Source organism: Bos grunniens, chromosome X (assembly GCF_055505025.1).
Source record: "Bos grunniens cultivar Pamir isolate PY7600 chromosome X, Bosgru_T2T1.0, whole genome shotgun sequence".
NCBI lineage: Eukaryota > Metazoa > Chordata > Mammalia > Artiodactyla > Bovidae > Bos > Bos grunniens.
This window is the reverse complement of record NC_141194.1, coordinates 117701532-117773620: the sequence shown is the minus strand read 5'-3', so window position 1 is coordinate 117773620 and position 72089 is coordinate 117701532. Positions and strand designations below refer to the sequence as shown.

Here is a 72089-nt window from a genome sequence, read left to right as displayed (position 1 = left end):
GATGATATTGCATATTTGATATGAACTAGCTTTGGGTCAAACTCTAAATCTCCAATTCTGTTATTTTAATACCCTTAAAGTAGTTGGGGATGGTTTATAGAGATGACCTAAATAATTCAGCTCCAGTACATTCTAGATGATTTGTCTAAGAAAACACGGCTACATCAACACACACATCCAATAAAGAAGAGCCCAAACCAGTTCAAAGCATTATCTCGGGAGAGGGCATTGGGTGACATCTCCAACAACCAGTATACGTGTCTCTCTCTCTCTCTCTCTTTTTTTTCCCCCCACATGTGGTTAACCAGTATACGTGTCTCTCTCTCTCTCTCTCTTTTTTTTCCCCCACATGTGGTTGTTGTGATAGTTATTGTGTTCCCCTGCTCGAGCATATCTTAGCCTGAAATCAAAGAGGCAATATTAATTGTACTGGGCAGAATCCATCCCAACCTCATGCTTATTTCTGACATTCAGAAATTTGACATAAGGGATCTTTATCAGAGTATGTGGTGAGGTGCTACAAATACTGGTGCTACAAATTCTGGTGTGAAGACCATGTGATCTTTTAAAAATACATGTTTATGGGGCTTCCCTGGTGGCTCAGTGATAAAGAATCTGCCTGCCAATGTAGGAGATCTGGGTTCAACCCCTGATCCAGGAAGATCCCATATGCCTTGGAATGGCTAAGCCTGTGTGCCACAACTATTGAGCCTGTGTTCTAGAACCTGGGAATCACAACTACTGAGCCCACATGCTGCAGCTATGGAAGCCTGTGAGCCCTTGAGCCTGTGCTCTGCAACAAGAGAAGCCACCGTAATGAGAAGTCCATGCACCACAATTAGAGAGTAGCCCCCATTCGCCACAACTAGAGAAAAGTCCATGTAACAATGAAGACCATCACAGCCAAAAATAAATAAAACTATTTAAAAATACACACACACACACACACACACACACACATATATATATATATATATATATATATATATATATATGAATATGTGTCTATATTGGAGAAGCAAATAGCAACCCACTCCAGTATTTTTGTCTGGAGAATCCCATGGGCAGAGGAGCCTGGTGGGCTACAGCCATGGGGTTGCAAAGAGTTGGACATGACTGAGTGACTGTCACACACACACACACACTCATATGTCTATATATATAATTCAAGACTGGACAGTCGTTTCTATTGAGTTATAGTTGACTTACAACATTGAGTTACCAGCTGCTGTATAGCAAAGTGATACCATTCTACACATATATATATGCATCCTTCTTTATATTCTTTTCCATTATGGTTTATTATAATATATTAAATACTGTACTCTGTACTATGCAGTAGGACTTTATTTTTTACCCATCCTATGAATAAAAGCTTATATTTGCTAACCTCAACCTCCCACTCCATCCTTCCCCCAACCCCCTCCCCCTTGGCAACCACAAGTCTGTTCTCTATGGACATTTTAATTTAAAGATACTTTATTCTGGGTAAACTGAATTATTGCTATTAGTTGTTTAGATTTAGAGAGTTTTCTGGCTACCTCTCTTGAAGATATTCCACATGTCCCATATGATTCTCAAAGTTTTTCCTGATAACCATATTTGAAAGAATCAACTACATCTCTATTGATCCCCTTATCTTGATTTATTGTGTTTCTTAGTACTTGTTGCCTAGTTACTTTATCATAGCATGGACCTCTCTTATATTTCCTTTCACTGGAATGTAATAACAATAAGGACAGAAGTTTCATTTATCATAGTCATGGTCAGTGTTTAGAGAAGTGCTAGTAAGCCCATGGTAACCATACAATAAGTATTTTTAATGAACACACAAATAAAATAGAACAATAATAGCTGTTATTCTTTGTTGAGTGGCTACCGTGTGCTAGGCACTGTGCAAAATGGTTCTTCTATGGCAGAAGAAATGTGTTTTATTGTTCATACACATCTTCAAGAATGGATCCTGACAACTAACAGATGATTATTTCCTTGAAGGAAGTAATAACTGATAGGTATGGCAGAAAGTGAAGAGGAACTCAAAAGCCTCTTGATGAAAGTGAAAGTGGAGAGTGAAAAAGTTGGATTAAAGCTCAACATTCAGAAAATGAAGATCATGGCATCTGGTCCCATCACTTCATGGGAAATAGATGGGGAAACAGTGGAAACAGTGTCAGACTTTATTTTTCTGGGCTCCAAAATCACTGCAGATGGTGACTGCAGACATGAAATTAAAAGATGCTTACTCCTTGGAAGGAAAGTTATGACCAACCTAGATAGCATATTCAAAAGCAGAGACATTACTTTGCCAACAAAGGTTCGTCTAGTCAAGGCTATGGTTTTTCCTGTGGTCATGTATGGATGTGAGAGTTGGACTGTGAGGAAGGCTGAGCGCCAAAGAATTGATGCTTTTGAACTGTGGTGTTGGAGAAGACTCTTGAGGGTCCCTTGGATTACAAGGAGATCCAACCAGTCCATTCTGAAGGAGATCAGCCCTGGGATTTCTTTGGAAGGAATGATGCTAAAGCTGAAACTCCAGTACTTTGGCCACCTCATGTGAAGAGCTGACTCATTGGAAAAGACTCTGATGCTGGGAGGGATTGGGGGGCAGGAGCAGAAGGGGACAACAGAGGATGAGATGGCTGGATGGCATCACTAACTCGATGGACGTGAGTCTGAGTGAACTCTGGGAGTTGGTGATGGACAGGGAGGCCTGGCGTGCTGCGATTCATGGGGTGGCAAAGAGTCAGACACGACTGAGCGACTGATCTAATCTGATCTGATGGAAAGTAAGAACTGAAAGTGCTTTATGACCCTTAACAACTGTACCTTTAAAACATAAACATAAATACAGATTGTGGAAGATCAAGGAATTAGTATTGGAACTTTGGGGAAAAAGGCAAGATTAAGAGTAAGGGGCACTTGAAGAAAGAGTCTGGGAAAAAACTCAATGGCTGGAGTCAAATGGACTTTTCTGGTGGCAAAAAGATATCTAATATGAATTTTAAAGAGAAATTTTGTAATCACATAAATAATTCTTTATTTCTTCAACCAAACATTCTGTAAATTTTTTTATTTGTTGTTAGTGTCTATGTGTTTTCTCTGGTAAGATTTCAGAGAAGTGCCATGGTTTGCTCCAAGACATCCAGGAGAAGACAGCAGAGCTGCCAATACAGGATCAGTCACAGACATAAATAGAATCAGTTGGGAGTCACCATGTAATCCAACTTTCCACCTAATATGAAATTAACTCCATCAGACTCTTAAAATATGGCTTCTGAACTAGAATGCCAATTGATGACAGATACACTTCCCCCCATACAATGGACAGATAAGTCCATTGGGTTTTTTTGTTTGTTTGTTTCCTTTTAACAGCTCTATTTTCCCCTTATTCAGATAATTTTTTTTTTTACTGACCTGAAACCCTTGTGTCTATAACTTGCTTGTGCTTAGTGTCCAACTCTTTGCGACCCCATAGACTGTAGCCCACCTGGCTCCTCTGTCCATGGGCATTCTCCAGGCAAGAATACTGGAATGGATTGCCATTCCCTTTTCCAGGTGATTTTCCCAACCCAGGGATCAAACCCAGGTCTCTCGCATTGCAGGTGGATTCTTTACCATCTGAGCCAAATGTTATTTAAATGGTTTTTTTTTTTTTTTTTTTTTTTTTTAGTTTTTAAAGTAAGAAATGTATTTAGCAATTGGGTCCTCTTCTGGAGCTTTAGAAATACAGAGAACCTGAACATTACTTCCTTATATGTGCCATTGTGTCAACACAATGAAAATATCTATATGACTGGCAGTAACATGGACTTGACAAACACTTGTTAGGTAAATTAACAAATGAGCTTCTGTACTACTATGCCCTCTAGTCTTTTCTAAGAGTCTAATCGTTCTTCTCCTTGGGGATCCTTTCAGTATTTTTTGAAAATAACAATAAACTCCGTCTCATAATACCAGAGACATCTCTATACTCTAGTTGCACTTTTAAAGGGAAGTAAACCAAGTCAGAAAATAGTAGGCTTTGTTCATAGTTATAATGGCACATAAGAGGCTGTGTGCAAAGCAGATATTATGCGTTATGACACTTTGTCCATTTGAATATCTACTTGAAATGTCTGATAGGATGTGGCACATAGACCAAAATATCAAACAAGGAAAAAATTAGTCCCTTGACATACTTTGGCAGGTTGAAAGGAATGAAGATATTAAAAAAATGATACCAACCTTTTTCAGTTTCCTGGATGAACCCCAAAGAACATAAACTACATTTTTCTCTCCAGCATTGGTTTTAAACACCATTCTCCTTCTTGAAATATGTTAGCATTTGGAAATAACAACTACCAAATCTCAAAGGACCAGAAGCACATCCTATCAAGTGTTGGAGAACTGTGTTCTTCCTCATTCATACGCAGAACTGTATTTGAAAGAATTTAATCATGGAGATACATGAAGAACAGGAACGGTGGGACACACTTTCCAAGAATAAGGATACTAATGTCTTTGCTAGGTACTAACTTATAGCAGGCACAAAGAAGTTAAGCCCATAACACCTTCAAAATAGTGTATGTTTTTAAGTCAGGTAAACAAACATGTTCACGAAGGAGTTAAGTTCAGTTCAGTTCAGTCGCTCAGTTGTGTCCAACTCTTTGCGACCCCATGAATCTCAGCATGCCAGTCCTCCCTGTCCAACACCAACTCTCAGAGTTCACTCGAACTCACATCCATTGAGTCAGTGTTGCGATCCAGCCATCTCATCCTCTGTCGCCCCTTTTCCTCCTGCCCCCAATCCCTCCCAGAATCAGAGTCTTTTCCAATGAGTCAGCTCTTCGCATGAGGTGGCCAAAGTACTGGAGTTTCAGCTTTAGCATCATTCCTTCCAAAGAAATCCCAGGGCTGATCACCTTTAGAATGGACTGGTTGGATCTCCTTGCAGTCCAAGGGACTCTCAGGAGTCTTCTCCAACATCACAGTTCAAAAGCATCAATTCTTTGGTGCTCAGCTTTCTTCACAGTCCAACTCTCACATTCATACATGACCACAGGAAATACCATAGCATTGATTAGATGGACCTTTGTTGGCAAAGTAATGTCTCTGCTTTTGAATATGCTATCTAGGTTGGTCATAACTTTTCTTCCAAGGAGTAAGCATCTTTTAATTTCATGGCTGCAGTCACCATCTTCAGTGATTTTGGAGCCCCCCAAAATAAAGTCTGACACTGTTTCCACTGTTTCCCCATCTATTTCCCATGAAGTGATGGGACCAGATGCCATGATCTTCATTTTCTGAATGTTGAGCTTTAATCCAACTTTTTCACTCTCCACTTTCACTTTCATCAAGAGGCTTTTGAGTTTCTCTTCACTTTTTGCCATAAGGGTGGTGTCATCTGCATATCTGAGGTTACTGATATTTTCCCTGGCAATCTTGATTCCAGCTTGTGCTTCTTCCAGCCCAGCGTTTTTCATGATGTACTCTGCATATAAGTTAAATGAGCAGGGTGACAATATACAGCCTTGACGTACTCCTTTGATTCAATTAAGTGACTAGGGTGATTTAATCTATGAACAGAAAATGCAATTTATCCTGTTGATCAGACAAAAGTCAGCAGTCCTCTGACAGGGGCAAAAAGAGCTTATCCTATTGTCCAGGCAATCTTGGTGCCATAGGAGGAGTTTCACCAAGGGCTTTACTGGGAGCCGAGAGGAAAAAGACATGAGCCTCACCAGCTCACTTTCACAGTAAAGGAGATTTCACCAGAAACCTGACCCAGCCTCAGCATTTGACATTCAAGAGACGTGTGTTTATCTTTCCACCTGCAAAAAGGTGGTAGTCATTTAGCTGTACCTAAATTATTAGCCTGAGTAGCCAAATCTGGGCTCTTGTTCCAAAGAGAAGCTGGCTTCTGCAGTCAGCTGTGGGCATGGCAACCATCCATTGGCGTCAACAGATTGGCCTGGTAAAATATTCCAGAAATCAGTGTATGCAAATGCCAAACATATGAAGAAGACACTTGGAGCAAACATGCTGTGAAGAGAGGAGACACAAAGAAAGGATTGAAAAGGATATAAGAGGAAATAGCTCTCCATCTCATGTCGTTTCTACCAGACCTTGGAAATCTTGAAGGAAAAATGTGATGTTATCTCCAAGTTTTTCATCACCATTTTTTGTTATGGGTATGGGGTTCAGTAATGGTTGTGCACTCATTTCAGTAAGATGATTTCCTTCAGAATATTTGCAATGTCTCCTTCTGTATGGAGATGTTAAGTGAGCTTCTGAAAATGATAGTGTAAACTAAAAACATGAAATAAGTTCATTTATATTTTAATTAAACCTAGTAGCTCTGGGTCCACTCTGGGCTCTCCTTGGATGAAGAGGCTCTATCTTACAGGACTGAAACACATAAAGACAAGCAATATCTTTCATCTTTCTTTACTTCCACTTCTTAGGGACAAAATATGATAACATAGGCAGGTACAGGAGGAGATAGGTTATCTGGGGTTGGGATCATGGAAATATGTTAACTGAGATTTCTTGTACATTGAGTTTGAAGAGACAGGTAAAGAGTTTCAAACATGTGGTTAGGGCCATTGCACTGTGCAGCCTTTTGAAGCTTGAGACAAAGTAGGGGAATATGTGGTTCCATTTAATTTCTGCATGACTATTTTAGACAAATTGGCTCTTGATTAAATTACTAGAACAAAAGTCCAAAACAGGGCTGGATGGCTATATATAGATATGAGTTATATAATATGTACCAAAATTATGAAGCTAGAAAGTAAATACACAATAATTCATATCATTTAATAGGCAGAATTATTTACAGGCTTCTGTTACTGTAATCAAAACCAAAAACAGCTTCTCTCTCTGGAAACTACTCTTCTCAATTATATATTTTTGCCAAAAGGCATTTATAACCTATAGAGGCCATGTACCAACCTCCATCTCCATCTTTCTAATTTTGGAAAATGATTTTCATGGATATTTAGGATCTGTGAACTATACCGATAATGCATTTGGAATGATCTCATGAAGAGATTATTATCAAAACTCATTTAGAATAATGAAGAAGTCAATTTTAGACTTAGGAAGAAAGGGAACAAATGATTTCATACTGAGTATCTTATTGAAGAATAGGTTTAGCTGTAGAAAAAAAAAGGAATATTATGAGGGTGGTAAGAAGCACATGACCATATGAGTCTATTCCATGGTTAATAGAAAATACTTTCAAAATAGAAAAAAAAAATTGCCTCTCAGGGAGAAACAAATATGACTAAATGTAAAAGGTTCACCAAAGAAGGTCTTGTTTTCTTATATACCTAGGAAAAAATAAAACACAAAACACAAATCTCTTAAAAGCTTAAGCAACTGCATAAAAAAAAGAATGTAAGACCTTTGTGACTACACTTGCTGCAGTTGACATTGATCACCAGTGTTTTGCAGCCAACCATAATTATGTTAAGCTTCTGTATACTAACCTGCCATTTCTGAACATGGTAGGCAAAAAGAAGAGATGACACTGATTGTTATATGATCAATCAGCCCTACTTGATCTGGTTTATGGGACAAGGATGGGTTTGAAAAGTATTTTTCACAGTAATTACAGAAGTCATCAGAGAATGGTATTCTTCTATGTGATACTAGAAATGAAGTCTGTTTAGAGGTTGAATTAGAAATCATGCATGATTTGTGGCTATAAGTAATTGTCTTGAGAGTCTAAAATTATGGCTAGCCCAAAAGAGCAAGCATAATACTAAAGGAGAAAAAATGTCTCCAATGGTCATAATAAAAACCGTATTTTTAATCACCAACACATTAAATGTAGTAGATTTGATATGCAAATGTAAAGAAATGATTTCCTCATGATAATCTTGGTTACGTGCACAGTATAGACTGGGTATTCATGATAGTCTTTGTTAGACAGCCAACGTCACAGTTAGTTTCTGAGATTTCCTCTTGAATGAAGCAGTAATATGAAAAGTTCCAGGAAACAAATTACTCTTCTAGTCTCCTAAGATCTGATTTCCAGCCACTTTAGAACAAATGTTCCTGGCGGCTCCTTAAGAAATTCATCTAAGTGTTACTAGAGCCATCTTATGGAAAACACAAATGAACTCTTTGGTCAATCCAATACTTGACAAGTAATTGGATACTGGTGACTCAGTTATTTTCCTTACATACCAGGCTGAGTTTTCTGTTCTCTCCACATGCCTTATAGTGATCTTGGTACTAAATTTATTAATCCTTTCTTTCCTTCATTCCACTACTTATTGAAAGACAGAGAAATGACAGACACTGTACTTTTTATGGGGTATTTAATAATGAATACAAAAAAATTCATACTCTCATGCCTTTTATTTTAGGGTAGAATAGCATAATGTCAACTCCATACAAACACAATTGTATGGCCTGATGTTAGGCTGGTGGCACAAGAAATACTAGAGGAAATAGTTTAAAGTACAGACTCACCTTAGCTCCCACTCATACAGATTTTATTTCACCAAGTTTGGAATGAAATCTGGCAATTTACAGTTAAAAAACAAAGAACAATCTTTCTAAGTGTGATTTATGTTTTTTTTTAATATGTATTTATTTATTTTAATTGGAGGCTAATTACTTTACAAAATTGTAGTGGTTTTGCCATAGATTGACATGCATCTGCCATGGGTGTACATGTGTTCCCTATGCTGACCCCGCTCCAACCTACTTCCTCATCCCATCCCTCTGGGTCATCGCAGTGCACCAGCCCCAAGCACCCTGTCTCATGCATCGAACCTGGACTGGCAATCCTTTTCACATATGATAATATACATGTTTCAACGCTATTTTCCCAAATCATGCCACCCTTGCCCTCTCCCACAGAGTCCAAAAGACTGTTCTATACATCTGTGTCTCTTTTACTGTCTTGCATACAGGATTATCATTACCACCTTTCTAAATTCCATATATATGTATATATATATATATATATATATATATATATATATATACATATATATGGTAGTATACTGTATTGGTATTTCTCCTTCTGGCTTCTTCACTCTGTAAAATAGGCTCCAGTTTCATCCACCTCATTAGAACTGATTCAAATGTATTCCTTTTAATGGCTGAGTAATATTCCATTGTGTATATATACCACAGGTTTCATATCCATTTCTCTCCTGATGGACATCTAGGTTGCTTCCATGTCCTGGCTATTATAAACAGTGCTGCAATGAACATTGGGGTACACGTGTCTCTTTCCCTTCTGGTTTCCTCAGTGTGTATGCCCAGCAGTGGGATTGCTGGATCATAAGGCAGTTCTATTTCCAGTTTTTTAAGGAATCTCCACACTGTTCTCCATAGTGGCTGTACTAGTTTGCATGCCTACCAACAGTGCAAGAGGGTTCCCTTTTCGCCACACCCTCTCCAGCATTTATTGCTTGTAGACTTTTGGATAGAAGCCATTTTGACTGGCGTGAGATGGTACCTCATTGTGGTTTTGATTTGCATTTATCTGATAATGAGTGATGTTGAGCTTCTTTTCATGTGTTTGTTAGCCATCTGTATGTCCTCTTTGGGGAAATGTCTGTTTAGTTCTTTGGCCCATTTTTTGATTGGGTCATTTATTTTTCTGGAATTGAGCTGCAGGAGTTGCTTGTATGTTTATGAGATTAATTCTTTGTCAATTGCTTCATTTGCTATTATTTTCTCCCATTCTGAAGGCTGTCTCTTCACCTTGCTCGTAGTTTCCTTCGTGTGCAAAAGATTTTAAGTTTAATTAGGTCCCATTTGTTTATTTTTGCTTTTATTTGTAATACTCTGGGAGGTGGGTTGTAGAGGATCCTGCTGTGACTGATGTCGGAAAGTGTTTTGCCTATGTTTTCCTCTAGGAGTTTTACAGTTTCTAGTCTTACATTTAGATCTTTAATCCATTTTGAGATTATTTTTGTGCATGATGTTAGAAAGTGTTCTAGCTTTATTCTTTTACAAGTGGTTGACCAGTTTTCCCAGCACCACTTGTTAAAGAGATTGTCTTTTCTCCATTGTATATTCTTGCCTCCTTTGTTGAAGATAAGGTATCCATAGGTGAGTGGATTTATCTCTGGGATTTCTATTTTGTTCCATTAATCTATATTTCTATCTTTGTGCCAGTACTGTACAGTCTTGATGACTGTAGCTTTGTAATATAGCCTGAAGTCAGGCAGGTTGATTCCTCCAGTTCATTCTTCTTTCTCAAGATTGCTTTGGCTGATCGAGGTTTTTTGTATTGGAAAACAAATTGTGAAATTATTTGTTCTAGCTCTGTGAAAAATACCGCTGGTAGCTTTATATGGATTGCATTGAATCTATAGATTGCTTTGGGTAGTATACTCATTTTCAATATATTGATTCTTCCAATCCATGAACATGGTATATTTCTCCATCTATTTGTGTCCTCTTTGCTTTCCAACATAAGTGTTTTATAGTTTTCTATATATAGGTCTTTTGTTTCTTTAGGTAGATATATTCCTAAGTATTTTATTCTTTTCATTGCAATGGTAAATGGGATTGTTTCCTTAATTTCCATTTCTGTTTTCTCATTGTTAGTGTATAGGAATGCAAGAGATTTCTGTGTGTTAATTTTATATCCTGATACTTTACTATATTCATTGATTAGCTCTAGTAATTTTCTGGTGGAGTCTTTAGGGCTTTCTATGTAGAGGATCATGTCATCTGCAAACAGTGAGAGTTTTCCTTCTTCTCTTCCAATTTGGATTCCTTTTATTTCTTTTTTGGAGAAGGCAATGGCAACCTACTCCAGTACTCTTGCCTGGAGAATCCCATGGACGGAGGAGCCTGGTAGGCTGCAGTCGGGGTCGCTAAGAGTCGGACACGACTGAGCGACTTAACTTTCACTTTTCACTTTCATGCATTGGAGAAGGAAATGGCAACCCACCCCAGTGTTCTTGCCTGGGAATCCCAGGGACGGAGGAGCCTGGTGGGCTGCCATCTTTGGGGTCGCACAGAGTCAGACACAACTGAAGTGACTTAGCAGTATTTCTTTTTCTGCTCTGATTGCTGTGGCCAAAACTTCCAAAACTCTATTGAATAGTAGTGGTTACAGTGGGCACACTTGTCTTGTTCCTGACTTTAGGGGAAAAGCTTTCAAATTTTCACCATTGAGAATAATATTTGCTGTGGGTTTGTCATATATAGCTTCTATTATGTTGAGTTATGTTCCTTCTATTCCTGCTTTCTGGAGGTCTTTTTATCATAAATCGGTGTTGAATTTTGTCGAAGGCTTTCTCTGCATCTATTGAGATAATCATATGGTTTTTATCTTTCAATTTTTTAATGTGGTATATTACATTGATTGATTTGTGGATATTGAAAAATCCTTGCATCCCTGGGATAAAGCCCACTTGGTCATGATCTTTTTAATATGTTGTTGGATTCTGTTTTCTAGAATTTTGTTAAGGATTTTTGCGTCTATGTTTATCAGTGATATTGGCCTGTAGTTTTTTTTTTTGTGTGTGTGTGTGTGGCATCTTTGTCTGGTTTTGGTACTAGGGTGATGGTGGCCTCATAGAATGAGTTTGTAAGTTGACCTTCTTCTGCAATTTTATGGAAGAGTTTGAGTAGGACAGGTGTTAGCTCTTCTTTAAATTTTTGGTAGAATTCAGGTGTGAAGCCGTCTGGACCTGGGCTTTTGTTTGCTGGAAGATTTCTGATTACAGTTTCAATTCCTGTGCTTGTGATGGGGGTGTTAAGATTTTCTATTTCTTCTTGGTTCAGTTTTGGAAAGTTATACTTTTCTATGAATTTGTCCATTTCTTCCAAGTTGTCCATTTTATTGGCATATAGTTGCTGATATAGTCTCTTATGATGTCCTGTATTTCTGTGTTGACTGTTGTGATTTCTCCATTTTCATTTCTAATTTTGCTTGATTCTTCTCCCTTTGTTTCTTGATGACTCTGGCTAATGGTTTGTGAATTTTATTTATCTTCTCAAAGAACCAGCTTTTGGATTTGTTGATTTTTAATCTTCTGTTTATTTTGCATTTATTTCTGCCCCAATTTTTAGATTTATTTCCTTCTATTAACCCTGGGGGTTCTTCATTTCTTCCTTTTCTAGTTGCTTTGGGTGTAGAGTTAGGTTATTTAGTTGACTTATTTCTTGTTTCTTGAGGTAAGCCTGTATTGCTATGAACCTTCCCCTTAGCACTGCTTTTACAGTGTCCCATAAGTTTTGGGTTGCTGTGTTTTCATTTTCATTCATTTCTATGCATATTTTAATTTCTTCTTTGAGTTTTGCTGTGATTTGTTGGTTATTCAGCAGTATGTTGTTCAGCCTCCATATGTTGGAATTTTTAATAGTTTTTCTCCTGTACTTGAGATATAATCTTACTGCATTGTGGTCAAAAAGGATGCTTGGAATGATTTCAAATGAGAGTGCCAGGCTGCGTTGGCACAGGAGCAGCCGAGAAGAGCTATCCCATGTCCGAGGTCAGGGGCGGCGGCCGAGACGGGCTACCACATGCCAGAAGTCAGGGAGGCGGCTGAGAGGTGCTACCCCATGCCCGAGGTCAGGGCAGCGGCCAAGAGGGGCTACCACATGCTCGAGGTCAGGGGAGGCAGCCGAGAGGACCAACCCCACGTCCAAGGAATGGCAGATGCACAGGCACAGGAGGGCCTAGAGGAGCTACTCCACGTTCAAGGTCAGGAGGGGTGGCCGTGAGGAGATACTCCTAGTCTAAGGTAAGGAGCAGTGGCTGCACTTTGCTGGAGCAGCCGTGAAGAGATACCCCATGTCCAAGGTAAGAGAAAACCAAGTAAGGCATTAGGTGTTGCTAGAGGGCATCAGAGAGCAGACACACTGAAACCATAATCACAGAAAACTAGTCAATCTGAACACATGGACTTGTCTAACTCAATGAAACTAAGCCATGCCCTGAGGGGCCACACAAGACGGACAGGTTATGGTGGAGAGGGCTGACAGAATGTGGTCCACGGGAGAATGGAATGGCAAAACACTTCAGTATTCTTGCCTTGAGAACCCCATGAACAGTATGAAAAGCCAAAATGATAGGGTATTGAAAGGGGAACTCCCCGGGTCATTAGGTGCCCAATATGCTACTGGAGATCAGTGGAGAAATAACTCTAGAAAGAATAAAGGGATGGAGCCAAAGCAAAAACAATACCCAGTTGTGGATGTGACTGGTGATGGAAGCAAGGTCTGATGCTGTAAAGACCAATACTGCATAGGAACCTGGAATGTCAGGTCCATGAATCAAGGCAAACTGGAAGTGGTCAAACAGGAGATGGCAAGAGTGAACGTCAACATTCTAGAAATCAGAGAGCTAAAATGGACTGGAATGGATGAATTTAATTCAGATGACCATTATATCTACTACTGTGGGCAGGAATCCCTTAGAAGAAATGGAGTAGCCATCATGGTCAACAAAAGAGTCCAAAATGCAGTACTTGGATGCAATCTCAAAAACGACAGAATGATCTCTGTTCGTTTCCAAGGCAAACCATTCAATATCAGGGTAATCCAAGTCTATGCCCCAACCAGTAATGCTGAAGAAGCTGAAGTTGAACGGTTCTATGAAGACCTACAAGACCTTTTAGAACTAACACCCAAAAAGATGTCCTTTTCATTATAGGGGACTGGAATGCAAAAGTAGGAAGTCAAGAAACACCTGGAGTAACAGGCAAATTAGGCCTTGGAGTACGGAATGGAGGAGGGCAAAGACTAATAGTGTTTTGCCAAGAGAACGCACTGGTCATAGCAAACACCCTCTTCCAACAACACAAGAGAAGACTCTATACATGGACATCACCAGATGGTCAACACATAAATCAGATTGATTATATTCTTTGCAACCAAAGATGCCAAAGCCCTATATATTAAGGAAAAAAAAGACAGGGTGCTGACTGTTGCTCGCATCATGAACTCCTTATTGCCAAATTCAGACTCAAATTGAAGAAAGTAGGGAAAACCACTAGACCATTCAGGTATAATCTAAATCAAATCCTTTATGATTATACAGTGGAAGTGAGAAATAGATTTAAGAGACTAGATCTGACAAACAGTGTCTAATGAACTATGTACGGAGGTTCATGGCATTGTACAGGAGACAAGGATCAAAACAATCCCCATGGTACAGAAATGCAAAAAAGGAAAATGGCTGTCTGAGGACGCCTTAAAAATAGTTTTGAAAAGAAGAGAAGCGAAAAGCAAAGGAAAAAAGGAAAGCTATAAGCATCTGCATGAACAGTTCCAAAGAACAGCAAGGAGAGATAAGAAAGCCTTCCTCAGTGATCAATGTAAAGAAATAGGGGAAAACAACAGGATGGGGAAGACTAGAGAGCTCTTCAAGAAAATTAGAGATACCAAGGGAATATTTCATGCAAAGATGGGCTCGATAAAGGACAGAACTGGTATGGACCTAACAGAAGCAGAAGATATTAAGAACAGGTGGCAAGAATACACAGAAGAACTGTACAAAAAAGAGCTTCACGACCCAGATAATCATGATGGTCTAATCACACACCTAGAGCCAGACATTCTGGAATGTGAAGTCAAGCGGGCCTTAGAAAGCATCACTATGAACAAAGCTAGTGGAGGTGATGGAATTCCAGTTGAGCTATTTCAAATCCTGAAAGATGATGCCGTGAAAGTGCTGCACTCAATATGCCAGCAACTTTGGACAACTCAGCAATGGCCACAGGACTGGAAAAGGTCAGTTTTCATTCCAATCCCAAAGAAAGGCATGGCAAAGAATTGTCAAACTACTGCACAATTGCACTCATCTCACACGCTAGTAAAGTAATGCTCAAAATTCTCCAAGCCAGGCTTCAGCAATACGTGAAATGCAAACTTCCAGATGTTCAAGCTGGTTTTAGTAAAGGCAGAGGAACCAGAGATCAAATTGCCAACATCTGCTGGATCATGGAAGAAGCAAGAGAGTTCCAAAAAAACATCTATTTCTGCTTTGTTGACTATGCCAAAGCCTTTGACTGTGTGGATCACAATAAACTGTGGAAAATTCTGAAAGAGATGGGAATACCAGACCACCTGATCTGCCTCTTGAGAAACCTATATGCAGGTCAGGAAGCAACAGTTAGAACTGGACATGGAACAACAGACTGGTTCCAAATAGGAAAAGGAGTACATCAAGGCTTATTTAACTTACATGCAGAGTACATCATCAGAGACGCTGGGCTGAAAGAAACACAAGCTGGAATAAGATTGCTGTGAGAAATATCAATAGCCTCACATATGTAGATGACACCACCCTTATGGCAGAAAGTGAAGAGGAACTTAAAAGTCTCTTGATGAAAGTGAAAGAGGAGAGTTAAAAAGTTGGCTTAAGGCTCAACATTCAGAAAACAAAGATCATGGCATCTGGTCCCATCACTTCATGGGAAATAAATGGGAAAACAGTGTCAGACATTATTTTTGGGGGGCTCCAAAGTCACTGCAGATGGTGATTGCAGCCATGAAATTAAAAGACGCTTACTCCTTGGAAGGAAAGTTATGACCAACCTAGATAGCATATTCAAAAGCAGAGATATTACTTTGCCAACAAAGGTCCATCTAATCAAGGCTATGGTTTTTCCAGTGGTCATGTATGGATGTGAGAGTTGGACTATGAAGAAAGCTGAGTGCCGAAGAATTGATGCTTTTGAACTGTGGTGTTGGAGAAGACTCTTGAGAGTCCCTTGGGCTGCAAGGAGATCCAACCAGTCCATCCTAAAGGAAATCAGTCCTGGGTGTTCATTGGAAGGACTGATGGTGAGGCTGAAACTCCAATACTTTGGCCACCTCATGCGAAGAGTTGACTATTTGGAAAAGACTCTGATGCTGGGAGGGATTGGGGGCAGAAGGAGAAGGGGACGACAGAGGATGGGATGGCTGGATGGCATCACCAACTCAATGTACGTGAGTTTGAGTGAACTCTGGGAGTTGGTGATGGACAGGGAGGCCTGGCATGCTGCTTTTCATGGGGTCGCAGTGATTCGGACACGACTGAGTGACTGAACTCAACTGAACTGAAGGCTAGACCTATGGCCCAGGATGTGATCTATCCTGGAGAAGCTTCCATGTGCACTTGAGATTAAGGTGAAATTCATTGTTTTGGGGTGAAATGTCCTATAGATATCAAGTTGATATAACTGGTCCATTGTATTATTTAAAGTTTGTGTTTCCTTGTTAATTTTCTGTTCAGTTGATCTATCCATAGGTGTGAGTGGGGTATTAAAGTTTCTCTCTATTATTGTGTTATTGTCAATTTCCACTTTCATACTTGTTAGCATCTGCCTTACATGTTGTGGTGCTCCTGTGTTTGGTGCATATATATTTATAATTGTGATATCTTCTTGGATTGATCCTTTGATCATTATGTAGTGTCCCTCTCTGTCTCTTTTCACAGCCATTATTTTAAAGTCTATTTTATCTGAAATGAGTATTGCTACTCCTGCTGTCTTTTGGTCTCTATTGGGGTGGAATATTTTTTACAGCCCTTCACTTTCCGTCTGTATGTGTCCCTTGTTTTGAGGTGCGTCTCTTGTAGACAACATGTATAGGAGTCTTGTGTTTGTATCTATTCTGTTAGTCTTTGTCTTTTGGTTGTGGCATTCAACCCATTTACTTTTAAGGTAATTATTGATAAGTATGATGCCATTGCCATTTACTTTATTGTTTTGCGTTTGAGTTTATACACCCTTTCTGTGTTTCCTGTCTAGAGAAGATACTTTAGCATTTGTTGGAGAGCTGGTTTGGTGGTGCTGAATTCAGCTTGTGCTTGTCTGTAAAGCTTTTGATTTCTCCTTCATATTTGAATGAGATACTTGCTGGGTACAGTAATCTGGGTTGTAGGGTTTTCTCTTTCATCATTTTAAGTATGTCCTGCCATTCCCTTCTGGCCTGAAGAGTTTCTATTGAAAGATCAGCTGTTATCCTTATGGGAATCCCCTTGTGTGTTTTTTGTTTGTTTGATTTTTGTTTGTTAGTTTTTCCCTTGCTGCTTTTAATATTTGTTCTTTGTGTTTGACCTTTGTTAATTTGATTATGTGTCTTGGGGAGTTTCACCTTGGGTTTATCCTGTTTGGGACTCTCTGGGTTTCTTGGACTTGGGTGACTATTTCCTTCCCAATTTTAGGGAAGTTTTACACTATTATCTCCTCAAGTATTTTCTCATGATCTTTCTTTTTGTCTTCTTCTTCTGGGACTCCTATGATTTGAATGTTGGGGTGTTTAACATTGTCCCAGAGGTCTCTGAGGTTGTTTACATTTCTTTTAATTCTTTTTCTTTTTTCCTCCTTGCTTCATTTATTTCTACCATTCTATCTTCCACCTCATTTATCCTATATTCTGCCTCCATTATTCTACTGCTGGTTCACTCCAGGGTGTTTTTGATCTCATTGATTGCATGTTTAATTATATATTGACTCTTTTGTTTCTTCTAGGTCTTCGTTAAACATTTCTTGCATCTTCTCAATCCTTGTCTCCAGGCTTTTTATCTGTAACTTGATTTTCTTTTCAAGATTTTGGATCATTTTCACTATCATTCTTTGGACCTCTTTATCAGGTAGATTCCCTATCGCTTCCTCTTCTGTTTTGGTTTGGTGGGCATTTATCCTTTTCCTTTATCTGCTGAGTATTTCTCTGCCTTTTCATCTTGTTTATGTTGCTGTGTTTGGGGTGGCCTTTCCATATTCTGTCAGTTTGTGGTTCCTCTTTATTGTGGAGGTTCCTCACTGTGGGTGGGGTTGGACAGGTGGCTTGTCAAGGTTTCCTGGTTAGGGAAGGTTGTGTTGGTGTTCTGGAAGGTAGAGCTGGATTTCTTCTCTCTGGAGTGCAATGAAGTGTCCAGTAATGAATTTTGAGATGTCAGTGGGTTTGGTGTGACTTTGGGCAGCCTGTATATTGAAGCTCAAGGCTATGTTCCTGCATTGCTGGAGAATTTACGTGCTATGTCTTGCTCTGGAACTTGTTGGCTCTCGGGTGGTGTTTGGTTTCAGTGGAGGTATGTAGGTTTTTGATGATGTATTATCGATTAATGTTCCCTGGAGTTAGGAGTTCTCTGATATTCTCAGGTTTTGGACTTAAGCCTCCTGTCTCTTGTTTTCAGTCTTATTCTTACTGTATCCTCAAGACTTCTCCATCTATACAGCACCAATGATAAAACATCTAGGTTAATGATGAACAGTTTCTCCACAGTGAGGGACACCTGTAGAGGTTCACAGAGTTACATGGAGAAGAGTAAGAGAGCAGGTAGATAGAGGTGACCAGGAGGAGAAGAGGGGTGATCAAAACGGTAGAGAGCATGCTAGCCAGTAATCACTTCCCTATGTGCTCTCCACAGTCTGGACCCCTCAGAGATGTTCACAGAGTTACACAGAGAAGAGAAGAGGAAGTAAGGAGACAGAGGTGGCCTGGAGGAGAAAAGTGGGAATCAAAAGGATAGGGGCAGATCCAGCCAGTAATCAGTTCCCTAAGTGTTCTCCACAGCCAGGAACACACAAAGAGATTCACAGAGTTGGGTAGAGAAGAGAAGGGTGAGGGAGGAGACAGAGGCGATCTGGTGGAGAAAAAAGGAGATTCAAAGAGAGGAGAGGGCAATCAAGCCAGTGATCTCACTCCCAAGTGAAAATGGGTACTGAAGATTGTGTTCTTAAAGCTACAAAATTGATAACAAATACCACAAAGCAAAGATTAAAACTCTAGAGTAGAAGTTAGATTCTCAAAAATACAATATTAAAAAAAAGAATAAAGTCACAAAAATTGTAAAATATACATATGAAGCTTGCTTTAAAAATAGAGTCCTTTTTTCAGGGTAATTGTAGGTTATAAAAATGAAAATTAAAGGAATAATAGAGGACTTAAATTTAAAAATTAAAAAAAATGATAATAGTAAAATTATCTAAAAAAAAAAATTATCTAGGAATTTCTCTGGAGCTGTTGTGGACAGTGTGGGGTCAGTTCATTTTCAGATAGTTCCTTGATCCCTCTCATGCTTCTTCTCAAGATTTGTAGGCCCCTTCCTATGTAGTCATTGCTAACTACAGGGTTTTAATCTGGTGCACCTGTTACTTCCAATGTGGTTCCCTCTGTTTATTTTAGCTTCTTCTGTTTGCTGGTCTCTTCAGTGTCTAATTTCCGCCCTGACACAATGGGGCAATGGTGGTCACATTTTTAGGCTCACTTGTTCAATCGTGATGTGGGGAGGGAGGAACACTGCAAACAAATATTATTGGTGTGTGTGGGGAGTGCTCGCAGTGTTTCAGCCAAACTGGATTTGTCCCACTCACAGCGTGTATACTTTCATGGTCTATACTTCTCAGGCTCTAGGTTGCTCTGCCAGGAACTGTCTGAAGCAGGCCCTGGGTTGCCTGCACTTCCCAGGTCTAAGTCACTCAGGTTCACATTCTTGTGTACTCTACAAATGTGCAGACTCAGTTGGGCCTGCGTTTTGTGCCCTTCCCAGGTCCGAGCAGCTCAGGTGACCAGGTGCTTGGTGAGCACAGTCACCCCCAGGTGGGAGAGTCCATCTTATTGCCCCCCGCCCCAATTCCAGCTGCTCGGTTTTCTGGGTGTACAACAGGCGTGCCTTCTCAGGTGTGCTGTGTGTCTCTTCTGGAGGGCTAATCTCTGGCTGTGACCCTCCCAGCAGATGTCAACCATCCAGAATCCCAAGAACTCTTGGTTAGCAACGGAGCCTGCTTGCAGTTTTGTAGAGGATGCCTCTCTGGGGCCGCAAGTGCCCCTTTCTGGCTCTGGCTGCCCCTGCCTGCCTGTCTCCAGTGGGGCATGGGCCGGTCCACAGCAGGCTAGCTCTGCTCAGTTCTTTGTTCTATGAGCGGGCCTGGCAGTGTCAGGATAGGGCTTTCTGCCGGATAGTTCTCTTTCTCTCTCTCTCTTTCTTTTTCTTTCTCTCTAGCTATCCCACAGTGTGAGTTGCTATCTCACATTAGTTCCCTTAGATTGCCCTTGGGGCATTCAGGCCCAGTCCTTACCCTAAGCAATGCACCCTGCACCTCCCTGTTCAGCCCCCGCTTGCTAGTGGTGGATCTGAGGGTCTGTGCTGCTTCTTTGCTGGGAATTGCCTTTAGGCACGTAATCTGTGGGTTTTATTTATTTATTTTTCCTTCTAGTTATGTTGCCCTCTGAGATTCCAAGACTCGCCACAGACCCGCTGGTGAGAGTGTTTCCTGATGTTTGGAAACTTCTCTCTTTTTAAAGACTCCCTTCCCAGGATGGATCTCTTTCCCTACCTCTTTTGTCTCTCTTTTCATCTTTTATATATTTTGTCCTATCTCTTTTTGAAGAGAATTGGCTGCCTTTCTGGGTGCCTGATGTCCTCTGCCAGCATTCAGAAGTTGTTTTGTGAAATTTGCTCAGCATTCAAATGCTCTTTTGATGAATTTGTGGGGGAGAAAGTGGTCTCCCCATGCTATTCCTCCTCCATCTTAGGACTTCCCCCCCAAATGTGCTTTTTGGTACACAGCCATGCTTGGGAACTATCCTAGTATACAATGAGAACTGATATTGTAGGAGGAAACAACAAACCACCTATTCGTTCTGCCCCATTAGACAGATGAGAGCTAAGACAGCACCTGAGGGCTCCATGGTTGGGGAGTGAGGCAGTGTCTAGACCATATCTGACTGGAGTGGTGCCTTCAAGAACTTAAGGTGTCAAAGAGTTTGAAAGACACAGAGAGAATCAAAATCAATAAATTCAAAAACTATAGGTAGAGTATATATTTTAAAAGCCAAAAATAACTATTGGGGGCTGAAAGTCAAGATTTGAGGGGCAGAGGGAATAAGAGTAAAAGTCAGAAGACAGAACAGGAAAGATGGCAGGAAAAGTAGGAGAAATTCCCAATTTTGTGTACCTGGCATTGTATTGCCTAGTTAACTGTCTTGTCTCAAAGTACCATGAAAGTGTAAATCTCTGTGATTAAAAGCCAGGCGCCTTTCTTGCTACCATGCTTTATAAGGGCTTCCCCAGTGGCTCAGTGTTAAAGAATCTTCCTGGTTTAATTTCTGGTTTGGGAAGATAACCTGGAGGAGGAAACGGCAAACAACTCCAATATTCTTGCCTGGAAAATTCCATGGACAGAGGAGCCTGGCACTCTATAGTCCATGGGGTCGTAAAGAGTCAGACACGACTGAACATGTATGCAAAGTTAAGTGTAATTATTCACAACCTACAATTCAGGAAACAGTACACAGCTACTTAACAGAAGTGCCCGAACTGAAATCCACGAGTACTCATTTTGCAGAGCAATAATGGTTTTGGTGACATGGTTTAGTATTTTTTATGTTGTTGGTTTTATCTTAATATAGAAATGGGTCACATTTATTGAACAGTCACTAGCTCCTAGACCTTTGTATACTAAATGCTTCCTATGCAATAACTCATATAATTCCCATAACAGCTTTTTGTGGTAGTTATTGTCCCTGCTTTTCAGATGTGGAAACAAGTGGGGTGTCAATGATAAATTGGAGAGCCAAGACTCAGGCCTAGAGTTGTCTGGCTTTAGACTTCATTCTCTAGAGATAACTCAAATTTAATCTGCTTTCTAGTACACAGAGAGCAACGATGACAACAAAAATTTCCTTGACATTTTAATTCAAACTTCCACATCCTCACTTTCCCACCTGGAGATAATATACTTAATGGTAAAGGTAGTAGTGAAACTGTGAGATTATCTCCTTGATTGGATATTATCTTGAAATAAAGATAAGATTAATGGTTTTTACCTTCAAGCTATATAATGAGCCATTCATATAAATATAAGTAATTAAATTTTAGATTCTTAAACTTCACTGAAGCTAGATATATGACACTGGAAGGATGTCTTTTCCTATAAGTAAGCCTCTCCCTGCATATTTATAACTTGGAAATGCCTACACTTCCACTAAGTTTTGCCAGATTAGAAATGATAATTTTCAAGGTCCTTTCCTATAAGGCATCACATGGAATCATTCGATATCTTTCTAGGCTTAGAGAGACTAGTCATTACATTTTTACTTAATAGATATGAAATCCAAAACTCAGGTAAAGTTAAATAAATTAAGCAAAAAAAAAAAAATCAGATAAAAGTCATACTAATTAGGGCCAGAAATGGTGTTAAAGTTCAGTGTTTTGGCTTTTCATCTTAAGCTTTCTCCCAGGTAAAAGAATCAGTGATGGAGAGATGTAAATCAATTTTTATGATAATTAAAGACAATTTAAATGATCACATACCAAAAATTAGACATTTCTGCATTTCTGAAATTTAATATCATAATTCTTTATATTGGCCTTCTAACATTTACCAGATGAATAACCAAGTTTAAGAGTCTTTGATTACATAGCTTTTGTCAATATGGTGATACATATTTATACTTATGGGGCATTATGCATTGAGTTTGCAGACTGTATATTTGTTAATACTAACTAATAAACCACTATTGACTGTTTCTTCTTTGATATTATTATTTTGTTGATGATAATACATAGCAAATTTGTTTGACCATATGGCAGGTGGGAGATTTTTGCTGTCACCATTGGAGCAAAGAAGATTTATAGTTGAATGTACTTTTTTAGCATAGCAGAAATTATATTTTCAGATCCTTTAAATGAGTGAATTTTGAGCTGTAGATATGGGAAATACTATATTTATAACTGTGTAAATGTGATCAATACTAACACAATATGGTACTGCTTTTTTTTGCAAAATAAAATTAGGTTGATATTCAAGCCCAAAAGTAAACATATTAATTCTCATTTGACATTTTTTACCTAAGAACCTTAAGATGTAAATAGATACATTCATATAAAAATACAAAAAATATTTTATGTAAAATTCTATCATATGAAAAATACTAGTGGCATAGTTACAGTTTAGAATTCCCTAATTTAGAATGTGTGATTTTAAAAAAGAAATCAACTCTTTAAATTTCAACATTTAAACATGTAACGTCTTAATAAGAGAAATAAATGTTTAACATTTAAATTCTATACCATATGTGGTGGAAAACTCAATGCAGTAACATGAACACATCTCTCAAGCATATGCAGGCTTTAATCCATTTCAGTGCTGCAGTTATGAAAATTTCTTTCCTGGTCACAGATGTATCAGAAGTAGAAACAACAGGTTAACTAATACAACCATGCCTGAAATTAAGTATATGCTCATATTTAAAACAGAAGTCACTAACTTATGCTCCTGAAATTGATGAATACTCATTCTGTGGTGATACAACATAAGATTAACTGTTAGGACTTCAAGCTAAAAATGGCAATTATGTGCATTTATCTATTTTCCTTCCTAGAAGACCAATAAATTAATAAGAAAGGATTTTTTTTAAATGACAACAGCAAATGAAATGGGAAGGGAATCAAGAAAAAGAAGTGATTCAACAAATATCTAGAAGATGGTAAGCAGATAAAGGACTGATGACACAAAGCAGAGGAAGCCATAGCCTAGAAAATATGCAGAGGACCTATATTCAATGAGAAAACCTGTCTGCCAAGTTCAATTCCTGACAAAATTAGGACATAGAAATCCAGGTACAAAGGATATGATCTGTGGTATTTGTATCTGAAAACAAGAGAATTAAAAAGTATGAGGAACAGATGCACCCAACATGCAGAAAGATTCATTTATTTTTTTCTATTGTTTTTCTATTCTGTATGTCATTAATTTTTGGAATCTAATCATTATTTTCTTCTTCCATCTGTTTGCTTTAGGCTTATTCTTTCTTTTCCACTGTCTTAAGGTGAAAAATTACAATAATGATTCGAGATGTTACAGTTTTGAAAATATAGGCCTTTACAGCTACAAATTTCCCTCTATGTACTGCTTTAGAGGCACTCTATAAAATTTAGTATGCTGTGTATTTTCATTCATCTCCAAGAACTAATTTCCTTTTGCTTTCCTTCTTTGGCTGACTGGTTCCTGAAGAGTGTGCTGTTCTATTTCCATATATTGATTACTGTTTCAAATTTCTTTTTGTTATTAAATCCCAATTTCAATAAATTAGAGTGGGCAGAGGACATACATTGTTAGCATTATTAGCCATTTAAATTTGTTAAGTTTTGTTTTATGGCAAAAGCATGGTCTATCCTGAAGAATGTTTCATGTTCACTCAAGAATAATGACCTTTTTGCTGTTATGTAGTAGACCGTTCTATGTATCTATGTCAAGTTGGCTTATCTAGGTCTTTTTTGGCTTTGGAAAAGACCCTGATGCTGGGACAGATTGAAGACAAAAGGAGAAGTGGGCAGCGGAGGGTGCGATGGTTGGATGGCATCATCGACTCAATAGATAAATTTGAGCAAACTCTAGAAGATAGTGAAGGACAGGGGAGCCCGGCATGCTCTAGTCCATGGGATCACAAAGGGTCAGACACGACTTTGTGACCTAACTGGCTGTTAGGTCATTACCCATTAATGAAAATAGAGTCCTGAAGTCTTCAACTATTATTGTTGAATCATCTACCTTACACTTTATTTCTGTCAGTTTTGTTTCATGTATTCTACGTTTCTGTTTTTAGATGTGTATGTGATTAAAACTGTCATACCTGTCACATGGAATCATTTTTTATGTTATTACAAAATGTCCTTATCTCTAATAATATTCCTTTTAAAGCATACTGTTTTTGGTATCAGTATAAACATTACAGGTTTCTTGTGGTTCTAAGTTTTCTCCTATTTTATAATGTAGGAGTTTCACAGATTTGAATTTTACATTTAGGTCTGTGATCCATTTTGAGTACATTTGCATGTAAGATCTATGTCTAGCTTAACTTCTTTGCCTGTGAATGTCTTATGTTTGCTCCATTGTATTATTTTTACTCCTTTGTCAAAGATCAGTTCAGTTCAGTCATTCAGTCATGTCCAACTCTTTGCGACCCCATGAACCACAGAACGCCAGGCATCCCTGTCCATCACCAACTCCCAAAGTCCACCCAAACCCATGTCCATTGACTCAGTGATGCCATCCAACCATCTTATCCTCTGTAGTCCCCTTCTCCTCCTGCTCTCAATCTTTCCCAGCATTAGGGTCTTTTCAAATGAGTCAGCTCTTCTCATCAGGTTGCCAAAATATTGGAGTTTCAGCTTCAATATCAGTCCTACCAATGAACAACCAGGACTGATCTCCTTCAGGATGGACTGGTTGGATTTCCTTGCAGTCCAAGGGACTCTCAAGAGTCTTCTTCAATACCACAGTTCAAAAGCAGAAATTTTTCAGCACTCAGCTTTCTTTATAGTCCAACTCTCACATCCATACATGACCACTGGAAAAACCATAGCCTTGACTAGATGGACCTTTGTTGACGAAGTAATGTCTCTGCTTTTTAATATGCTGTCTAGGGTGGTTATAACTTTCCTTTCAAGGAGTAACCGTCTTTTAATTTCATGGCTGTAATCACCATCTGCAGTGATTTTGGAGCTCAGAAAAAAGTCAGCCACTGTTTCCACTGTTTCCCCATCTATTTCCCATGAAGTGAAGGAACCAGATGCCATGATCTTCGTTTTCTGAATGTTGAGCTTTAAGCCAACTGTTTCACTCTTCTCTTTCACTTTCATCAAGAGGCTTTTTAGTTCCTCTTAACTTTCTGCCATAAGGGTTGTGTCATCTGCATATTTGAGGTTATTGATATTTCTCCCAGCAATCTTGATTCCAGCTTGTGCTTCTTCCAGCCCAGCATTTCTTATGATGTACTCTGCATATCAGTTAAATAAGTAGGGTGACAATATACAGCCTTGATATACTCCTTTTCCTATCTGGAACCAGTCTGTTTTTCCATGTCCAGTTCTAACTGTTGTTCCTGACCTTCATACAGGTTTCTCAAGAGGCAGGTCAGGTGGTCTGGTATTCTCATCTCTTTCAGAATTTTCCACAGTTATTGCGATCCACACGGTCAAAGGCTTTGGCATAGTTGACAAAGCAAAAATAGATGTTTTTCTGGAACTCTCTTGCTTTTTTGATGGTCCAGAGGATGTTGGCAGTTTGATCTCTGGTTCCTCTGCCTTTTCTAAAACCAGCTTGAACATCTGGAAGTTCCCGTTTCACGTATTGCTGAAGCTTGGCTTGGAGAATTTTGAGCATTATTTTAATAGAGTGTGAGATGAGTGCAATTGTGCGGTAGTTTGAGCATTTTTTGGCATTGCCTTTCTTTGGGATTGGAATGAAAACTGACCTTTTCCAGTCCTGTGGCCACTGCTGAGTTTTCCAAATTTTCTGACATATTGAGTGCAGCACTTTCATAGCATCATCTTTCAGGATTTGAAATGGCTCAACTGGAATTCTATCACCTCCACTAGCTTTGTTCGTAGTGATGCTTTCTAAGGCCCATTTGACTTCACATTCCAGGATGTCTGGCTCTAGGTGAGTGATCACACCATCGTGATTATCTGGGTCTTGAAGACCTTTTTTGTATATTTCTTCTGTGTATTGCCACCTCTTCTTAATATCGTCTGCTTCTGTTAGGTCCCTAACATTTCTGTCTTTATTGTGCCCATCTTTGCATGAAATGGTCCCTTTGTATCTTTAATTTTCTTGAAGAGATCTTAAGTCTTTCCCATTCTATTGTTTTCCTCTATTTCTTTGCATTGATCGCTGAGGAAAGCTTTCTTATATCTCCTTGTTAATCTTTGGAACTCTGCATTCAAATGGGTGTATCTTTTATTTTCTCCTTTGCTTTTCTCTTCCCTTTTTTTCACAGCTATATGTAAGGCCTCCTCAGACAGCCATTTTGCTTTTTTGCATTTCTTTTTCTTGGGGATGGTCTTTTTTTTTAGTTTTTTTTTTTTTAATATAAATGTATTTATTTTAATTGGAGGCTAATTACTTTGTAATATTGCATTGGTTTTGCCATACATCAACATGAATCCACCATGTGTGTACATGTGTTCCCCATCCTGATCCCCGCTCCCACCTCCCTCCCCATACCATCCCTCTGGGTTATCCCAGTGTACCAGCCCTGAGCATGCTGTATCATACATCTAACCTGGACTGGTGATCTTAATTCCTGTCTCCTGTACAATGTCACGAACCTCCATCCATAGTGCATCAGGCACTCTATCAGATCTAGTCCCTTAAATCTATTTCTTACTTCCACTATATAGTCATAAGGGATTTGATTTAGGTCATATCTGAATGGTTTAGTGGTTTTCTCCACTTTATTCAACTTCAGTCTGAATTTGGCAATAAAAAGTTCATGATCTGAGCCACAGTCAGCTCCCAGTCTTGTCAAACATCAGTTGACTATATTTATGTGGGTCTATATCTGGGCTCTCTATTCTGTTTCACTGATCTATTTGTCTATTCTTCTGCCAATACCACACTGTCTCGACAGATTTCTGTAAGTCTTAACTCAGGTAATGTCTGTCCTACAACTTTGTTTTTCTTCAGTGCTCTGTTTGAATACCTTAGAATAGACTTTTGAATCAGTTTGCTGACATCCACAAAATCATTTACTGGGATGTTGACTGAGATTGCATTGACTTTTTGAATCAAATTGGAAATAATTGAAATCTTGACAATATTGGGTCTTCCTATCCATAAACATTGAATATCTCTCAATTTAAAAAAAGTGACTGACTAGCTGATACTAGCATTGTATCTGCAACCAGCCATAATTACTTAGTTCCAAAAAGGTTTTATTTTAATATAAAATCAAGTCTTTCACATTTTCTACATATTGAATGGATTATAATGTCATCTGTGAACAGTTTTATTTCTTCCTTTGCAATCTGTATATATTTTATTCCCTTTTCTTGTCATATTGAATTTGCTAGAACTTTTAGTACAGTGTTGAAAAAGTGAGGTAAGATGAGACTAATGTAGCACGTTAATTTATTTAATTTTTTATTTTTTAATAAAAATTTATTTATTTTAATTGGAGGCTAATTACTTTACAATATTGTATTGGTTTTGCCATACATCAACATGAATCTAGCACGGGTGTACACGTTTCCTCATCCTGAACCCCCCTCCCACATCCTTCCCCATACCATCCCTCTGGGTCATCCCAGTGCACCAGCCCCAAGCACCCTGTGTCATGCATGGAACCTGGACTGGTGATTTGTTTCATATATGATATTATACATGTTTCAATGCCATTCTCCCAAATCATCTCACCCTCTCCCTCTCCCACAGAGTCCAAAAGACTGTTCTATACATCTATGCCTCTTTTGCTGTCTCGCATACAGGGTTATCGCTACCATCCTTCTAAATTCCATATATATGCGTTAGTATACTGTATTGGTGTTTTTCTTTCTGGCTTACTTTACTCTGTATAATAGGCTCCAGTTTCATCCACCTCCTTAGAACTGATTCAAATGTATTATTTTTAATGGCTGAGTAATACTCCATTGTGTATATGTACCACAGCTTTCTTATCCATTCGTCTGCTGATGCTCATCTAGGTTGCTTCCATGTCCTGGCTATTATAAACAGTGCTGCGATGAACATTGGGGTACACGTGCCTCTTTCAATTCTGGCTTCCTCGGTGTGTATGGCCAGCAGTGGGATTGCTGGGTCATATGGCAGTTCTCTTTTTAGGTTTTTAAGGAATCTCCACACTGTTCTCCATAGTGGCTATACTAGTTTGCATTCCCACCAACAGTGTAAGAGGTTTCCCTTGTCTGCACATCCTCTCCAGCATTTATTGCTTGTAGATTTTTGGATAGCAGCCATTCTGATTGGTGTGAGATGGTACCTCATTGTGGCTTTGATTTGCTTTTCTCTGATAATGAGTGATGTTGAGCATCTTTTCATGTGTTTGTTAGCCATCTGTATGTCTTCTTTGGGGAAATGTCTGTTTAGTTCTTTGTCCCATTTTTTGATTGGGTCATTTATTTTTCTGGGATTGAGGTGCAGGTGTTGCTTGTGTATTTTTGAGATTAATTCTTTGTTAGTTGTTTCTTTTGCTATTATTTTCTCCCATTCTGAAGGCTGTCTCTCCACCTTGCTTATAGTTTCCTTTGTTTTGCAGAAACTTTTAAGTTTAATTAGGTCCCATTTGTTTATTTTTCTTTTATTTTCAATATTCTAGGAGGTGGGTCATAGAGGATCCTGCTGTGATTTATGTCGGAGAGTGTTTTGCCTATATTCTCCTCTAGGAGTTTTATAGTTTCTGGTCTTACATTTAGATCTTTAATCCATTTTGAGTTTATTTTTGTGTATGGTGTTAGAAAGTGTTCTAGTTTCACAAGTGGTTGACCAGATTTCCCAGCACCACTTGTTAAAGAGATTGTCTTTAATCCATTGTATATTCTTGCCTCCTTTGTCAAAGATAAGGTGTCCATAAGTGTGTGGGTTTATCTCTAGGCTTCCTATTTTGTTTCATTGATCTATATTTGTGTCTTTGTGCCAGTACCATACTCTCTTGATGACTGTGGCTTTGTAATAGAGCCTGAAGTCAGGCAGGTTGATTCCTCCAGTTCCATTCTTCTTTCTCAAGATTGCTTTGGCTAATCAAGGTTTTTTGTATTTCCATACAAATTGTGAAATTATTTGTTTTAGCTCTGTGAAAAATACTGTTGGTAGCTTGATAGGGATTGCATTGAATCTATAGATTGATTTGGGTAGTATACTCATTTTCACTATATTGATTCTTCTGATCCATGAACACGGTATATTTCTCCATCTATTAGTGCCCTCTTTGATTTCTTTCACCAGTGTTTTATAGTTATATATAGGTCTTTAGTTTCTTTAGGTAGATATACTCCTAAGTATTTTATTCTTTTCATTGCAATGGTGAATGAAATTGTTTCCTTAATTTCTCTTTCTGTTTTCTCATTATTAGCGTATAGGAATGCAAGGGATTTCTGTGTGTCAATTTTATATCCTGCAACTTTACTATATTCATTGATTAGCTCTAGTAATTTCTGGTGGAGTCTTCAGGGTTTTCTATGTAGAGGATCATGCCATCTGCAAACAGTGAGAGTTTTCCTTCTTCTTTTCCATTTTGGATTCCTTTTATTTCTTTTCCTGCTCTGATTGTTGTGGCCAAAACTTCCAAAATTATGTTGAATAGTAATGATGAAAATGGGCACCCTTGTCCTGTGCCTGACTTTAGGGGAAATGCTTTCAATTTTTCATCATTGAGGATAATGCTTGCTGTGGGCTTGTCATATATAGCTTTTACTATGTTGAGGTATGTTCCTTCTATTCTTCCTTTCTGGATGGGTTTTGATCATAAATGGATATTGAATTTTGTCAAAGGCTTTCTCTGCATCTATTGAGATAATCATATGGCTTTTATTTTTCAATTTTTTAATGTGGTGTATTACATTGTTTGATTTGTGGATATTGAATAATCCTTGCATCCCTGGAATAAAGCCCACTTGGTCATGATGTATGATCTTTGTAATGTGTTGTTGGATTCTGATTGCTAGAATTTTGTTAAGGATTTTTGTATGTATGTTCATCAGTGATATTGGCCTGTAGTTTTCTTTCTTTCTTTCTTTTTTTTGTGGCATCTTTTTCCGGTTTTGGTATTAGGGTGATGGTGGCCTCATAGAATGAGTTTGGAAGTTTACCTTCCTCTGCAATTTTCTGGAAGAGTTTGAGCAGGATAGGTGTTAGCTCTTCTCTAAAGTTTTGGTAGAATTCAGCTGTGAAGTCGTCTGGACCTGGGCTTTTGTTTGCTGGAAGATTTTTATTACAGTTTCCATTTCTGTGCTTGTGATGAGTCTGTTAAGATTTTCTATTTCTTCCTGGTTCAGTTTTGGAAAGTTGTACTTTTCTAAGAATTTGTCCATTCTTCCAAGTTGTCCATTTTATTGGCATATAATTGCTGATAGTAGTCTCTTATGATTCTTTGTATTTCTGTGTTGTCTGTTGTGATCTCTCCATTTTCATTTCTAATTTTACTGATTTGATTTTTCTCCCTTGGTTTCTTGATGAGTCTGGCTAATGGTTTGTCAATTTTATTTATCTTCTCAAAGAACCAGCTTTTGGTTTTGTTGATTTTTGCTATGGTCTCTTTTGTTTCTTTTGCATTTATTTTTGCCCTAATTTTTAGATTTCTTTCCTTCTACTAACCCTGGGGTTCTTCATTTCTTCCTTTTCTAGTTGCTTTGGGTGTAGAGTTAGGTTATTTAATTGCCTTTTTTCTTCTTTCTTGAGGTATGCTGTATTGCTATGAACTTTCCCCTTGGCATTGCGTTTACAGTTTCCAACAGGTTTTGGGTTGTTGTGTTTTCATTTTGATTCATTTCTATGCATTTTGATTTCTTTTTTGATTTCTTCTGTGATTCGTTGGTTATTCAGCAACGTGTTGTTCAGCCTCCATATTTTGGAATTTTTAATAGTTTTTCTCCTGTAATTAAGATCTTACTGCATTGTAGTCAGAAAAGATACTTGGAATGATTTCCATTTTTTGAATTTATCAAGATTAGATTTATGGCCCAGGATGTGATCTATCTTGGAGAAAGTTCTGTGTGCACTTGAGAAAAAGGTGAAATTCATTGTTTTGGGGTGAAATGTCCTATAGATATCAATTAGGTCTAACTGTTCTATTGTATCATTTAAAGTTTGTGTTTCCTTGTTAATTTTATATTTAGTTGATCTATCCATAGGTGTGAGTGGGGTATTAAAGTCTCCCACTATTATTGTGTTATTGTTAATTTCCCCTTTCATACTTGTTAGCATTTGTCTTACATATTGTGATGCTCCTATGTTGGGTGCATATATATTTATAATTGTTATATCTTCTTATTGTATTGATCCTTTGATCATTATGTAGTGTTCTTCTTTGTCTCTTTTCAAAGACTTTGTTTTAAAGTCTATTTTACCTGCTATGAATATTGCTACTCCTGCTTTCTTTTGGTCTCTATTTGCATGGAATATCTTTTTCCAGCCCTTCATTTTCAGTCTGTATGTGTTTTGAGTTGGGTCTCTTGTAGACAACATGTATAGGGGTTTTGTTTTTTTTATCCATTCAGCCAGTCTTTGTCTTTTGGTTGGGGCATTCAACCCATTTACGTTTAAGGTAATTATTGATAAGTATGATCCCATTGCCATTTACTTTATTGTTTTGGGTTTGAGTTTATACTCCCTTTTTGTGTTTCCTGTCTAGAGAAGATCCTTTAGCATTTGTTGGAGAGCTGGTTTCGTGGTGCTGAATTCTCTCAGCTTGTGCTTGTCTGTAAAGCTTTTGATTTCTCCTTCATATTTGAATGAGATCCTTCCTGGGTACAGTAATTTGGGCTGTCGGTTATTTTCTTTCAACACTTCAAGTATGTCTTGCCATTCCCTCCTGGCCTGAAGAGTTTCTATTGAAAGATCAGCTGCTATCCTTATGCAAATCCACTTGTGTGTTATTTGTTGTTTTTCCCTTGCTGCTTTTAATATTTTTTCTTTGTGTTTGATCTTTGTTAATTTGATTAATATGTGTCTTGGGGTGTTTCGCCTTGGGTTTATCCTGTTTGGGACTCTCTAGGGTTCTTGGACTTGGGTGATTATTTCCTTCCCCATTTTAGTGAAGTTTTACACTATTATCTCCTCAAGTATTTTCTCATGATCTTTCTTTTTGTCTTCTTCTTCTGGGACTCTTATGATTTGAATGTTGGGGCATTTAACATTGTCCCAGGGATATCTGAGATTGTCCTCATTTCTTTTAATTCGTTTTTTGTTTTTCTTTTTTCTTCTCTGATTCATTTATTTCTATCATTCTATCTTCTGCCTCACTAATCCTATCTTCTGCCTCCATTATTCTATTTGTTCCCTCCAGAGTGTTTTTGATATCATTTATTGCATTATTCATTATATATTGACTCTTTTTTTTATTTCTTCTAGGTCCTTGTTAAACTTTTCTTGCATCTTCTCAATCCTTGTCTACAGGCTATTCATCTGTGATTCCATTTTGTTTCCAAGATTTTGGATCATTTTCACTATCATTGTTTGGAATTCTTTTTTTTTTTTTGGAATTCTTTATCAGGTAGATTCCCTATCTCTTCCTCTTTTGATCTGTTTGGTGGACATTTATCCTGTTCCTTTACCTGGTGGGTATTCCTCTGTCTCTTCATCTTGTTTATATTGCTGTGTTTGGGGTGGCCTTTCTATATTCTGGCACTTTGTGGAGTTCTCTTTATTGTGGAGTTTACTCGCTGTGGGTGGGGTTGTACTGGTGGCTTGCCAAGGTTTCCTGTTTAGGGAAGCTTGTGTCGGTGTTCTGGTAGGTGGAGCTGAATTTTTTCTCTCTGGAGTGCAATGAAGTGTCCAGTAATGAGTTATGAGATGTAAATGGGTTTGGAGTGACTTTGGCCAGCCTGTATATTGAAGCTCAGCTCTATGTTCCTGTGTTGCTGGAGAAGTTGCATGGTATGTCTTGCTCTGGAACTTGTTGGCCCTTGGGTGGTGCTTGGTTTCAGTGTAGGTATGGAGGTGTTTGATGAGCTCCTGTTGGTTAATATTCCCTGGAGTCAGGAGTTCTCTGGTGTTCTCAGGATTTGGATTTAAGCCTCCTGCTTCTGGTTTTCAGTCTTATTTTATATAGCCTCAAGCTTTCTCCATCTATACAGTACCATTGATAAAACATCTAGGTTAAAGATGAAAAGTTTCTCCACAGTGAGGGACACCCAGAGATGTTCACAGAGTTACGTGGAGAAGAGAAAAGGGATCAGGGAGATAGAGGTGACCAGGATGAGATGAGGTGGAAACAAAAGAGGAGAGAGCAAGCTAGCCAGTAATCACTTACTTATGTTCACTCCACAGTCTGGACTGCTGAGAGATGTTCACGGAGTTATACAGAGAAGAGAAGAGGGAGGAAGGAGACAGAGGTGGCCAGTAGGATAAAGGGGGGAATCAAAAGGAGAGAGACAGATCCAGCCAGTAATCAGTTCCCTAAGTGTTCTCCACTGTCCAGAACACACAAAGAGATTCACAGAGTTTGGTAGAGAAGAGAAGGGGAGGGAGGAGATAGAGGCGACCTGGTGGATAAAAAGGAGAGTCCAAAGGGGGAGAGAGCAGTTAAGCCAGTAATCTCGCTCCCAAGTAAAAATGGGTACTGAAGACTGGGTTCTTAAAGGTACAAAATTGATAACAAATACCAAAAAGAAAAGATTAAAAATCTGGAGTAGAGGTTGGATTTTCAAAAATTCAATATTAAAGAAAAATAAAAAAGTCACAAAAATTATAAAATAAATATGCATGATATTTGCTTTAAAAATAGGGTCTCTCTTTTTATTTTTGCAAAGTAATAGTAGAATATAAAAGTGAAAATTAAAGGAGTAATTGAGGACTTAAAAAAAATTAAAGCATGATAGTAAAAATAGTAAAAATGTATTTCAGGCTTTCTCTGGTGTTTTTGTGGGCAGTGTGGGGTCAGTTCATTTCAGATAGTTCCTTGATCCAGCTTATATTTCTCAAGATCTATAGGCCCCTTCCTATGTAGTTGGTACTAACTGCAGGGTTTTAATCTATTGCTCCTGTCACTTCCAGGGAGGTTCCCTCTGGTTTAGCTTCTTCTGCTTGCTGGTCTCTTCAGTGTCTAATTTCCACCCTGACACAGGGGGCGGTGGTGGACACTTTTGTAGGCTCACTTGCTCAGTCGTGCTGTGGGGAGGGAGGGACACTGCAAACAAATAACACTGGTGTGTGCTCACAGTGTCTCGGCCACACTGGGTTTGCCCTCACTCACGGCATGTGTGCTTTCCCTGTCTACACTGCTTAGGCTCTAGGTTGCTCTGCCAGGAACTGTCTGAAGCTGGTCCTGGGTTGTGTGCACTTCCCAGGTCTGAGCTGCTCAGGTTCAGGTACTTGGGTACTCCTCAAAGGCGCAGACTTGGTTGGGCCTGCGTTTGGTGCCCTTCTCAGGTCCAAGCAGGTCAGGTGACCAAGTGTTTGGTGAGTGCGGTCGCTGCGACTTATCACCTCCCCCATCCCTGCCACTCGGTTTTCTGGGCGTACAACCAGCACACCTTCTCAGGCAGATATTGACTGTCCAGAATCCCAAGAAATCTTGGTTAGCAATGAAGCCTGCTTTCAGTTTGGTAGATAATGCCTCTCTGGGGCCATGACTGCCCCCTTCCGTCTCTGGCTGCCCTTGCCTGCCTGTCACTGGAGGTGGATGGGCCAGCCTGCAGCAGGCTAGCTCTGCTCAGTCCTTTGTTCTGTGAGCAGGCCTGAAGGTGTCTTAGGTTAGGGCTTTTCATGTGGTAGCTATCCCACAGTCTGGTTTGCTATCCCAAGTTAGTTTCCTCAGATTGCCCTTGGGGAATTCAGGCCTGGTCCTTACCCTAAGCACTGAAGCCCACGCCTCCCTGCCCAGCCCCACTTGCTAGTGGTGGATGCAGGCGTTTGCGCTGCTTCTCCCCCAGGGGAGTTACCACTGGGTACGTAATCTGTGGGTTTTAATTACTTATTTATTTTTCCTCCTGGTTATGTTGCCCTCTGTGGTTCCAAGGCTCACCATAGACTCGGCAGTGAGAGTATTTCCTGGTGTTTGGAAACTTCTCTCCTTTTTTTTTTTTTTGAAACTTCTCTTTTTTAAGACTCCTTTCCCGGGACGGAGCTCTGTCCCTACCTCTTTTTTTTTTTTTTTTTTTTCTGTCCCTACCTCTTTTGTCTCTCTATTTATCTTTTATATTTTTTCCTACCTCCTTTAGAAGACAATGGGCTGCTTTTCTGGGTGCCTGATGTCCTCTGCCTACATTCAGAAGTTGTTTTGTGGAATTTACTCAGCATTCAAATGTTCTTTTGATGAATTTGTGGGGGAGAAAGTGGTCTCCCTGTCCTATTTCTCTGCCATCTTAGGACCGTCCCCCTAATTCATTTAATTTTTGACTCTTTTAAAAGTGATTTCCTTCTTGGTTGCTTTAGAGCTTACCATTGCCAATCTTAAATTATCAGAATCTGCTTAAGATTTATACTTTTGCCACTGTGATATAGAGATTATACACTTATATCTCTACTTTCTCTCTCCCTTTTTGTGATATTATCATTAAGCATATTGCATCTATATATGTAGTAACCATTGTATAACATTACATTGTTAGAATTATTGCTTTATATAATTTTGTGTTTTAAAGAAGCTCAGACACAACAATGAAAATAAGCAAACAATTGTAAGTTGTGCATTCTTAACTTTCATTTCTACCATTTCTTGATCTCATCATTTTTTTCCTATGATTTTGAGTTACAATTTGCAGTCACTTCCTTAGCCCAACACAGGTGTGCTTCCCCTACTTCTTGTTAAATCTCAGACCAGACCTGTTTTGCAGTGTTGAAGCAGAATTTATTCTAAGTAAATGTAGGTTTTTGCTCTTAAGTCCTAGAAGTTTATTGGATTATATCCACCCACATTATTGAGGGTAATTTCTATTTAAGGACAACTGATGACATATGTTAATCATGTTTACAAAATACTTTCACAGCAACAGTTAGATGACTGTCTGAATGAGTAACTTGGTACTAAAGTCTAGCCAAGTTGACTGGTAAAACTAGCCAGTAAAATCCATATTGTTGTGCTTAATGGTGCCATACATTTCTCTGAGGTGTATTTTTTAAAATGTCTTCATTTATCCCTTCTCTTTGTTGTTCAGATTGCATAGTCTCTATTGGTTTATCTTCAGAATCATTAATTCTTTCTTCCCCCACTTAAACCTACTGCTGAGCTCTTCTAGTGATGTTTTTTAAAATTTCAGTTACTGTACTTTCAACTAAAGAATTTCCATTTGTTCTTTTATATAATTTCTGTTTATTAATGCTTTTGATTTGATGTGACTTTGCTGTCATATTTTCCATTACTTCCTAATCAGTGTTTCTTCATTCTTTGAATACATTTCTAATAGTTACTTTGAAGACTTTTCCTGTTAAATATGACATCTATTTGTCCTGGTGAAGAGTTTCTGGTTCCTGAATTTTCTTTTTTCCAGTGGATGGCTCATACTTTCCTGTTTCTTTGCATGTCTTGTAATCTTTCTTCTAACATGGACGTTCTAAATAAAATGTTGTAGCAACTCTGGATACTGGTCTGTCTTCTCCAGGGCATTTTGTTATTTGCTTTGTAATTTGGTTAATGACTGGCAGAGTTTATTTTAATGAAGAGCATATCGTCTCTAGGAATGAGAAGCCCCGATGCTGCACTTGAGGATACAAAGTCTTAAGTATGCCCATGTTCTCCCTGGGATGAAATGTTTGCTGCAGAGCTCTTTTGTCTCTTTCCTTAACTGCTTCCTGCTGGTAAACTCTACTAATCACTGGCTGATTGCTCAACTGTTCTCAACAATGTCCTTGGGCATAAATTGCTCCACAGATTGATTCAATCAAAGGTAGTCTCTCTTAAAAATATAGTCTGCAAAGTCAGTGTTTGAGACCCCTTTTAATAATATGAGGGCTCCTCTAGATTTTTATCTTTTCCAATTATCTCAACAGTTGGAAGTCAGCCTAACCCTACATGTCAAATTCATCTGCCTATCTTTTCCCAACTAAATTTCATCAAAAACAAAGATAAATGTAAGCAGATTAAAAAAAAAAGAACAAAATAAGGAGAAAAACATGAGGGAAACATTAAAAAAAAGAATTTATCTCATAGTTTCAAATCATGGCTAATAGAAGTTCTGCAAAGGGAGAACAGGGAGTCTATGAGTACAAAATATCCAGTAAATAATAGAAAAGAATTTCCCAAAGCAAAAATACACAAATCTTCAGATCAAAGGGTGCAGAACAATACGAGAAAATTAAGACTATTTCCTATGAATATAATTGTAAAACTATATAACTGCAATGAAAATTACAAAACATAAAATCTTTCTGAGAGATTGGGTGGGGTTGCATAAGGACTGAGCCACGTACAAAAGAATAAGTGTCAGATTAATATCAAAATTGTCATCAGTTATGCTGGGTGCTAGAAGCCAATAAAGAAATGTTTCACAGTTTTGAAAGGAAAGTGTGTGTGTGTGAAATTTTATGCTGACCAGACTCTGAAAATGAAGACAGAATATAGAACTTTTCAGGCAGCAAGGACTTCAAAGTTTGCATCTCATCTATTTCAGAATGTTACTTGGGAATGTACTTTAGGGATAACACAAAAGGTGTAAACTGAGAAGAAAAAGAAAATAGGATCTAGTCAAACAGTAAGGGAAATTCCAGGATAGCAGTTATTCAGGTGTCCTACAGAATCAGCAGTCCAGCTGGGAGTGTGAGGACAGGGGATTCAGAATGGAAGATTCTGGGATGTGGAAAGAACTGATAGACTCAATACAGTAAAAGCTGTCTTAGAAAACTTTGAGGTCATGGTAAAATCAATGTGGTTTATGGAAAAGGAGCATCTAACTGAAATTGATTCTTGAAACACTCTCCTTTGTATAGCTAAGTGGTTGTGACATTGGACCTGGAGACAGGAATGTGGTTTTAAGCATATTGCTCATCTCTGAAGTGGCCACCATTTACATTGCCAATGTTAATTGATCTTTATTATGCTTTTTTTTTTTTTCCATTTTAGAGTTTTGGACAAACCACCAAAATGTTAATCATGCTTACAGATCAGACTAAGACCATTATCAACTTTGAGAAGGTAAAGATCAAAATGGAACTGACACTGAAAGTTAAACAAGATGGAAGGGAGGGTGAACCCACTGATTTCCTCATCTGAAAAGAGGGGAATCAAGAGAAATGAAGTAGTTAATGTTGCTTAAAGTTGCCGATGATATGATAGAACCACAGTGGGAGGAGGGAGACAGAAAAGATGAATGATGATGTAAGTAAGCTAAAATTCCAAAATGTAAAAGCAAGTAAATGACAATAACATCAACAAGACTGTACTAGCCACTGTTTTAAGGGCTTCACATATATTAAATCATTTAATTCTCATAATGATCTAGGGACAATGCTATTTTTATTCTTATTTTGCAGATGAAAAAATGAGCATAGAGTGCTAAATAACCCATTCATGATCACTCATCTAGTGAGTGGTGAAGCCATATTCAAATTTAGACAAGCTGGCTCCACTGTCCTTGTTTTAATCTGCATGCAAATTGCTTCTTAAAACAGTTTTAGACAATGTCTGAAGTTGATAAATAAGACAAAGGAATTATTTATTTTTATTATATTGTACTCTTCAATATTTCTCCTATTCAAGGATTACTTTGGTAGATTAACCCACAATCAACTCTCTGTATCCATGGGTTCTGCATCCATGGATTCAACCAACCACAGACTTTAAAATATTAAAAAAAAATCCAGAAAGTTTCAAAAAGTAAAACCTGAATTTGCTATACAACTATTTACATACCATTTACATTATCAGTTCAGTTCAGTTCAGTCACTCAGTCGTGTCCAACTCTTTGCGACCCCATGAATCGCAGCACGCCAGGCCTCCCTGTCCATCACCAACTCCCGGAGTTCACTCAAACTCACGTCCATCGAGTTGGTGATGCCATCCAGCCATCTCATCCTCTGTTGTCCCCTTCTCCTCCTTCCCCCAGTCCCTCCCAGCATCAGGGTCTTTTTCAATGAGTCAACTCTTCGCATGAGGTGGCCAAAGTACTGGAGTTTCAGCTTTTCTTCAACACCACAGTTCAAAAGCATCGATTCTTCAGTGCTCAGCTTTCTTCACAGTCCAACTCTCACATCCATACATGACCACTGGAAAAACCATAGCCTTGTCTATACGGACCTTTGTTGGCAAAGTAATGTCTCTGCTTTTCAATATGCTATCTAGGTTGCTCATAACTTTCCTTCCAAGGAGTAAGCGTCTTTTAATTTCATGTCTGCAATCACCATCTTCAGTGATTTTGGAGCCCCCAAAATAAAGTCTGACACTGTTTCCACTGTTTCCCCATTTATTTCCCATGAAGTGATGGGACCAGATGCCATATTTACAGCTATTTACATGACATTTACTGTATTAGGTATATGTAATCTAGGGATGATTTCAAGTAAACAGGAGGATGTGCATAGGTTACATGCAAATAATACACCATCTTATATAAGGGATTTGAGCATTCATGGAGTCAAGTATCCATAGGGAGGTCCTGGAACCAATGCCTTATATTGGGTTGGCCCAAGAGTTTGTTTGGGTTTTTGCATAAGATATTATGGAAAGATGACATAATGAATTTTGGGGCCAACCCAACAGTTACTGAGGCAAGACTATAATACTCTACTAGGCAACCAATGACAGAGATCAACAGCTGGCAGGGAGATGCACATGTGCTTGAGACATTCAGTTCAATAAACCTGGAGAGTGGTTTGTCATCCCTCATCCTTGACCACTCTTGCCCTTTCTTTCTGAAAAAATTCAAATCACCCTTCAAAATGAAGCTTAAGCTTTACTTTCTGCCCTATGAATAATGGCTATGGTGGAATCACACTTTACATGGAGGTTAGGTTCCAAAAGGCAGGTTATAAGGCTAAAATTATCAACAGTCAAAGTGAAACTTGACATTCTCATAGGAAAATGCTGTAATATAAATCACTCTGCTGTCTCTCAATATATCTAACAGTCATTTTTCTTCTAAATTTGGAACAGATTGCTGTTGCTTCGGGTGAGCTGCACAAGAAATAGTTGGCTGGTGTTTTAAGGCCATGTCATATGAATAATACCTGTTTTTATACTTTGTAATCTCATTAAAAATTACTGGGTACAACAGCTATCTCAAGTTCCATTTATAGACTGTATTCATTAAATGGAGTGGCAGGCACCACTTAAGATGCTGTTTTTCTCTTCTTTTTATTTGCTGAGTTCATATATTTGCATTCCTATAAAAATAAAAGGAAGAAAGATGTTTAAATTCTCTGTAATCCTTCTTTTTGGTTTTCACTAAAAATTATACACACCTATCATTTTATGTTGAAATGATACATAATGTAATTTAGGTAGGAAGGAATGATGGAGAATGATGGATCACTGAGCAACAGAAGAATTGACAGAGATACAAGGATGATAGACAAAAAGATCTTATATTAATTAGTAAGATGTTAGATGGTTGCTCAGATACAGATAGGGAGGTCTAGGAGTAGAAATGGACAGATGAATAGTCGGGACGATGAATAGAGAGTCTGATAGACAGTCTGTCGGAATGATAACTGACAACATAAAGATGGTGATGAGAGAACCCGATGAGGTGATGGTGTGAAGGAGACTGAAATGGATGAGGATACAAATACATGCAGACATTTCTGCATTCATTCAACAAATATTCATTGGGTGACTCTTAAATGCCAGTTACTCTATTACACAGTGGAGACAACAGTGAGCAAAAGGAAACATGTGATCCCTGTCCTTACTGAGTTAGACAGAGTTAGACATTATTGTGAGAGTGTCAGATACTACAAAGAAATATTCTTTTTACAAAAAATCAAAGGGTCAGAAAGGGATGGACATTCACGTTTAGGAAGGGTGGTCATTAAAACCCCCACACAATAATGTGGCTGAATGAGGAGGAGGCGAAGGTAATAATGATACTATATGGATAACAGATATCAAGAGTTGATGGAGATGGGCATTTGCAGAGTAATAGAGCTAGGGGGATAAATAAATGAGAAGAACAAGAGCATAACAGATGATGGAGAGATATAAGAATGATGGTAAAGACAGGCAATTAATGTTAAATGAATGAATGCAAAACGTTAAAAATGCAGAGGAAGATAAATCCTGCTGTAGTGGTGATATGTAAAGCTGAAACTCTGGAGAAATTGATGGATGGTCCATTCAGAGGAAAGTTCCAAGCCCATGTTCTATATTTGTACGCTGTCACACAATTACATGTCTTTAATTCAAGGAAATAAGCTCACATGAAGACAGTGTCTACCCAGATCAAAGACAACAAGTATTTTTAAACTGAATTCACATGAAAATAAATCAATGCAAACAAAGCTTTGAGGAACTGCTTTTGCTGTACAAATGACTAGATTCACACACAATTTATTTTTTTTTCACAATGTATTTTTAATCCATTTCAACAGTAGAATCCGATAGTAATTATCTACCAGAGTTATTGGCTTACAAAAGCTCCTTAAGCTTCCCGAGTCCCGTAATATGATGGCTGCTCCCTATTTTTAGCCATCAGTAATGGTTGCCTAGCAGCCCTGGAAACTCCTTTGTCAGAAACCACTATCACATTGTGGATGACACTGGGAAAATAGGCTGCCTGCAAACTCTCACCCAGCATGGAAGCCACTCAGCTCGAGCTGCCAAGAGAGAACTTTCACAAGACACCCAAAGAAAGAAATCTGTTCTGTCAAGGAGGGAGATAAGCGTGACACGAAACAAGGAGAGGCTTGGAAGTTCTTTATGTTCACTTCAAACGTCTTCTAAGTACACAATAATGGAAAATAGGGTTGACATTTAGGGGTACATTAAATAGTGCTGACACATTTTTCAAATAAACTGAAAATGGCCTTGAGTCTGTAAGGTGCTTTGTTTTACCTATCCTATGTAAATTCCCATTCATTCATTCAACACTAACACTCTACTATAGCTGCTGCTGCTGCTAAGTCACTTCAGTTGTTTCGGACTCTGTGCAACCCCATAGACGGCAGCCCACCAGGCTCTGCCGTCCCTGTGATTCTCCAGGCAAGGACACTGGAGTGGGTTGCTGTTTCCTTCTCCAATGCATAAAAGTGAAAAGTGAAATTGAAGTCGCTCAGTCATGTCCGACTCTTAGTGACCCCATGAACTGCAGCCTACCAGGATCCTCCACCCATGGGATTTTTCCAGGCAAGAGTACTGGAGTCAAAAGCCTTATTACCTGATACACTGGTGACCAATTGTATCAACCACCCTTGTGATTAATTGAAAACCTTGGTTGAAACTGGAAATAATTTAAAAATGACATACATACCTTAGATAATTTAATATGAAACCATATAAATTATTTTCTTGATGTAGGGTTAAGACCTTATCATTGAGTGTGGGTCCTCTGATTTCACTTTCTCATGGTCATTATTATATACGCCACATGGTATGGCATTATCTCTTTCACTTTTTTTTTTTTTGAAATGTAGCATAAGTGTGAGGACACACATGAAGGAATCAAGGTACAGAATGCTTACAGATTTTTATTTTATTTTGTCCAATCTCTCCCCCACACCTAATTCTAAAACCATTACAATAAAATTAGCAAAACACCTCTATCAACTCTTCTCGAATCATTTAATTTATATTTCACAGAAAAAAGATAGATCTCATTTAAAATTCCTACTGATTCACTTATATAATATTCAATTAAATAAAACTGTTAAACAGTAGTAAGGTACCCTTGACATAAAGAGGTTTGGAAACAAACATAATGATTCTTGGTAAGCATGAAACTCAACAGGTAGATCCAGATGTGTCCAAGTAGGAAGCTATCTGCTGTGTTTTCAGTGTGCATTTGAGTGTCAATCAGTGTTTTACAGAAGGAATAAAGAGCATTGTTCATCTAGTAAGAGGTCAGGTAAGAGTTTCAAGTCTCCATGGCAGTCATTGTGTCAAGCTTCATTTATATGAACTTGTAAGCCACTGTCCTCAGGGAACCAAGTTTGTACATTAATATCACAATTCAAAAATGCTCCCTTTATCCAGGTGACTTAAGTCTGAGTCCTTGCTCCCTCTTTAAGTCAAGCTATGGCATTTGTCAGTAAATTTCTCTAATTTTCTGTCTAGAGTAGTAAAACTGCAGGTAGATATCCCTAAAGTTCCTTGCTGCTTTTTGGTTATAATAATTGGTTTTCAGAGTTTTAGAGTTGCTATTTTTGTTTAACATATACAGAGAACAATTAAATCATTGATCTTTATCTTCTTATTTCTGATTAAGAGTCAATAATGCTTTTAGAATGATATATTCCAGGTCTGGAAATATAAGAAATGTTTTACTTACACATGACTGGTGGTAGTCTGATACAATGGAAGGGGTGATGAACTAGGAGTCAAAAGACTAGGGCTTGAATGTCAATTCTGATCATTTACAGCTTCACGTTCAGGGAAACATCCACCGACCTCTGGGGATTTCAGTTTATCCTCTGTAATCTAGAATAATAATATGTGTATAAGTTATGTAGTGATGGGTAATAAATTATTTCTATCTTGCAAACTTAAAGCAAACAAAAATTGTTATTTCATAGTTTATATGGGTCAAGAATTCAAGAATGGCTTAGCTAGGTGGTTCTAGCTCAGAATATCTCTCAAAATTGCAAGTGAGGAGGTGAGATGGGCTTTACTGGAACTAAAGGATACAGTCTCAAGCTCACTTATGTGGCCTCAGTTCCTCACCGAGCAGAAAAGAAGGGTAGAAGTGGTGAGAGAGACAGACAGAGAACCCAGAAAAAAATCTACAGTCCTTTTGTAATCAATGGAAGTGATACTTCTGCCAGAATCTCCTCACTGGAAGCAAGTTATAAAGTTCAGCCCATACACAAAGTGAACTCAGTGTCACTTCTTAAAGAGATGAGTAGCAAAGAATCTGCAAATATAATTTAAAACCAACGAATATGTAGCAATGATGCTAACACTCTTCCACCTTCTAAAGTGTTTTCCATCTAATCTTATTTGAGAGGAGCAGCAGCATCTGCAATAATTAATGACAAGAATGAAATGTATTTATAAGTGAATTATTTCTATATGGCAGCTACTTCTGCACACCCCTCCCAAATATACTGGCTGGGACCTCTGGTCTACTGTCTTCCTACTGACAATTTAGTTCTCAAGAGTGATCGCAGAGAGGTGACCACAGAGCAAAGCACAGTTCCTTTTACCAGCCTATCACAGTCATCCTCCGACAGGGCCATATAGGCTGTTAAGTTGTTCTATTTTCACAGCACTCAGACATACAGAAGAGACCTCCTACCCCAAGATCACTAACCCAGAACTGAATACTGGACATACATTTTCTTAAAAGTCTCACTGACCTTTTCTCACTCAACACTTTTCTCTAAAATTCTCCATCTTTATGTCATATTGGCCAAGCTGTCTCTAGTCTTCATATTCATTCATTCTTCATCCATCCATCCATTCTGTATGGGCCTACCTACATAGGTTAAGGTATCACATAACAAGATGGGAGTGTAAAACTGATGAAGTCAAGTGATAATTTATTTGGAAAATTGCATAATATGATAATTACTTATAATGTTAATATAAATGAGACATCACATCTGACTACACATTTCCTTTGCTCTATGCTCTCAAAGTTGAAATAGCCTAGAATTTGGCCTGGTGAAAGACTTACTAAAGACTGAGACATTTATACAGATTATCTTCCCAATAAACTGCTCAAGTCAGTGTTTTTCACAGACACATGCAAATATCAGTTTCATCTGGCATCAAACAGAAGGGGCTAAACTCCCTCTAGGCCATGCTATGACCTGGCCTATGTGTGTGGAGCATGCCTCCTGCATACTGGCTCTATCTCCTTTCCTGTGACAGTGTCTGAGTGGGAAAGCCCAAGGGAAGAGGGTCTTTGCCCTCACCTTGACTTTCAGTTTTGGGATTCAGTTCAGTTCAGTTGCTCAGTCGTGTCTGACTCTTTGCGACCCCATGAACCGCAGTACACCAGGCCTCCTTGTCCATCACCAACTCCTGGAGTCCACCCAAACCCATGTCCATTGAGTTGGTGATGCCATCCAACCATCTCATCCTCTGTCGTCCCCTTCTCCTGCCCTCAATCTTTCCCAGCATCCTGGTCTTTTTAAATGAGTCAGCTCTTCACATCAGGTGGCCAAAGTATTAGAGTTTCAGCTTCAACATCACTCCTACCAATGAACACCCAGGACTGATCTCTTTTAGGTTGGACTGGTTGGATCTCCTTGAAGTCCAAGGGACTCTCAAGATTCTTCTCCAACACCACAGTTTAAAAGCATCAATTCTTTGGTGCTCAGCTTTCTTCACAGTCCAACTCTCACATCCATACATGACTACTGGAAAAACCATAGCCTTGACTAGACGGACCTTTGTTGACAAAGTAATGTCTCTGCTTTTTAATATGCTGTCTAGGTTGGTCATAAATTTTCTTCCAAGGAGTAAGCATCTTTTAATTTCACAGCTGCAATCACCATCTGCAGTGATTTTGGAGCCCAGAAAAATAAAGTTAGCCACTGTTTCCACTGTTTCCCCATCTTCGGTTACTGGGATTACAGCCCTACTAACCACCCAATCTGACTGAAGGGTAAGGTGCAATGTCCTCTGAATGGCTACAGGCAGAATGTTCAGTGTAATATTCGTAGCATAAAACTGGGTCACACACATTTACAGAGACACTTTCCTTTGGGACAGTTATCTCCACAACACAACTCTTGCCTGCCATACTGATCTCAGCTCCACACTCTCTCCCCTGCTTACTCTGTGACAGTCACACTGGCCTCCCTGCCACTTTTCAAATGCACCACACATTTGCCTTTCCTTATCTCTATATCAGGAATCCAGTGTTCAGTTACTTACATTCTTTGTGTGTGTGTGTGTGTGTTTGTGTTTGTATTAGTCGCTCAGTCGTGTCCGACTCTGCAACCCCATGGACTATAGCCCACTGGGCTCCTCTGTCCATGGGATTTCCCAAGCAAGAACACTGGAGCGGGTTGCCACTCTCTTCTCCAGGGAATCTTTCTGACCCAGGGATTGAACCCATGTCTCCTGCATTGCAGGCAGATTTTTTTTTACTGTTTGAGCCATTCTTCATATTAATGTGTAAATACAAGTTGTATCTCCTAATGTTTAGTGTTTAGATGTGACAATTAAGAAATTGTTCATTTTTTATTAAATATAACAATATTAATCCAGTAGCCTAAATGACACGTCTATGAATTATAACTTCTATCTTCAAAACAAAATACGTAGTGAGTAGAGTGACATTGTGTTAAGACACACTGTGTCTGAAAGTGTAGCTTAAAAAAAAGACAAAAAGACATCTGGATTTTTTATATCTACTTCATTATTCTACCTGGAATGAAATGTTTTAGTTGAAGTATATCAATAAAATCCAGCCACACACAGAAATCAACTATGCAAAGAAAGGTGTGTGCTGGATAATTGTAGAATTTCTATTTGATACTATGTCAAAACTCAGAAGATGGTGGCTTCTTAAAGATTATTTGCAATGTGGAATTTGTAACCAAATATGATGAATCATTCATATTCACTTGCATTAAATTCCATTGGTTTATTTTATGCCGTGGATCCTTTACTGGTGCCTAATTTGTGACACTGTGCATTGGTCATTTAGAAAATGGTAGTTCACTGAGTGAGACAGATCTTCCAAACATTGACACTTCTCATTCATGGAATATAAAAAGGCACTTTTTTTTTTTTTTTGGTCACTTTTACTACCGATCTCATTCAGAAAGTCTATTAAGTATTGGGAAGTCATCAGGCTCACAAAGTTGATACGGATTTTCCAAAATTTTGATTTTCTCTTGAATTTTCAAAGATTATCATTGGCAACAAATACTGTTGCTTATTTTCCTTGACGTGATGGACTCAATTCATTTCTGAGAAACTGTTGCCAAAATTCCAACTCCGAATAACAATGATTTGTCTGCCAGTTGGTCTGTCAGTAAAAATGGCAGTCCACCAATGAAAGCAGCTACCTTAGTTTGTAACTCAAGCAATCAGAGAAGTGCTTTTTCTCAAAACCACATTACTATTTTTGTATGCAGCACTTGTGCTTGATGTGAAATTTCTCATTTTGTCACCAACATTTTATAACACCTGCACTCAAGATTCAAGATTTAACAAAATCTCTAAATTTCACTGCTTTGTTCAAGATTTTAAAAAATCACTAAATTTTACTTCTCCATTAAAGACATATCATCAGGTAAGACTTGCTTGCTTTTTGTCTTTTTTTCCTCCCATTTTATGTGACCAAGAGAAATACAGTGTCTTCTAGTACATTGTGGTACCACTGTCTTGACTCGTTCTTATATGCCGCTATTGATTTTACTCCATGAGTACAAAAACCAACAGTGAAAAAAAGACAATATCTTAGTAATATTACAAAAATAACCCTTTCCTTGCTGACTCTCTGAAAGAATCTCAAAGACAACCTCAACTCCAGCTGAGAGGGGTCTCAGGACCACACTTTGAGAACTACTCTTCTAGGTATGTATTTAGAGTACAATTTCTGGGACAAAGAATATATACTCAATTTTACTACAAACTGTAAAATTGCTCCAAACTGGGTAATGTCAATTTCTGTTCCCACTGGCTGTATATGAAATTTCCAATTTATAGCCCTTGTTATTGTCAAAGTTTTTAATTTTTGCACAATTCCATTCCTGGGGCCAAGTAATGTTTTTTGTTTATTAGAGTAGTTTATGAATATATAAGATAGTCTAATAAAGATGCTATATATATTATGATACATTCAATATGTATAGATATTCAAATACATATGTATATTCAAAGAGCAGCATACTATGCACATTGCCCTGAGACTTATTCCCACTATTAACATTTCTTAGATGTATTTCCTTATCAGAAAATATAGACCTGTTTTATTATTTAATAGCTGAAGAGTTTTACAGTTGATGTATTATCATAATCTAACCATTACTTTTTCTTTTTTTAATGGTCGCTTTTTACAAATTCTATATATTAATCCTTCTTCAGCAATACATGTTGCAAATAAAATTTCTCAAGCTTGCTTTTGTCTTTGCACTGTTTATGAGACCTTTACCAAAGCTTTTAAATACAACATAAGCCATATAGAATTATTGTCTTTGTATTTTTTCTGTTTTTTTTTTTAATGTATGCTTTCTTATCCTGCAGTCATTGAACCACTCTTCATTATATTCTAAAAGTGTTGCAGTTTTGATTTTCACATTCAGTTCTTAAATCCACCTGGATTTATTTTTGTGCCTGGTGTGATGCATAATCTAATTTTATTTTTTTCCATATGGGTGACCAGTTTTCCAGCATAATCTATTCTATCCCCGGAAACTGCATTGCCATCTTTCATACATTAAGTTTCCATATATAAGTGGGTCTGTTTCTAGGCTCTTCTGTTCCACCTCCCTATCTGTAATCTACACCAATACCACATTGTCTTAATTACTATGCTTTTAAAATAACTGTTGATAGGTAAGAGAAGAATTCCCACACCTTATTGTCCTTTGAGATTGTCTTAATGATATTTGTAGATGGATGACAGAGAAATTATATTGTGGATATTGGTCTGTAATTTTCCTTTCTTTAAACATACTCTTTTTATAGAGTTTTTTATATTGCTTCACACAATTGATTTCATTTATAATAAATATTCTTAATAGTTTTTCTTTCCTCTGCCTTTATAAGAAATATTTTTCATTGTGTTTTAGAATTTTGGTGTGCAGGCTCATTTTTAGTGGGAGTGATTTATTTTCTCATTCTCTTCCTCTTCAATCTCTCTCTCAAACACACACACACACACACACACACAATTTCCCTGTAATAAACTCTGCCTCATGTTTATTTAGCTGCATCCACCAAACTGGGTCCCACCCAGACCTAGTCTTACTTATGATGTTAATCATTAGCCACAGATCAGACAGTCGCAGAGCCACCAATTGAATAATGTCAGTCTCTGATCACAAAAGTTTATCTTTGTACTTTGGATTCCATAGTTCTTAGTTCCCTCTAAGTCTCATAAGTCTAAACATTTTCTCAATTAAAAAACATGGGGATTACCAACTTAGGGCCTAGCTTCCAGCAATGAACTTTCCTCTGGTACCCTTTCTTTAAAGAAGGACTTTTAGTTTCTAACACAACCCCTGATTGTACTTGCCTGTTTACACAGAACCCAACCGAGCTGCAGCTCGAGCCCATACTAGCATCCTCTTTATCTGTTGTTCCTTTGGTTCCTACAGATACCATAGTGCTTTCAAATTGGATTTTTTGTTATTTTTGGTTTTGCTTTCTTATATTTTATCTGTCCTTGCATATGCTTGGTGTGAAGAAGGTGGGTTAAAATGTGCACTTGTTGTGCCAACTTGCCCAGACCTGGTATGCCTTTGCAGTAGTTTCACACAGTACCTTTTATATTGACTTTTGATAGTTTTGTTTGTTTGGTGTTGATTTTGTTTGAAATGTAACAATGATCATGATTTTAAAGAGTATTTGGAAGAAATAAGTGTATTTTTTCAATTTCTGTAATTCATTCTGGTTTATCTTTTATGGACTTGCTGATGCTTAAATTTAAATTTTTGGAGCCTGCTATTAAATAACTGACTCAAACAGCACAATTGAACAAAACAGTTTATCCTTAATGCACTTTGAGAAAGTTCATCATGAGCTATTCCTTTCTCTCTCTCTCTTTCTGCTATATCATAGAAAGACAGACAATCCTGAGCTGTCGTCAAGACTATCGAGAAATAGACTGTAATATTAGATCACTGATCTGGTCAATATCAGGGCCACCCACAATAGATGGCCTCTTGGATTTCAGAGCAATGTGTAGGCAATTCACAAGCTAATAATTTCAGGTTAAAGCACAGCATTTGCTTTCAACCCCAAACCTGCAGCAGTTGTAAAGGACTTCCCTATATGACCAGGTGGTGCTGGAGGCAGCATGTGACCCTGAAAGTACTCACACAGAGGCTTTAAGTTAAATTAAAGGCTTGCACACAATAAGATATTTCAGGGAAGCTCACTACATTAAATGTTAATAGTGGGGATTTTCACCTCAAATTATTTCTCAAAAGAAGAAGCTGAAATACTTTGAGAATACAATGGGAAGGTAATATCTTGGTGTCATGATTTTCACTGCTTTTGCCATCCACACTAAAGAAAATCTTTCTCTGCTCTTAGTAGAGTTATAAATTAAGCTCACTTGCATCATTAATAGCAGCAAATTGGAACCCTTCAAGATTTTTTTTTTATAAAGAAGGAAGAAGTCCCAATCAGTCACCAAGGCTCTGTTTTTGCCCACACACTCACCAGTAATTGACATAACATGGAATAGTTTCCATGGCGTCATTGGAAATGATTCTAAATATACTAGTCTCTGAATACAGGATTGAAATATTAAACTAGATATGAAATTATTTCAGTAAAGAAAGGTCTTGACATATGTTTCCATCATCATCTAAACACATGCACGTGCACACACACACACACAAAAGAGTAAGCATTGAAAGCTTGTTTATGTGCAATATTAAAGAGTTTAAAGACATAGAGCATGCATTTTGGGTAGGGAGATGCTGATTATATAATAAATTAACGGGAGAATGTCCAAGAGTTAAAAGCACATCTCTGTGTCTCCTAGAGATGTATACAGTATGCTCCACCCATCTAGTATACAACAACATTTGTTTCCTTCTGACTAAAAATAACACATTCTTATCACTGCAAGTTAAAAATGGAGGGTTTCACAAAAACCTCTTTAGAAAGAAAACTAAAATCACCAATAATCACACTGTCCAAGATAACTGCTCAACAATTGCTCTTATGTGTTTTCAGTCTTCTTCCAGTATTTGTGTGTATTTGAATAATAAAAATCACAGTTCATATGCTTTCTGTATTGTATCGCACTTTGTTTTTGACTTAAGATTAAGTTTTGAGAAATTTTATTTTTTATCATTTCTATTGTTAAATGTTATTTTAAAATGGATCATAATAATCCACCCAAAACTTATGGAAATATTATTCAAGTTTTTCATTATTTACTTTGGGACTTTTAGGTTCATTTGCTTTGGGGGTATTCCAAATAAAGCCACATTTAACATTTCTAAGCTACTTCCTTAGGTGGCTCAGACAGTAGAGTGTCTGTTTGCAATGCAGGAGACCTGGGTTTGATCCCTGGGTCAGGAAGATCCCCTGGAGAAGGAAATGGCAACCCACTCCAGTACTATTGCCTGGAAAATTCCATGGATGGAGGAGCCTGGTAGGCTACAGTCTATGGGGTCACAAAAGAGTCAGACACGACTGAGCAACTTCACTTCACTTAACGTATCTATGCACAAATCTAAACCTTTTCAAGGAAAGTCTTTGTCATGATGTCATTTACTATTTTTCCTATACACACTGATATACATCCTATTTTGTCTCATTCTAATGTACTCAGTTCTTGCATCTTAAAAAAAAAATCCTATGATTCCACTTCTCCATTCAGCAATGACTCTTTTGACCTTCAAAGGCAATTTTTAAAATTTTGTTGATTCTCTCCAGTTCCTTATATACCACATCCTGCCAAGGCATTCCAATCTGATTTTGTTCTCACCACTATACTGAAATCTGTCCAACTAAGGTTACTAAAGTTAATCAACTTTGCACCAGTAATGTAATATAAGCCTTCAGATATTTTATTTCTTAACCTCTCTGTTATGGTCAGTCTGACTGACACCTACCTTCTTGAAACATTCTTTCTGCTTGTATCACATTCTCGCTTTGCCTAAGCTTCTCAAGTGTATACCTTCTATTTAACTTTGTGTGTATCTACTCACTTTTAAAGGCACATTTACACATCAAGTCTTCTTTGATATGACTCTACCAGATTTCTCTGATTTTACCAGATCTTTCAGATTCAAATAACATACTGAATCCTTGCCAGCTGAGGTCATGATATTCAGCACCAACTTCTAGTTTAGCACTCGTTAATTAAACTGTACTTTAATCATATTTTTTTCTCTATTGTTGATTTCCCTATTGGTTGGGAATATATCTTGCCCACATTTGTATTTGCTCATACTGTTTCCAACAGTCCAGTCTCTTACTAAGTGCTCATTAAATGCTTACTGAATGAATGACTAAATCATAGCTGCTCTCTTAGAGCTTAAGTGTGGCTGTATGAAGAGGATCCAATCAAATCAGCTCAAATGAATAAGAGATGTATTGTAAGGACATATGAGAATTTCACAGAATATAAAAAAGACTCATGGGAATTTGGAATCCAGACAATTATTTTTCTGTGTCTATTTGAGTGTATGTGTGTGTGTGTGTGTTACTTCATTCTCCTGTTTCTCTCTGACATGCCTTTTCTGCTCAATTCTCAGCAAACACACATCAATTGATCAATGAGAATATCCCAGAACTGAAGCTTTAACCCGCAAATCTACATGAGTCTTAAACTTGACTCCCCCACTAATGACTGACTCGGTAACTGAGCTACAAAACAGCCTCCAATAAGGAGAGTCTACAGTGTCCATCCCTATTTCATTTATCTGTGACCCAGGATGAACTCATTATGTGATATATGAGTAAACCTGCCCATCTAGGTTGTGCACAGGGGATACACAATTGTCTTTCAAGCTTTTAGTACTATAAGAATTGTCACTCCTTCAGAACTCTGCCCCATGCCATTCTGGGCCTTGCACTCCCTACTCCTGTCTTGATTCTTGGGGACTTCAATATTCCCACAGAAAATTCTCCCAACACTCTGAGATCTTAGTTCCTTACCCTCCTTTCTTCCAATGTCCACCATTCTACTTCACTCACTCATTCCTATGGTCATAACTGTACCTAGTGACCACCATAACCATTAACCACCCCCCCTCATAATCTACTAAGAAATTTCAAGCATCTGACAATCTGACCATCACTTCCTATCTTTCCACCTTATTGCCTCTAGAAATACAATTTCAACAACCTTCCAGGACTACAGATCCTTTCTTTTCATGTCCCTGATTTTTGATATATTTTCTTTGCTCTGTACTCAAATTACTTTTGGTTTTAAATTATAATAACCATTTCTGCATATACTTTCAATATCCCTGTCACCCTATCACCTCATCAGTATGCTCTTGATTATATTAAAACCTGTGTTAAATTCTATTCTCCCTGTTCAACATATGAATACTTGACAGTTGCTCCCTCCTTCATTCATAAAATCTTTTACCAAGTCCTGTCAATTTTACCTCTTCAAAGTTTATTTTCTCCCAACATATGTACACCTTTAGCTAATGCATGTTGATATATGGCAGAAATGAACCCAACATTTTAAAGCAATTATCCTTCAATTTAAATAAAAAAAAATAAATGAACAAAGTGTATTTTCATTTTCCTATTAATGAGCTACTTCAGTCCACCATCAATTCTTGCAAGTATTTTTTCAATAGCCTCCTCACTTGACCTTCTTTGTTACATGCTGCTAAGTCACTTCAGTCGTGTCCGACTCTGTGTGACCCCATAGACGGCAGCCCACCAGGCTCCCCCGTCCCTGGGATTCTCCAGGCAAGAACACTGGAGTGGGTTGCCATTTCCTTCTCCAATGCATGAAAGTGAAAAGCGAAAGTGAAGTCGCTCAGTCGTGTCCGACTCTTAGCAACCCCATGGACTGCAGCCTACCAGGCTCCTCCATCCATGGGATTTTCCAGGCAGAAGTACTGGAGTGGGGTGCCATTGCCATGCATCCTCCTCTAAATCAGTCTCCACAAAATTCCAGAGTTGTTTGCAGTTCAAATCTACGCATATCACTGCATTGCTTAAAACTAGCAGTATTTGGTTGGCCAAAAAGTTCATTTGGGCTTTTTTCCATATCCCAAATGAAATTTTTGGCCAACCCAGTAGTTCCTGATTGCCTGTTGGGGGGGGGGGGAACCCTCTAAAATAGACTACAGTCTTTCCAACTCTCCTTTTATGAAAACTTTTGGACTCATACTTTATATAGCTCCAGCAGTGAAAAGCTTGGAGCCATAACATGATTGTGTACAAACACACTTGCTGGCCTGACAATGTTGTGTGATACCAACACACTCTACTATTTCAAGAATTTATGTTTTTTTTTTTTTTTTCTCTGCATACAATACTGTTTATGTGTCTGTTGCCCAAGGTATACCAGGAAGATAGAAACCGATATTGTTTAGGAATATCTAGGTCTTTGGAGAAGGCAATGTTACCCCACTCTAGTACTCTTGCCTGGAAAATCCCATGGACGGCGGAGCCTGGTAGGCTGAAGTCCATGGTGTCGCTGGGGGTCGGATACTCTCTGTGACTTCCTTTTCACTTTTCACTTTCACGCATTGGAGAAGGAAATGGCAACCCACTCCAGTGTTCTTGCCTGGAGAATCCAGGGACGGGGGACCCTGGTGGGCTTCCATCTATGGGATCTCACAGAGTCGGACATGACTGAAGTGACTTAGCAGCAGCATCTAGGTCTTGCTCCAAATTTTCAAGTACCCCAACATCACCTTCACCACCAATGGAGTAAGAACATGCCTTTTCTGATATGAATTTTGGTTTAAAAAGTGTGTACACATACCCAAAAAAGATAGGGGATAGATTTTTTTGTCAGTTCCTCTGCAATGGGATTACAAACACTGGGTATATAAAAGGGCAGTGAAAGTCTAGAAATTCATGAACCAGGCAAGATGCAAACCTGCCCAGAAAGTATAACTGGGAACTGTATGAAGCAAAAAAAAAAAAAAAAGATCAAAATACGCTACATCTGTTCCCATCTTGGGTGGCCGTTTCACTTCAAATAAAATCTTGTATTCTTTGCAAATTAAACTGAGAACTTTATCTAATTTTATACTTGGAATGTGTGTCCTATCTACTCTGGCATTTAGATATATTTTTAATGAGATATAAGCTTCTGAGTATCAGATTTACAATGATTAAGCAGATGTTAGAAGTGAAAACTGTTCAATATTTATAGTGACTGTTTAGAAATATACATCAAGATTTTAAATTGAAATAATCTTTGGTTCAACAATTCTGAGTCTAGAAATGTATCACAATGAAATTATATGACAATTTGGCATTGGTACACACATAGGCTCACAAATGATTTAGTTGAACAATTGTTTAAATAATGAGAAATTCAAAACAGATGGTTAATAAACTATTATAGTAAATCCATTAAATGGTGCCCTGTGAAGTCATTGATGATAATGAGGAATAATTATATCAATTGACACAAAAAGGGCACTACAACATATTGTTATTATGGAGTGAGAATAGCAGAATGCATAGAGTGTATAAAGCAATACACACACTCATGCACACACACATACACACATTCAGACTTGGAGTATGTATGACTAAGAATACATCTGAAAAGACATTTTTCTACATATTGTAAATTTTTAATTCTATTAATTTTGGGCTCTTTTTACTTTCTTCATCATACTTTTCTATATTGTTTGAATGTTTCAAAATTATCATGTATCGATTTTCTAAACAGATTAAATTTTATGTGAAATTTTATTACATATAATTTTATTTTAATTAAACATAATTTTACTAAAGCTATTAAATTTTATGTTAAATGTTAAGCCACTAAAGTACAAAAACATATTAGTGCATGGTTTTATTAGAATGTTTGGATGGATGAAGAAGACCTTTAGAAGACTAACATGTAAGACATATTTAATACAGAAAAAGATAAATAGTTGTGACTTCAAAATAGTTAAAAATTTCAGCAAGAGGAATCAAAAAGCAAATGAACAAGCACTAACAACCATAAGCAAAGATTACAGCTACATGGGAATTGAGGCAAATATTCATAACATGTTTAAAAAGAAATTGGTGACTATTTTTAAAATATAAGGAACACTTACAAATAAATAAGTGTGTGTGACTAGACTAGCTCACTAGACTAGCTCACATTAATTGACATTACTTATTTAAAATTTTAATATAATGTGAACTTAACAATCACATATCTATGGCTAATGGAATATGACAGAATATTATTTTCCTTACCTACTGAGATTGACAAGCCTTTCCTCAAAAGTCATATGCAAAAATCAGTGAAAATACTCAGGGCCTGGTTATGTGTGTTTTCATAGGAATGACCTATTTATATTTAATTAACTTTTACTTAAGTATATTTGATTTTCAACATTGTGAATTTCAGGAGTACAGCAAAGTGATTCAGTTATACATAGTTTTTTTTTTTTTTCAGATTCTTTTCTATTATAAGGTATAATAAAGTACTGAATATAGTTCCTTGTGCTTTACAGTAAATCCTTGATATTTAATATTTTTATTGCAGTATAATTCACATTAGGAATGACCCTTTGAAACTCACAGGCAATTCTCCATTTTCTTTCCAGAAACAGAACTGTTTTCTCTTAAAAAAAAATCAAAATATTTTAAACTTTAACTTATGATATTCCAAGTAGTATAAAACAAGCATAGAATATCTGTGGGTGTTTACCAACTAACATGGAATGGATTTGAAAATAAAAATTGTAAGCACACTTCTACAGGGCTCTGAGCTTCTCTTCCTTTAGCCTAAGAAGCTGGGCCTGGCAGGGGCATCCAGCTCTTTCTCTCCTTTATTGTGATGGTACAGCAACAGTCTGGCAACAAGCCCATGGACTTCAGAGTCAGAAGGAGGGATTGTGCATACCACTTCAGCCATATGCTAGCTGGGTGATTCTTTATGAATGACAAATACACAAGCTTCAGCATGTAGAATTACTGAATCAAAAAAAAAAAAAAAAGAGGTTAATAATGTCCCCTCAGAAGGCCACTTCTGAGGAGATACCAAGGGAAACTTTCATGCAAAGATGGGCTCAATAAAGGACAGAAATGGCATGGACCTAACAGAAGCAGAAGATACTAAGATGAGGTGGCAAGAATACACAGAACTATGCGAAAAATATCTTCATGACCCAGATAATCACGATAGTGTGATCACTCACCTAGAGCCAGACATCCTGGAATTTGAAGCCAAATGGGCCTTAGGAAGCATCACTATGAACAAAGCTAGCGAAGGTGATGGAATTCCAGTTGAGCTACTTTAAATCCTAAAAGATGATGCTGTGAAAGTGTTGCACTCAATATGTCAGCAAATTGGAAAACTCAGCAGTGGCCACAGGACTAGAAAAGGTCAGTTTCAATTCCAATCCCAAAGAAAGGCAATGCCAAAGAATGCTCAAACTACCACACAATTGCACTCATCTCCAACACTAGTAAAGTAATGCTCAAAATTCTCCAAGCCAGGCTTCAGAAATACATGAACCATGAAATTCCAAATGTTCAAGCTGGATTTAGAAAAGGCAGAGGAACCAGAGATCAAATTGCCAACACCCATTGGATCACTGAAAAACCAAGAGAGTTCCAAAAAAAAAAAAACCATCTATTTCTGCTTTCTTGACTATGCCAAAGCCTTTGACTGTGTGGATCACAATAACTGTGGAAAATTCTGAAAGAGATGGGGATACTAGACCACCTGACCTGCCTCTTGAGAAATCTGTATGCAGGTCAGGAAGCAACAGTTAGAAGTGGACATGGAACAAGAGCCTGGTTCCAAATAGGAAAAGGAGTATGTCGAGGCTGTATATTGTCACCCTGCTTATTTAACTTTTATGCCGAGTACATCATGAGAAACGCTGGGCTGGATGAAGCACAAGCTGGAATCAAGATTGCCAGGAGAAATATCAATAACCTCAGATATGCAGATAACTATGGCAGAAAGTGAAGAAGAACTAAAGACTCCCTTGATGAAAATGAAAGAGGAAAGTGAAAAAGTTGGCTTAAAGCTCAACATTAGGAAAACTAAGATCATGGCATCTGGTTCCATCACTTCATGGCAAATAGATGGGGAAACAGTGGAAACAGTGGCTGACTATTTTTTGGGACTCCAAAATCACTGCAGATGGTGACTGCAGTCATGAAATTAAAAGACGCTTACTCCTTGGAAGGAAAGTTATGACCAACCTAGACAGCAAATTAAAAGGCAAAGACATTACTTTGTCAACAAAAGTCTGTCTAGTTAAGACTATGGTTTTCCCAGTAGTCCTGTATGGATGTGAGAGTTGGACTACAAAGAAAGCTAAGCACCGAAGAACTGATGCTTTTGAACTGTGGTGTTGGAGAAGACTCTTGAGATTTTCCTGGACTGCCAGGAGATCCAGCTAGTCCATCCTAAAGGAGATCAGTCTTGAGTGTTCATTGGAAGGACTGATGTTGAAGCTGAAACTCCAATACTTTGGCCATCTAATGTGAAGGGCTGACTCACTTGAAAAGATCCTGATACTGGGATAGATTGAGGGCAGGAGGAGAAGGGGATGACAGAGGATGAGATGGTTGGATGGCATCACGGACTCCATGGACATTAGTTTCGGTAAACTCTGGGAGTTGCTGATGGACAGGGAGGTTTGGTGTTCTGCAGTCCATGGGGTCGCAAAGAGTCAGACATGACTGAGAGACTGAACTGAACTGAACTGAACAGAAGTCCACTTAGAGAATGTAACAAAACCCTGAGTGTGATGTCTGGAACATAGTGCGGGTTGAATAAAAACAACTCCAGGGACTTCCCTAGTGGGCCAGTGGGTAGGACTTCACCTTCCAGTGCAGGTGGTGCAGGTTCAATCCCTGGCCAGGGAGCTAAAGTCCCACATAACTTGTGTTCAAAACAAACAAACATCCCATAAAACAGAAACAGTAGTGTAACAAATTCAAACAGACCAAAAAAAAAAAAAAAAGTCCACATTAAAAAAATCTTAAAAAAAAAAACTCTAAAAATAATGAGAATCTATAATAGAGTGGTGGGAATAGGAGTTGTACTTCCCTTCCCTTTGCAGGAGTTATCAATTTCTCATCCTTTTATCTCTGTTTGTAGGATTCAGTTTAAAGACCATCACACAGGAGTTTTGTCTCTCAGTACTGGCAGCGTGAGGAGCGTTGAGTCTGCAAGTTTGCCCTTCTGAGATGGGCACTGGCATATTTCTCTATATGTGAACAGGTCATTCAGCTCATGCATGAAGGGCTGATCTTGTGGAATCCTGCTCTGAGCTAATTATATTTTTAAATTGCCCTCATTATAAATTTGTGAATGTCAATAAAAATTATTTAAGTACAGTGAAAAACAAAATGGAATGCCAAAGTTATGAGATATCTATCTGTTTGACTACTGGACTGGGAATTGCAACCACTGTCTTAATTACAGTGCTTTCTCACTATAAAGACATGGGGAAGATTTTTATTTTATTTTTTAATAAATTTAGTTCATGCATCGGGAAATTGGAATCACATCTTTTTCAAAAGGATGTAAGGAATATGACTTTCACTGTGCACTAACTTGAAAAAAATAAAACAGGAAAAAATAAGTAGAAAAACTACAGTTTAACTTTGAATTAAGTGATAAAGATGGGACAGAAAAGACAGGGCAGGAAGAGGCCAGGACAAACTCATTGCTGGGGCCAATTCTTGGGCACTGGGGCCTGACCTGAGTGTGAATCCTTACTCTACAGTTTTGCACACAGTAGTGAATAATCCTTCTTCTTTTGCCTCCTTTGATCAATTGAAATACCAGTGTTTAACTTTTAAGGATTAGATAAACATAATGATTAACACGGTCCCTGATCTATATAAGGTGCTACCAAAGAATGTCACTCGTTTAGTGCCTTTCTTATTTCTCACAGCCATTCTGCTAAAATGGCTGTCAGACAAAATATATCAGACAAAATGTATCTGTTAAATCTGGGTATGTTACAGGGAACTGCCCAAGAGTATTTAAATTAGTGGCATTATTGCACAGTGACTTAAGACAGACTTAAGAATTGTAAGACTGGATTTCTTGGCCACTAAGAGATTTATTACTGGCATTCAATGGATTTGGGGAGGGAAATGTTTTTGAAAAACCACAGCTAGCTTAAAAATTAATGTCAAAAGCACTTTTCCTATAAGAAAGAAATGATAAAGAATATATGAAAATCATATCTGAGTGGGCAGTCATAGCAGCCAGCTCTCTAGGGCTGATAAAAGGAAAGGCTGCAATTTCTCAATGCCTGGATCATCATCTGTAACAAGGGCAAGGTGGACCATCCCATATGGTGAGGAACAGACCAAAAGCTCCAGCTGACTGAGAATGTCTATGAAAAGGAAAGGGCCCCAAACCCATTTGACCCCACTTCTAAATGCCCAGCTGAATAGATAACCAACAAGGACCTACTGTATAACAAAGGGAACTATATGCAATATTTTGTAATAACTTATAAGGGAATATAACCTGAAAGAATAGATATATATGTGTACCTATATCTGAATCACTTTGCTGTACACCTGAAATTTACACAACACTGTAAAGCAACTATACTTCAATTTAAAAAATAAATGAATGAATGAATTCATGCCCAGTTGAAGGTACTGTTTGACAGTGGCTTTGGGGAAAATCTTTGATGTTTTCCACATCAGTGCTTGCCTGATTAATTTGATGGCACTAAATTGAATTTTACTGAAATGATGTAAAAGCCAAATCACAAGCATTTAACAGAAAAGAAAAAAAGGAAACACTATACGGGGCAAATGAATGGAAATATTTCACAAGTTCAAGGCTTGAGCTGTTTACAAACTGCACGCTGAAGAAGTTGAGCCAGTAGCTGTCATTCACCAATGAGCACCCTATCTGTATCACCTGTCAAGGTCCTGATTGTTTGCTGCTGCTGCTGCTAAGTCACTTCAGTCATGTCCGACTCTGTGAGACCCCATAGACAGCAGACCATCAGGCTCCCCCGTCCCTGGGATTCTCCAGGCAAGAACGCTGGAGTGGGTTGCCGTTTCCTTCTCCAATGCATGAAAGTGAAAAGTGAAAGCAAAGCTGCTCAGTCATGTCTGACTCACAGCGAACCCAGGGACTGCAGCCTACCAGGCTCCTCCATCCATGAGATTTTCCAGGCAAGAGTACTGGAGTGAGTTGCCATTGCCTTCTCTGATTGTTTGCTGAGTACAGAATTATTCTGAACAGCAACTCATGTATGAAAGTAAAAGAGGAAGTAGAAAATGTTCTTTCATTCCAAACACCTATAAGCCAAGAAGTGTCTAAAACAAAACTGTGCCAAGTAACTAATCTGTGCCATACTCTCCACAGAATATGGTTTGAAGAAATCATCTACCTCAATCATAATCACTGTTGTTTAGTCACTCAGTTGTGTCCAACTCTTTGTGACCCTATGGTCCTTGGTTATCTATCTATATCTATGGACTATAGCCCACCAGGATCCTCTGTCCATGGGATTTTTTCAGGTAAGAATACTGGAGTGGGTTGCCATTTCCTTCTCCAGGGATCTTCCTGACCTAGGGACCAAACCTATGTCTCCTGCATTGGCAGATGGATTCTTTACCTGGGAAGTCCAGTCATAATCATAGCAACCTTCTCCAGAGAACATTGGTGATCATGTCAGAGGTTTTGCCTCGTGAAGGCAGGTTAGAGGAGCTGACTGGCTAATAATACTTTCCCTTCATCTTGTAACCTGTAGTCTTCATAAAGTTCTTTTACATATATTCACTCTATCTTCCCCAAAATCAAGTAAGAAAGCCAAAGGTTTATTGAATTCCCCAAATTGGTATAGCTAAACAGGGCAAAGGGATTCTAATCTAGTGTGTTCTGATTCCAAAATCTGTTTTTGCCAATGTACCACCCAGTAAACATTTGTTTCCTGAACAATGGCTTGAGAGTACCACATTAAAGACTCTGTGTTTCAAGATACATAACTATTAGAGTATAAAATATGATAGAAGGTTTTTTAACAAGCATTTCCTTTAGATTTCTGTTCTTTGGCTTTCAAATGCTTTTTAAATGAAGGGCTCAAAAATTATACATGCATTCAATTGTGCTTAAAATGCTGCTCTGAGTAAAGTCTCACAATGCCTTTCACCAAAGAGAAATCATTGCTCTGGAAGAATTATCAGGGTTCCTAATTTCTGTTTTGTCTCCCCAGGAATGCTCTCAAATTTTCATAGAAATTTGAACTTTAAGAAAATGCAATGTTTTTCACTGCTCTCAACATCCCCATCCCTACCACTAGCCACCCATGAAAAATAATCAACTTTGGAACAAAAGATTTAACAGTAAGATTGTGAATAGTAATGCTGCAACCAGAGCTTATGAGACGGAAACAAAATAGCTTGTCATGTTTAACTGTGATTACACATCATTTCAGTGAGTGCAAGGCTTGGATTATTTCAAAAGTTTAAGAAGGTTTTCTTTCATACCATCATGAAATGGAGGACTGGAAATCATCAGTCAATGAAACTTATCACAAATCTTAACAACTTCCTATATCTTTAACTTGAAATTTATGAACTCTGGCTAAATCTTATTATAATTCATGGGATAAAGCTTGATTTAAGATATATAACATTAAAATGGCAAAAATAGAAAGGGAAAGATATTTGGGGTTGGGGGACACAGAAAATAGATAAGGAGAAACAAATCATATGTTACCTATTCATTCTATTCCGGATTCCCAAAGATGCATGAGGATCATTCCTGGGTTATACCATTCCCCTCACGGATGCACCCTGCTATCTTATTTTTATTTCTGCCCCATACCTTTTGTACTCTTTGGCTCTCACTGTGGAAAGGCCCCTTGAGACCATCTCTTAACGGGACCAGCCTGGAGAAAAGGGACTTTTGAAAGTTCACAGGACTGGTTCATGGCAAATTCATGATTACAATCATCTCTCACCATTCCCATTCCCTAGTCTTTTAAACATTTCATAATTAATTAAATAGTACAATCAGTTCTTTATGAAGGCTTTAGTCAAGTTGTAAACAAAAAAAATTACCATGGAAGGATTTTGACCAAAACTAAAAATGGAAAAGATTTCTCTGTGCATGAAATTGTTGTTTGTAATAGCAGATCTAAAACCGTTCTCAAGTTTTGAGTTGAATATGATCTTATTAAAATGGTTTATCTTAATATTTATATTATAGTTATCAGGTAGATATCTTTAGTCATGAGAGCAACGTTCTGCTAATGAACTTTGTATCTTAGTAGCTGTACATATAAAGCTACTATATCCTTGAGTACAAAGGAATTGAGGCTATAAGATGACCCCCTATTTCAGTGCCTTGACCATCAAAGGATTCCTCTCTCACTGGCTATGACTAGAAACATAAGATCTTTTTTTTTTTTTTTTGCCATGAGGGAAGCCCAATATGGTGCCTGTGTGTGTGCTAAGTCACTTGAGTTGTCTCAGACTCTTTGTGAGCTAATGGACTGCAGCCTGTCAGGTTCCTCTGTCCAGGGGATTCCCCAGGCAGGAATACTGGATGGGTTGCCACGCCCTCCTCCAGGGGATCGTCCTGACCAGGGGATCAAACCCATGTCTCTTCTGGCTCCTACACTGGCAGGCGGGTTTTTTTTTTTAACCACTAGAACCACTTGGGAAGCCCAGTTCTTGTCATTGCCTAACCACAAAAGATCTCGCCCTTCTTAGACTCCTAAAGAACTACTGTCCTTTCCTCACATTAGAAGACATATTTTTCTGTTTCAGGGATCATAGTTGTACCCTTCCAGCTTGGTGTGACTTCCCTCAAATATTCACCAGGGTTTCTATTTCTTCTGAACAAATTCCTACTCACAAGCAAACAGGAAAGGATTGGGAATGCAACTTCCAAAGAGCCATTGATCATAGCTGAGCATCACTAATATGTGCTATTAAAATGAATATAGTTTATTTATCTAACTTATCATCTGTTTGAGTTCATAACCAAAAAATAAAAGAAGAAATTGTCATTATCTTGTCCTTTTTTAGCTCATAGGGAATAGAATATATTTTATTTTATTTTATTTATTTATTTTTTTCTGTAGCCTGCCAGGTTCCTCTGCCTATGGAATTTTCCAGGGAAGAATATTGGAGTGGGTTGCCATTTCCTTCGAAACATAAGATCTTAATGGAAGTACCACAGAAATATTCAAAAATGCCTCCAGCCCTCGCCTTCAAGCCTCTTGCTGTTCCTGACTTTCTAGGCTTTATATCTGGATTCTCCTTGTCATTTCCCTCTACTTGGATGTGGCAGCCTAGCTCAGGTGAATTAACAATACTAAAAAGCAAGCAATGTGACACTCTATAATATGGTCTCTGGTAAATGACCCACATCATATCCAAGAGAACATAAACATGAGTTCAGCACTGCCAGGGCATCCCCTGAAATGGTCCTGAACTACAGAAAGTAGCACCACTTCTAGTAGCTTCTTTTGTCATATGGTATGCTGTCAAAGTGCTGTACTCAATATGTCAGCAAATTTGGAAAAGTTAGCAATGGCCAGAAGACAGGAAGAGATTGGTTTTCATTCCAATCACAAAGAAGGGCAATGTCAAAGAATGTAAGAACTACCATACAATTGTGCTCATTTCAGATGCTAGCAAGGTAATGCTCAAAATCCTTCAAGCTAGACTTCAACAGTATGTGAACTGAGAACTTCCAGATGTACAAGCTGGATTTAGAAAAGGTAGAAATACCAGAGATTAAATTGACAACAACTGTTGGGTCATAGAAAAACAAAAGAATTCCAGAAAAACATCTACTTCTGCTTTATCGACTATGCCAAAGCCTTTGATGGTGTAGATCACAACAAACTGTGGAAAATTCTGAAAGAGATGGGAATACCAGACCACCTGACCTGCCTACTGAGAAACTTGTATGTAGGTCAAGAAGCAACAATTAGACCTGGACATGAAACAATGGACTGGTTCAAAATTGGGAAAGGAGTATGTCCAGGCTGTACACTGTCACCCTGCTTATTTAACATATGCAGAGTACATCTTGCGAAATGCTGGCTGGATGAATTAAAAGCTGGAATCAAGACTGCCGGGAGAAATATCAACAACCTTAGATATGCAGATGATAGCACTCTAATAGCAGAAAGCAAAGAACTAGAGTCTCTTGATGAGGGTGACAGAAGAGACTGAGAAAGTTGGCTTAAAACTCAACATTCAAAAAACTAATATCATGACATCTGGTCCCATCACTTTGTGGCAAAAAGAAGGGGAAAAAGTGAAAGCAGTGACAGGTTTTATTTTCTTGGGCTCCAAAATCACTGCAGATGATGACTGCAGCCATGAAACTAAGACACTTGGTCCTTGGAAGAAAAGCCATGACACATTCATTGGAAGGACTAATGCTGAAGCCGAAGCTCCAATATTTTGGCCACCTAATGGGAAGACCTGACTCATTAGAAAAGATCCTGATGCTGGGAAAGACTGAGGGCAGGAGGAGAAGTGGGCACCAGAGGATGAAATGGATGGATAGCAATATCAACTCAATGGACATGAGTCCAAGAAAACTCTGGGACATCGTGAAGGACAGAGAAGTGTGGTGTGCTGCTGTCCATGGGGTCACAAAGAGTTGGACTCAACTTAGCAAGTAAACAACACAACAAAAGTATGGAAAGAGCAAACGATTAAGTATCATAACTTTATTCAAGTTCCTATTTTGTGACCTCAATGCTCCTCTTTCTATTACATGTTTCTAATTTGTAAAATAAGAAATGTGACTGGTTCAAAAATTCTCAATCCTAGCTATTAATTAATATTCCAGGGATATTTTTAACATACAGACTCCTAGTAGCCATACTTCATCTATTAAGTCATAATACCAGGTTCTGGGCTTAAGAAAGTTGTAATTTGTAAAGCACCCCTAAGGGCTTGATGGACATGCATTTGAGCAAGCTCCAGGAGATGGTGAAGGATGGTGAAGCCTGGAGTGTTACAGTCCATGGGGTTGCAAATAGTCGGACACGATTGAGCAACTAACGACAAGGGGCTTGAATACTCACTCAGTACAGGACTTCACTGCATTCAGCATTCTCTACAGTCCTCTCCAGATTTATAACTTTTTCACATATTTTGGGGGAATTAGCAGATACTAACAGCAATAGAGTCTAATCAAGCTTTGTTATGTTGATCACTTCAAAGTTATCTGCTGCTGCTGCTGCTGCTAAGTCGCTTCAGTCGTGTCCGACTCTGTGCAATCCCAGAGATGGCAGCCCACCCATCCCTGTGATTCTCCAGGCAAGAACACTGGAGTGGGTTGCCATTTCCTTCTCCAATGCATGAAAGTGAAAAGTGAAAGTGAAGTCACTCAGTCGTGTCCGACTCTTAGCGACCCCATGGACTGCAGCCTACCAGGCTCCTCCATCCATGGGATTTTCCAGGCAAGAGTACTGGAATGGGGTGCCATTGCCTTCTCCATCAAAGTCATCTGAGAGATCTTTAAGACTTAAAGACTCCACATTTTAGATTCCATATATAAGTGAGATCATGCAGCTTTTTTCTTTCTGTGACTGCCTGGTTTCCCTCAGTATAATGTCCTCCAGATTCATCCATATTTTGTAAGTGTCAGTATCTCCCTGTTAAAGCTGAATAATATTCCAATGCATGTATGTTTTTGTGTGTCTTTGATATTTTCTTTATTACATAGGTTGTTTCCATCTCTTGGGCTTCACTCATAACTCAGTTGGTAAAGAATCCACCTGCATTACAGGAGACCCCAGTTTGATTCCTGGGTCAGGAAGATCCCCTGGAGAAGGGATAGGCTACCCACTCCAGTATTCTTGGGCTTCCCTTTTGGCTCGGCTGGTAAAAAATCTGCCTGTAATGTGGGATACCTGCGTTCCATCCCTGGGTTGCGAAGATCCCCTGGAAAATGGAAAGGCAACTCACTCCAGTACTCTGGCCTGGAGAACTCCATGGACTGTAGAGTCCATGGGATCACAAAGAGTCAGACATGACTGAGCGACATCCACTGCCATATCTTGGCTATTGCGAATAATGCTACAACAAATATGGGAGTACAGAAATCTCCTTGAAGTGTTGATTTCATTTTCCTTGAATATATGTATGCCGAAGAAGGATTGCTGGATCATATGAGTTGTTTTTTGAGAAAGCTTCTATACTGTTTTCCATAGTAGCTGTACCAATTTACATTCCCATCCAACAGGGCACAAAGGTTCCTTTTTCTCCATACCCTCACCAACACTTCAGTTCAGTTCAGTTCAGTCACTCAGTCGTATCCGACTCTTTGCAACCCCATGAACTGCAGCATGCCAGACCTCCCTGTCCATCACCAACTCCAGGAGTTCACTCAGACTCACATCCATCGAGTCAGTGATGCCATCGAGCCATTTCATCCTCTGTCATCCCCTTCTCCTCCTGCCCCTAATTGCTCCCAGCATCAGAGTCTTTTCCAATGAGTTAACTCTTCTCATCAGGTGGCCAAAGTATTGGAGTTTCAGCTTTAGCATCAGTCCTTCCAAAGAAATCCCAGGGCTGATCTCCTTTAGAATTGACGGGTTGGATCTCCTTGCAGTCCAAGGGACTCTAAACAGTCTTCTCCAACACCACAGTTCAAAAGCATCAATTCTTTGGCCCTCAGCTTTCTTCACAGTCCAACTCTCACATCCATACATGATCACTGAAAAAGACATAGCCTTGACCAGATGCACTTTTTTGGCAAAGTAATGTCTCTGCTTTTTAATATGCTATCTAGGTTGGTCATAACTTTTCTTCCAAGGAGTAAGTGTCCTTTAATTTCATGGCTGAAATCACCATTTGCAGTGATTTTGGAGCCCCCCAAAAATAAAGTCTGACACTGTTTCCAGTTTCCCCATCTATTTCCCAAGAAGTCATGGAAAGAGATGCCATGATCTTAGTGTTCTGAATGTTGAGCTTTAAGCCAACTTTTTCACTCTCCTCTTTCACTTTCATCAAGAGGCTTTATAGTTCCTATTCACTTTCTGCCTTAAGGATGGTGTCATCTGCATATCTGAGGTTATTGATAATTCTCCCGGCAATCTTGATTCCAGCTTGTGCTTCATCCAGCCCACCGTTTCTCATGATATACTCTGCATATACATTAAATCAGCAAGGTGACCATATACAGCCTTGACATACTCATTTCCTTATTTGGAACCAGTCTGTTGTTCCATGAACAGTTCTAACTGTTGCTTCCTGACCTACATATAGGTTTCTCAAGAGGCAGGTCAGGTGGTCTGGTATTCCCATCTCTTTCAGAATTTTCCACAGTTGATTGTGATCCACACAGCCAAAGGCTTTGGCATAGTCAAGAAAGCAGAAATAGATGTTTTTCTGGAACTCTCTTGCTTTTTCGATGATCCAGGGGATGTTGGCAATTTGATCTCTGGTTCCTCTGCCTTTTCTAAAACCAGCTTGAACATCTGTAAGTTAACAGTTCACATATTGCTGAAGCCTGGCTTGGAGAATTTTGGACATTACTAGCGAGTAAGATGAGTGCAATTGTGTGGTAGTTTGAGCATTCTTTAGCATTACATTTCTTTGGGATTGGAATGAAAACTGACCTTTTCCAGTCCTATGGCCACTGCTGAGTTTTCCAAATTTGCTGCTATATTGAATGTAGCACTTTCACAGCATCATCTTTCAGGATTTGAAATATCTCAACTGGAATTCCATCACCGCCTCTAGCTTTGTTCGTAGTGATCCTTTCTAAGGCCCGCTTGACTTCACATTCCAGGATGTCTGGCTCTAGGTGACTGATCACACCACTGTGATTATCTCGGTCATGAGATTTTTTTTATACAGTTCTTCTGTGTATTCTTGCCACCTCTTCTTAATATCTTCTGCTTCTGTTAGGCCCATACCATTTCTGTCCTTTATTGAGCCCTTCTTTGCAAAAAATGTTCTCTTGGTATCTCTAATTATCTTGAAGAGATCTCTAGTCTTTCCCATTCTGTTGTTTTCCTCTATTTCTTTGCATTGATCACTGAGGAAGGCTTTTTTATCTCTCCTTGCTATTGTTTGGAACTCTGCATTCAGATGCTTATATCTTTCATTTTCTCTTTTGCTTTTCACTTCTCTTCTTTTCACAGCTATTTGTAAGGCCTCCTCAGACCGCCATTTCGATTTTTTGCATTTCTTTTCCATGGGGATGGTCTTGATTCCTGTCTCTTGTACAATGTCATGAACCTCCATCCATAGTTCATCAGACACTCTATCTATCAGATCTAGTCCCTTAAATATATTTCTCACTTCCACTGTATAATCGTAAGGAATTTGATTTAGGTCATACCTGAATGGTCTAGTGGTTTTCCCTACTTTCTTCAATTTAAGTCTAAATTTGGCAGTAAGTAGTTCATGATCTCAGCCACAGTCCGCTCCCTGTGTTGCTTTTGGTGACTATATAGAGTTTCCCCAACTTTCACTGCAAATAATATAATCAATATGATTTCGGTGTTGACTATCTGGTGATGTCCATGTATAGAGTCTTCTCTTGTGTTGTTGGAAGAGGGTGTTTGTTATGAACAGTGCGTTCTCTTGGCAAAAGTCTATTAGACTTGGCCCTGCTTCATTCCGTATTCCAAGGCCAAATTTGCCTATTACCCCAGGTGTTTCTTGACTTCTTACTTTTGCATTCCAGTCCCCTGTAATGAAAAGGACATGTTTTTTGGGTGTTAGTTTTAAAAGGTCTTGTAGGACTTCATATAACCATTCAACTTCAGCTTCATCAGTGTTACTGGTTGGGGCATAGACTTGGATTACTGTGATATTGAATGGTTTGCCTTGGAAACGAACACAGATCATTCTGTGGTTATGAGATTACATCCAAGTACTGCATTTCGGACTCTTTTGTTGACCATGATGGTTACTCCATTTCTTCTAAGGGATTCCTGCCCGCAGTAGTAGATATAATGGTCATCTGAGTTAAATTCACCTATTCCAGTCCATTTTAGTTCGCTGATTCCTAGAATGTTGACATTCACTATTCCCATCTCATATTTGACCACTTCCAATTTGCCTTTCTTTGGAATTGGAATGAAAACCGACCTTTTACAGTCCTGTGGCCACTGCTGAGTTGTCCAAATTTGATGGCATATTGAGTGCAGCACTTTCACAGCATTATCTTTCAGGATTGAAATAGCTCAACTGGAATTCCATCACCTCCACTAGCTTTGTTCATAGTGAAGCATAGTCAGGCCCGCTTGAATACACATTCCAGGATGTCTGGCTCTAGGTGACTGATCACACCATCTTGATTATCTTGGTATTGAAGATCTTTTTTTACAGTTCTTCTGTGTATTCTTGCCACCTCTTCTTAATATCTTCTGCTTCTGTTAGTTCCATACCATTTCTGTCCTTTATTGAGCCCATTTTTGTATGAAATGTTCCCTTGGTATCTCTAATTTTCTTGAAGATCTCTCTGGTCTTTCCCATTCTGTTGTTTTCCTCTATTTCTTTGCGTTGATCACTGAGGAAGGCTTTCTTATCTCTCCTTGCTATTCTTTGGAACCAATCCCAAAGAAAGGCAATGCCAAAGAATGCTCAAACTACCACACAATTGCATTCATCTCACACGCTAGTAAAGTAATGCTCAAAATTCTCCAAGCCAGGCTTCAGCAATACGTGAACCGTGAACTTCCAGTTGTTCAAGCTGGTTTTAGAAAAGGCAGAGGAACCAGAGATCAAATTGCCAACATTCCCTGGATCATCGAAAAAGCAAAAGAGTTCCAGAAAAACATATATTTCTGCTTTCTTGACTATGCCAAAGCCTTTGGCTGTGTGGATCACAATCAACTGTGGAAAATTCTGAAAGAGATGGGAATACCAGACCACCTGACCTGCCTCTTGAGAAACCTATATGTAGGTCAGGAAGCAACAGTTAGAACTGTTCATGGAACAACAGACCAGCTCCCAATAGGAAAAGGAGTACATTAAGGCTGTATATTGTCACCCTGCTTATATAACTTATATTCAGAGTGCATCATGAGAAACACTGGACTGGAAGAAACAGATGCTGGAATCAAGATTGCCGGGAGAATTATCAATAACCTCAGATATGCAGATGACACCATCCTTAAGGCAGAAAGTGAATAGGAACTAAAAAGCCTCTTGATGAAAGTGAAAGAAGAGAGTGAAAAAGTTGGCTTAAAACTCAACATTCAGAAAACGAAGATCATCACATCTGGTCTCATCACTTCATGGGAAATAGATGGGAAACAGCGTCAGATTCTATTTTTTTGGGCTCCAAAATCACTGCAGATGGTGACTGCAGCCATGAAATTAAAAGAGGGTTACTCCTGGGAAGAAAAGTTATGACCAACCGAGATAGCATATTCAAAAGCAGAGACATTACTTTGCCAACATAGGTCTGTCTAGTAAAGGCTATGGTTTTTCCTGTGGTCATGTATGGATGTGAGAATTGGACTGTGAAGAAAGCTGAGCACCGAAGAACTGATGCTTTTGAACTGTGGTGTTGGAGAAGACTCTTGAGAGTCCCTTGGACTGCAAGGAGACCCAACCATCCATTCTGAAGGAGATCAGCCTTGGGATTTTTTGGAAGGACTGATGCTAAAGCTGAAACTCCAATACTTTGGCCACCTCATGGGAAGAGTTGACTCATTGGAAAAGACTCTGATGCTGGGAGGGATTGGGGACAGGAGGAGAAGGGGACGACAGAGGATGAGATGGCAGGATGGCATCACTGACTCGATGGACATGAATTTGAGTGAACTCCTGGAGTTGGTGACGGACAGGGAGGTCTGGCATGCTGCGAGTCATGGGATGGCAAAGATTCGGAC

General features: G+C 38.5%; 1 long non-coding RNA gene across 1 annotated transcript; it reads left to right on the top strand.

The window, feature by feature from the left end:
* Window positions 1-33189: 33189 nt before the first annotated feature.
* On the top strand, window positions 33190-40708 carry LOC147341237 (uncharacterized). Its single transcript, XR_015159195.1, has 3 exons — window positions 33190-33296; window positions 38419-38490; window positions 40447-40708. It is a non-coding gene; the product is annotated as an uncharacterized LOC147341237 (long non-coding RNA).
* The last annotated feature ends 31381 nt before the right edge of the window (window positions 40709-72089 follow it).